The 72089-nt window shown below is 36.6% G+C and overlaps 4 protein-coding genes and 1 long non-coding RNA gene across 6 annotated transcripts in view; 4 read left to right on the top strand and 1 right to left on the bottom strand.

The window, feature by feature from the left end:
- Positions 1–1626, top strand: part of LOC135747506 (uncharacterized) — a 3834-nt gene extending 2208 nt beyond the window's left edge. The window contains exon 5 of the long non-coding RNA XR_010531927.2: positions 1174–1626. This is a non-coding gene — a long non-coding RNA (uncharacterized lncRNA). The remainder of the gene's footprint in view (positions 1–1173) is intronic.
- A 2529-nt stretch (positions 1627–4155) lies between these two features.
- LOC135750425 (sorting nexin-16-like) lies at positions 4156–5893 on the top strand. Its single transcript, XM_065269261.2, has 4 exons — positions 4156–4272; positions 4367–4512; positions 4903–4963; positions 5131–5893. Exons 1-4 carry the CDS (start codon positions 4156–4158, stop codon positions 5257–5259), a joined length of 453 nt encoding a protein of 150 aa, XP_065125333.2. The 3' UTR covers positions 5260–5893.
- An 11141-nt stretch (positions 5894–17034) lies between these two features.
- Positions 17035–21670, top strand: asip2b (agouti signaling protein, nonagouti homolog (mouse) 2b). Its single transcript, XM_065265972.1, has 3 exons — positions 17035–17261; positions 19560–19636; positions 19912–21670. Exons 1-3 carry the CDS (start codon positions 17138–17140, stop codon positions 20095–20097), a joined length of 387 nt encoding a protein of 128 aa, XP_065122044.1. The 5' UTR covers positions 17035–17137; the 3' UTR covers positions 20098–21670.
- Positions 21671–22339: 669 nt separating this feature from the next.
- Positions 22340–66931, bottom strand: LOC135750414 (uncharacterized). Its single transcript, XM_065269215.1, has 63 exons — positions 66795–66931; positions 66652–66702; positions 66419–66567; positions 66207–66277; positions 65819–65984; positions 65497–65634; positions 64997–65174; positions 64750–64886; positions 64571–64674; positions 64079–64244; positions 63804–63989; positions 63565–63717; positions 62282–62426; positions 61122–61280; positions 60918–61036; positions 60175–60369; positions 59947–60102; positions 59507–59691; positions 58889–59071; positions 58727–58818; positions 58478–58641; positions 58234–58387; positions 57156–57235; positions 56878–57058; positions 56606–56761; positions 54674–54804; positions 54398–54556; positions 54111–54294; positions 53800–54011; positions 53362–53550; positions 53128–53270; positions 50872–51031; positions 50169–50252; positions 49767–49904; positions 47101–47217; positions 46764–46981; positions 46491–46678; positions 44139–44360; positions 43904–44055; positions 43572–43649; positions 43380–43453; positions 43228–43309; positions 43002–43139; positions 41179–41332; positions 40979–41082; positions 40749–40892; positions 40302–40415; positions 40028–40156; positions 39768–39926; positions 38567–38728; positions 38307–38469; positions 35939–36120; positions 35761–35853; positions 30653–30854; positions 29996–30183; positions 29805–29899; positions 27297–27481; positions 26944–27146; positions 26653–26815; positions 25854–25963; positions 23562–23681; positions 23115–23271; positions 22340–22967 (listed from the first exon to the last, which is right to left on the bottom strand). Exons 1-63 carry the CDS (start codon positions 66865–66867, stop codon positions 22963–22965), a joined length of 9042 nt encoding a protein of 3013 aa, XP_065125287.1. The 5' UTR covers positions 66868–66931; the 3' UTR covers positions 22340–22962.
- Positions 66932–68824: 1893 nt separating this feature from the next.
- The window catches only part of LOC135750403 (Krueppel-like factor 13), a 5343-nt gene continuing 2078 nt past the window's right edge, over positions 68825–72089 (top strand). The window contains exons 1-3 of one of the 2 annotated variants that reach the window (XM_065269200.2): positions 68837–68912; positions 68989–69614; positions 70791–72089. The exon at positions 70791–72089 is cut by the window's right edge and continues 2078 nt beyond it. In XM_065269200.2, coding sequence (XP_065125272.1) covers positions 69110–69614; positions 70791–71062 — 777 coding nt within the window. In that variant the 5' untranslated portion in view covers positions 68837–68912; positions 68989–69109 and the 3' untranslated portion in view covers positions 71063–72089. Of the gene's footprint in view, positions 69615–70790 lie in introns of both variants that reach the window. The other variant, XM_065269194.1, reaches the window with a different exon arrangement.

Genomic DNA, 72089 nt, shown 5'->3' with positions numbered 1-72089 from the left:
GTGAACTAGCAAGAAGACATGTTTACAAGTAGGAATAGAGTTAAAACTCGGCCAAGAAAAATGTTCTTTTACTCGCAACTCTAAAACATTAACTTTAGGGACAAACGTTAAAGGAATAGTCTACTCATTTTCAATATTAAAATATGTTATTACCTTAACTAAGAATTGTTGGTACATCCCTCTATCGTCTGTGTGCGTGCACGTAAGCGCTGGAGCGCACTGCGGCGCTTCGATAGCATTTAGCTTAGCCCCATTCATTCAATGGTACCATTTAGAGATAAAGTTAGAAGTGACCAAACACATCAACGTTTTTCCTATTTAAGATGAGTAGTTATACGAGCAAGTTTGGTGGTACAAAATAAAACGTAGCACTTTTCTAAGCGGATTTAAAAGCGTAACTATATTTTATGGCGTAATAGCACTTCGACTCGGCGCAGTAACACCCTCCCTCTCCCATTATGAGAGGGAGAAGGGGAGCGGACTTTTCAGGCGAGTCGAAGTACTCCCAAAAGTGCTATTACGCCATAAAATATAGTTCCTCTTTTAAATCCGCTTAGAAAAGCGCTACGTTTTATTTTGTACCACCAAACTTGCTCGTATAGCTACTCATCTTAAATAGGAAAAACGTTTATGTGTTTGGTCACTTCTAACTTTATCTCTGAGTGGTACCATTGAATGAATGGGGCTAAGCTAAATGCTATCAAAGTGTCGCAGCACGCTCCAGCGCTTATGTGCATGCACACAGATGATAGAGGGATGTATCAACTTTTCTTAGTTAAGGTAATAACGGTTTAATATTGAAAATGAGTAGACTATTCCTTTAATGTCCAGCCCTGTATTCATTACATAATATATGCTAATAAAGTGTTGGCTATATTAAGTAATAAGGGCAAGTATGCAGGTTGTTGCAAAATCTAAAAAATCGGGCTTACTGCCAGGTAAAGTGACGTGGCAGAATCTGAAATTACTGTGAATCTGAGTTATTGGCATGAACAAAGAGTATATTGTAAGGTTATTGAAATAAAACAGAAATGTATACATTTCATTACAATTAAACTAGATACTACATTTGTGTGTATGAAATATGAATTGTTTGGTTTTGTATAATAATGCTGCATCATGCATTTAGCGTCTTTGCCTGCATTCTAACAAGTGTTTGTCTGTTTTCAACAGGTTGGGACCAACATGGTTGCATTCTTCTGAGAGGCTGAGGTGACAAAACCATTCCCATTTGTCCTTGGATTGGAAGATGACGATCTCTGCCATCAAGCCTTCGTTGTTTTTGACAGACAGTCACTCCAGCAATACACCCTCCTTGGTGATGTTGACATGTTTTAAACTTTTTTTTATGTTTTGGACATTCATTTTACTAAGCAGTGCACATCAGTGTGGGTGTTTTTGAAGACTGTTGTTTACAAACTCCCAAGAACGGAATCCCTTTCTATAAGAAGTCTGTGTAGTTATTTGTCATGCTAGGGTGATAACTCATGTTGATCATATATTGACTGTTTGTGCAACTTAGTGTTGATCTTATGTGTTACATTAACCATTTCTTATTACACGGTTCTCTAAAATGCTAGTTTCTGATTGGCCAGTCGTGACATTCTACTACTGCTCAAAACTAAAAACTCCAATGCTGAAAATCATTTTGACAGGTACAGTTTTATATTTCACAAAAATTAAATATCAATGTCTATTAATAACATATCCGACATTAAATTTACAAATGATTAAACCAATGTGTTTGTGACATTTGTCCTGAAGAAACTGTTGGGGCTTTTTTCTGTGATGACATGCTGCCAAAACATTATCCCTTACTTGTACAACTTTTTACTTGATCTAATTGTAATGTTAACCGGGTATCTGTCATTTTAGATCGTGAGATATAATACTAATATATTTTTTTATTAGAAAGTTGATTGTTTGTGTAGGGCTACGTACTCTTTTATTGTTCATGTGCAATAAATATGCTTTTTCAATTAAATCTATGCTTTGTTATTTATAGACACCACAATGAAAGGTATGAAAGCAATTAACCACAAAATTTCAGCTTTAAACACATTAACCAAACGTTGGGTTGTTTCAACCCAACAAAAAGTTATTTCTACCCAACAGATGGGTTAAAAAAATCAACCCAACTGGTTGGGTTGATTGTACAACCCAACTTGTTGGGTTAAAATAACCCAGTGTTGGGTTGGTCCATATTTAACCCAACGTTGGGTTGCAAAACAACCCAAGTTGGGTTAATTTTAACCCAACGTTTTTTAGAGTGTACATTTACAAGTATTCAGCCCCTATAGTAGCCTACTTAGTTGAAGCATCTTTGGCAGAAAAGTCTGTTTGGGTGATGACTGTTTTCCCGTTCATGATTTTACAGCTTTGTTTGAAATGAGAATATTTATGAGGGACAAATGATATTGTTAATTTACCTATAAACAGCTTTATTGGGGCTCCCTCATCTCAGGGTTCCTATAACAACAGTCATGTGCATTAATTGATTGCATTGACTTATTTTTCATTAAAATGATTTCATTATACAATGGAAGATATTTTGAGCAATGTCTGTAACCAAACCACTTCTGAGTAATTGTTTATACGATACCTTTAACTACAGTAATAGCTCAACAAAATAACAAACACTGATGTTACACAAAAGAAGAAGGTGTGGTTGGGCTGTGTTTTTTTGGTAAAACTGTATTGCTTCACTTCTCCTAATAGTAAGGAATGCAGAAGGAATGGGATTTAGCTTTAAAAAGGACATTTCACAAGACTTTTTACGATGTCAAATAAATATTTGGTGTCCCCAGAATGTAGGTGAAGTTCAAGCTCAAAATAGCATATAGATAATTTATTATTTTAGCATGTTAAAATTGCCACTTTGTAGGTGTGAGCAAAAATGTGCCGTTTTGGGTGTGTCCTTTTAAATGCAAATGAGCCGATCTCTGCACTAAATGGCAGTGCCGGGGTTGGATAATGCGGTATACATTTCCTTCTGACATCACAAGGGGAGCCAGATTTCAATGACCTATTTTTTTGACATGCTTGCAGAGAATGGTTTACCAAAATTAAGCTACTTGGTTGTTCTTTTTCAAACTTTCTAGGTTGATAGAAGCACTGGGGACCCAATTATTGAAAACGTCCCCTTTAAACATTAAATTAACGATTTCTGTTTATCAGGTCTCAAGTAAGACAAGTGATCTGCTCAGAATAAGCTGCTTTTGGTAAGGCAAAAAAAAATCACATTTACATTTTCACATGTGGATGTCTATAAGACATTTGCTACAGATCTTTTGGAAATTATTAAAATTACCTCAAGATCAATCTGTATAAGCTCTAAGCTTTAAAAATGTAACTGTATATAATTTAATTTTTACTCTCATTTTGATTTTTGAAACTAATATCAAATATTCTCTGTTTGTCTGAATTGCCTGTGATCATGTGCCATACATGTTAGATACTTTATCAACAATCGGCCATGTATAAAAAGAATTTCGGTTCTAATTTTGTTCCACTTTTTTAGACAAATTGCACACTTTAGAATTTCTTTGTGCTAAATTACACTACTATTGCATCATGGTCATCATAATCTTTCAATCTTTGCAAAATTAAACAAACTTACCTTAAATGACTGACCCAAGTCTACGGATCCCACTTGAGATGACCATCAACCTGCTCTGACAGCAAATTTTGCAAGCATTTATATTAAAGTAAAAATTTAATTTACGTTTTAACCTGCACTCTTACATGTTCATCTCTCAAATTATTACAAAGGACTTCCTCTTTTATTTCTACCCTGAGAACTTCAGAAGGCAGTGACTTAGACTGGACCTGATTCCTTATACAGCAGTGCACGCTTGAGAAGAAGATGTTCTACCAGAACCACAGTCCAGAAGTTGTAAGGAGAGGAAATGGGATTGAGTTTAAAAAGAATGGGTTCTTTGGAGATAGTAAAGAGGAGACGTCACTCAAGGTCACCCTGCTTGGCTATAAGGTTATGGAGCAGAAGACAAAATACACAGTAAGGACTTGACTTAATTATTTCAGATTATCAGACCAATATCATTCTGTCATTAGTTGCGATATTCAAAGTCTAAAATGAATCTATTTTAGTCAGTGTCACATGATGTTGGTAAATGAAGTGTCTCAAAACCACCTATGGAAATAATGCTCCCTCTCTCTCCTCAGGTCTATAAGATCCTGGTAAAGCGAGCGCCGGACCAGAGCTGGGTCATTTTTAGACGATACACAGACTTCTCACAACTACATGACAAGGTCAGGCAGCATTGACTCACATCAGATGAGTGTAGTTTTTCCATGAAGGTTTGTCTTTCAGTTGTGCGTAATTCTGTATATTCGTGTGTTTTAGTTAAGGGAGATGTTTCCCTTATTTACCTTTTCCTTGCCACCCAAGCGCTGGTTTAAGAACTTTAGTGCTGAATTCCTGGAGGAGAGAAAACTAGCCCTTGAAGACTTTCTGCAGAATCTGGTTGCCAACAAAGATGTGATTAATAGGTACGTTGTACATTATGCATCATATAGCAGAGATCTTTAAATTTAATGGCCACAGTGTGAAGGTAGTATCTTCACTGCCTCTCATAAAGACATATGCTTACACAAAAACCCCAAATGGTCGACTCTGCCTCTTTCTGGTATTAATTTTTAATCAGTATGCCAACAACTCTGCCTGGGCAATCAATATGAAAAAATCTCTGAAAAATATATTTGTCACCAGCTCCGGTTCATATTAGTGGTGCATGCTAAAGATTATATTGTAATATCTTGGGTGTGGACCATTTTAATTTGGGCCAGAAAGCAACTTCACTTCATAACTGGCATATCAGTACATTAAAACACCTTAGAAATTAGCAACAGAATCTCACCTTTTTTTTCTTTGCATTCCAGTGAAGCAGTCAGATGGTTTTTATGCTTAGATGAACCACCTGCAGCCATTGACGGTCTTGACGTAAGTGTGAATTCATATTTACTTCAATTGCTTTCAGTGAATGTTTTGCACATATTTATTAGCTCCAGGCACACATCAGCTTATAATCACATTCCTAACCACAAACAAAAAAATGTATTTAAAACACACAATGGATAAATTCCTTTCTCTTGCTATTTGTTTACAAGGCCTGTTGCGACACCAATTATTGCCTTCAAAGACCATCAGTGGAGAGGAAGTGTGAAATTGAGACCCTGAGAAACTTCCTGGTGCACAAGGAGCTTCAAATTAGCAGGCCTGAGAGAGCAATGATGTAAAGTAAAAACAAGGGCTATTTGTGGGTTGCTTAGGAAACAGTGACAAGCAGGTGGATTTTTGTCTTCTTGATGAACTTAATGGCAGCATATTATTATTATGCGTAAGGAAATGAGGTCTAATTTGATTAAGTGCTACCTAGAATGCACTGAGCTTATTGTGCGCTGGAGCATAACACGATAACTTATAATAATATTGTACTAATAAGACCATTAAGTGTCCTTTTAAACAATTACCTTAACAGAGGGACTCGCACAGCTGCAAATGGAGAGTTTTTAAGAAAGCAAGAATGTAGAGAAGGGGAACATGATGACCACAGGACACCAAATAAAAGGTTTTTAAACATTCTCTAAATATAAATAAACGTCTTATTTCCTCTCGTTGAGAATACACAGTAAACCTATAACCGTTATGATTTACATTTTATATTGTAAGATTATAAGATGTGCACATTGTTTTACTTTTTTTGTATGTCTTTAGTTCTGAATTGCAATTCATGAGTCACGGAGCATGTTGGTATGGGCCAGCCACTGATGATGCTTTTACTAACATCCAGAAGAATATGGATCTAGAAGACAATGCCAAGAATTACATAAGTGAATAAAAACAAAAAAGATTTAATAAAAACTGCCACATGAATGATGACAGGGTTACTATTATCCTCAGGTTTGTTCTCAGCATAATATGTTGTTATATGCTGTAATATGTTGTAGCTAATGAAAACGAATGACTAATGAAAAAAATCCCTCTAAAATGTTTATTGTTGCATCTGTGAATTAAAACCTGCATTTGCATTTTATCACTATTCTGCATTATAATAAATTTACTGTGTTCTTAGATGTATTTTAACAAATCTGCATCCAAACATTTCTGAAATGTAGTTTTGTTAGCAGTAATATCAAAAATTTGCTGTAGTTATGCAGCTGTTTGCCAGTAACTTACTGTTGATTTAAATTTGTGTTATTTACTGGCAACAGTTTGTTCAAAATTAAATGAACATTAAATATTAACAAGTCTTTGTCTTTACATAATAAAACTATAAAATAACAGCCTCATGCGAAGCCTTTTGGGTACCAGAAATCCTGATCATTTCTGTTTTAATCATTCAGATTTTGGTTCTTAGAATGCTTTGTATGAGGCATTTCAGTTTTATTCTGTAAAGATAAAGACCTGTTAATGTTTAATTTCATTTAACTTTAAACAAACTATTGCAATAACAAATTTAGATATACAGTAAGTTACTGGCAAACAGCTGGCGTAATTTTTAGAAATTCAGGAAACAGAAATAAGCCAAATCCAGTACAAAAATCAAATGAAGAGGCAATAAACAGAACTAAGCAGCGTTACAGATCTCTCCCCAATATCTGTAGCTGCCCACTTGGTGGAGCAGTAAACGCATATTTTTTTTCAGACCTGTGAAGACATCTTTCAATGTTGTTTACCTTCTTTATTTTCATAAAATTGTGACTTCCATTATTTAAAGATTTAAAAAAATAACATTCAAACTTCAGTGGCAGCGCTTTAAAGGTTAAGTGTGTAATTTAAGTGCCACCAAACAGTCTGGCCACTTGAACAAAGTTTTGTTTAGTGCTTCTAGCAGTGCACCAAACTGAATATGGGAGAGCTGGGCACAAAGTAATGCTTTTTGGCTATCACTGTATCATTCAAAAAATATTTAAGTAAGATTAATAATTTCTTTACACAATCAACATACATCTCTATATGAACACTCAAATTGTTGTGAGAGCTACCGTTACCATACAATTACACTGAAAGTGAATAGGTGGGGTTAATTGTAACAAACAGAGGGTTTGTTGTAATCAATTTTGTTTAAACACAAATAATTCTGTCTATATACTGAAGTTGGATATTGTTAATATTTGCCTATCGTAGATAGATTTATCCACACATTCGTCTATCCATGATTCTTCATCTACCCATCCTTGTTTGATTCATCAATGCATATAAATAATTTTTTTTGAAAGGGCTGCACAATTTAGACAAAAAAATCATAACTGTCAGTTATTTCCCCTGATGTTATATTAACAGTTTTGATTTATAGGATTTACATTGTTTTCATTTCATTATCATTGTATACCTGTGGTTTAATTGTACCACTGTGTTACAACTAACCCTGTGTTAGAATGTTTTCAATCCCAGCTATTAGTTACTATAGAAGTTGCTGACATCTTCAAAAAGTGGTTTTATGTTTAAGGTAACAAGACAGTGATTAAAATAATATAAGGGTTTAATGACTTACACACCCAACTCAGAAGTACAAACAAAAACAATTTAAAGAAATTTACTTGCATGCCTCCAAAACACTCTTTGTTCAATATCTTAACAAAAGCACATGAAAACTTTTCACAAATTCTTTTGAAAGTAAGAGAAAAAGACCAAAAGCCCTGTATAAATACGTAAAGTAGCAGTGTAACAATTAACCCTGGGTTTGTGCCTTGTTCAGGCCTACCAAAAATAAATGCTTTCTATAAATTTGCCACAGTTCTGTCAGTTTAGCCACTAGTCAGACTGATAAACAAACATAGACTGGAACGTTAACTGTAGTAGGCTACTGACACTTAACAGTGACAACATGTGTGTGACCGATGAAGCCGTGTAGCGAATATTTCTGAAGATAAAATGTCAGATATTTTTCCAAGATGCTGTTATACTTCAATGTACTTCTTTACTTCAGTCTAAGTCTATTCCAAATGAATTATTTTATCCTTTGTGGAAATTCAGTTTATAAATACAACAAACACAATGCATCAAAAATAATCATGTCTTTAAATGGGCCTAAAACACCACTAAATGTTTGGGGGGGGGAGTTAGCAGGACCATGTGGTAACAAAGTGGTTATGTATATTTTTGTGGTTGTCATAGTGAAATGGTCACTTTAAAAGCAATTTTAGTCAAGACAAACCTTGCGGGACAAAAGCAAGAAAATCAGTAGTAGAGAATCAAACCTTGAACCCTCTGGGTTTTATTTGGCACAAACATAAAAGATTTCTCCCTAGCAAATTTATCTACAGTTCATCTCACAACACACAAGAAGGTCTTAAATTAATGTCTCTTGTGTTGGCGATACTGTGTTTTCTTTTCAAGGTTGTTTTTAGATCAGTGAACCTGTACAAATTTGCAAGAAATCTATGAGTCACAAAACCCCCTCACAAATTTGTCTCTCTCTGAGGAGCATTGTCCCACATTGGTCACATCACATCGTGAAAAATTAAACACAGAGAAAGCACAAAACATGCCATTTATTAGCAGCAAGCAAATGTGGTAATATTTCACATATGTGCCGGACTCAAAGCTGCAAAAAGCAGGATTTAGTGGAGTTTTACGATCTGTAAATTAATCCATATGCTCTATGCTGACCTGTGCTTTTGCAATGCTTTTTGCTACATACAGTAACCTAAAATCAATTTTTTGTAGCTAAACAGAAAAATACATTTGAAGTCCAAAATTTATGTCCGCATGTAGTTGTAAAATATTTTAAAGTCTGTTTTTTGTTAATGCATATCAATTTTAAGGATTTTAAGTGTTCTTTGACAACCGTTGGGCAACCGATTGTTACCTCTTTGTTACAAAAAACATCCCTAAAGACTGTCATAAGAAAAATATGTTCACCTCTTTGCTTCTGGGTCCGCATCCCTCATGAGGTCTGCTGTGCCATATTTTAAGCACAGTTGTCTGCACCAAAATTTTGGAGATTGGATGTTGTACTCGGTAAATAATTCATGGCGAAACATCCATGGCTAAAGTTTCACACATGGTGAATCTACGCAAGCTTGCATCATTATGATTAACTGATGTGCATTGGCAAAAGCGTCTGCAAACCTAATCGCGTTTATTTTGCAGTTTGAACAGTCGTCTTTAAGAAAACCTCCCTGATGTGTGACCAAAATGCACTTATGAAGTTAGCGAATAAGTAAATACCATTAAAGAGGAGACAATGTATTTTAGGAAACTATGCAAATAAAACCTCCCATGACACATGTGGCAGCAAGGGCCTGATAGATACAACATTATTGAATTTAATTAATAGTCTGTGCTGATTCCTATCTATTCCCTCTCTTAATGCAATATTAAAGGATTATATTTCAACCACGGTATAGGATTATATTTCAAAGGAGGTATATTTCAACCAAGATGTGTCAAGATGAATTATTATACAATTTGCAATTATATTCCTGGAAAATTTAAGCTTATTTTAGTCTTACAATCTACACATTCACAGATGTGTTAAGGGACTTCTACACCAGTGGTTCTCAAACTTGGGTCCGGGGCTCCCAGGGGGGCCGTGAGATGGTGCCAGGGGGGCCCCAGTTTTATGTAATTTTATAAAATACATTCATTTATCATGAATTCTGTGTAATTAAACCTAAAAAATAAGGCTACTAACCAATAGCACAACTTTGTATAACTTAATATGTTTTGTTTAATTAAAATGTTAAATTTTAGAACAGTTTTTGTCATACATTTTCTTTGGGGGGGGGGGGGGGCGAAGGAATGCACCATACACAAGGGGAAAAATTTCGAGAACCACTGTTCTACACTATAATGCTCTCATGAAGCAATATAAAGTTTTCATGGTCTGAATTTATGGTTATACATTCATTATTTTAATTGTTTATTGATTTATAATATATTAAGATATTCAGTTTCTTTTTCTGCATAATAAAGCTCCTATGGGTTTTCAGAATCTTTGGTTTTAATAATTTTTGACTTCCTAATTGTCCTGTTTGCTCAGGTGCATTTGTATAACAGTAAATAAAACTGCTTTATTAAATGGCACAAATGCAAAAAGCTCAAATAATTTTGGCCCTCAGAATAACCTCAAGTTTTTAATACTTACAGTACTTCCTCATATTTTACAGCACCTGTTTGCGTGCTATATATAATTGGCAATTGTAAAGTAGTGATTTATTCTTAATTTTGCTTTCCATTTACTTTTATTGGTGTCAAGAAGAAACAATTAAGATGTTGAATATATTTTATTTGTGGTTGTTTTCATCTTTGAGTACATACCAAACTTTCCAAGCAGACACCTTTCATATCTGGTAAAGTACCAAAAGGTTATGTTGTTTTTTCCCCTGGCATATCGAGTCAAAAATCATGATGTATTAAGCAATAAGTCATGAGACTGTGATTATACTGCTACACCCTTTACCTATCATTAAATCACTGTAATCCACTGACTTGAGGGGCTTCTTGCTACAACAACAAGAATACTGTATGATAAAATAAGCAGTTCAATCTATTATAAAATAACAACATAACAAAGGCTGATTAAAATTATGAAACCATGCAGGTATTTGAGGGATCTGAAAATGAAATAAATACAAAAAAATTTAGTTTATTCAAGTAAATGCTTAGCTTTTATACTACATGTATAAAGTATACTTTAAGTGTAAGTAGCCTATCTGGATCACTACTAATCAATGTTAAACAAATATGTACTCTAAAACACAGGTCGTTCATTCTGATGCAAATCAATAGTTGTAGAGTTAATATTTTATTCTCTGTAGTAGTTTTTTTAATTGAAAACACATCTGTTTGGTGAGCAAGAAAAGATTCGAGTCAACTGCAAAGGGACTTTGCACAATCAATGCGATTTTTACAATATCATATCATTTTAGTATCCCACTGTAAGTCTAACTTACCTAATATGATTTTTATATTGTTGAACAATGAAAATTAAGAAATAAAATGTTTGAAATATTATAAACAAGCACATCAAGCTCCCATTATGCCAATATTCAAATCGACCCCACCTGCTGGCAAAATTGTGGAACTGTGCATGTGCAGTCATAACTTTAAGCAGAGCTAAATGAATTTGTTAAAAAAAGTTGTCATTGCTAAGTTAAACTAATGGACTCAACAAATTCAAAGTTAAATTAATATAATTTTATTTTTGTAAGTTCAGCAGTAACATTTCAATTTTATTTATGTTTAATTTACTCTAAGCTATTTCACCCCAATGCAGACTTGTTACTATACAAACTTAAACATTGACGTATATAAAACAGCATATACAACAATGTGAAGAAAATACTCACATTTAATTGGCTATTCCATAAAAAAGCAAAAACAACCACAAGCCAAGTATATTAGGAGTATTGAATTATACTTTTAAAGCAACACTATGTAGTTTTTTTTTTACCTTCAAATAATCTCTCTAAAATTATTTCAGTGATAGAACAACTTTTAACTGGACAAATTGTACTGTTGCTGCAACCTGAGCAGCCTCCTAGCTGCTACAAGCACACTCTGAAAGTGGCGGTGGAGGGTAGAGCACACAGCCCCGCCCCTCCCCCTGCCTGCAGAAGAGTGTCTGATACCAGGCACTGTTGCGTTTTCAACCACATGGGGGAGCTGTAAGTCATTTTTACATGGAAACTACATAGTGTTGCTTTAAGTAGAATATATCTCCATCAAAAAATTAATTACAGGTAGGCTATATGCCAAATGTACTTTTCTGTCGTTGTAAGTCAAAGTTGAAACTTTAAATATATATTTTTAAAGCACATGAAAATTTCTGCATAAAACATTGAGTGAAAGTATACTTATTTTTAGTCTAAAAGAAGTATAGGACACTTGAATAAACTTGTTTTTGTAGCGAATGATGAGTGTGCGTGAATACTGGAAAGATTCATGTTTCATTTCTTCTACTTTTGGATGTAAGTTATGTTTTTACAGACCAGTGCTCTTGAATACAATACTCCCTTTTCTTGAACTATAGATCCTCAGAAATTGGCAGCTGCTGCTCCATACATAAGCATATACTTGGAATGTGCGCAGTGTTCTTCAATCACCTTTTATGTTATTTATAAATATTCAACAAAGCTGATGCCGCATGTTTAAACATAAATGTGTATGGAGAAGTATTCAGTGTTCAACCACATCTGTAAAAACATTGCGAACTTTGACATGATTCATTCTGATACTTTAAATACAATGCATGAAATGTGTATGCAGTTTTATACATTGCATAATGTACTGTATGCATGTGTTAATGTAGCCGAAAGCCAGAATACATACAAAAGTTATATATGTTAATAATAAAGTAAAAGTATAATTTGTCAAGTACATAATTTCAAAGTGAAAGAATATAATTTGAACTAATGAAGAAACAAATAGAAATATATAAATGAATGAATAGAATATAGAAATTAAATATTTGCTGATTTTAACTGGAAAGATTCAATACTATATATATATATATATATATATATATATATATATATATATATAAATGAATATATAGTATAATAAATATAGTATTTTCATTATTCCTTTCTCCAGGTTTTCAATAACAGGGTTTTATCAATGTGTAATATTTAGCATTAGTCCAACTCACAAGCTATTATGACAGTGTGAATAAGCCAGTTGCTTAGTAACGCAATTACAAGAGCCATAACAATGTGAAAAAATGAGATTCTGAAATCATGTGACTCCCATACCAAGAAACCGCAAACAAACATTTTCCTGTTTTGGAAAATTTGCTGTTCTTCTGATCTATATTATAGGCAAATATAAAAGCACAATCTTAATCCAAAAACATAGGGAAAATAATAGACATCAATTTCTTTTCATAATAGCCTACTTGTTAGCAAGACAGTTAGTGTGTTCTTGCATAACTGTATCAAATCTAACCATGCAACGATTTATTGGTGGATTAAGGTGCATGAAGATCTGGATGATGTTTTTAAGCTCAACACACATTGGTGAAATCAGAATGAATGTTTGGATTTAACATTCAAAGGGCTGCTTTTTAGTTTCTTGGATACACAGGAACAAGCACAAAATATGAATCTAATTTCCATCAATCTTCAGCTTGAACTACGTCATGCCAAATGTAAAACATATTCTGGGGAACTCTTTATTGCTGCACTGTGGGACTCCATTAAAAAAACAAAGCACAAGAGCTCAGCACCAGTCATCTGTTTAACCAAAAGCGGTCATCATACATCTCATGATGGACATGCATATAAGTTTGTCATACCGTATTGTGTTTGTAGATGTGTGTATGCATGGACTGCAGCCTATTCTGTCTGGAGGGCGAATCATTGGGGTGTGCGGTGATTTAATATCCATTGATGCTTAAGAGAGGGAAAGTGTTTTATCAGGGTGCCATAAGCAATAAAAAACCGGGACAGTTTGAGGGTCAGTGGAAAGCCTTAACATTCAGACCGGCATGATAAATGTGAAAAGAAAATAATCTTTGGCTACAGGGTCAAACTGCACAAATTACTGAAGAAATTCTTAGCGACAAATAATTTCCTTCTCATCTGGAACCCATGAGTGAAATTTAGCAAAGGTGAATGGGGCCTGTCCATCTCCGTAAAGTACAAAAATCACTACAGAAAGTGCTCCTTACTTTAATATATTACATGTTTTTTGAAGCCCTATGACAGTTTTGTGTGAGAAAAATATTCAAATGTTTTTTATTATTTATTGAATCTTGATATGCATGACAGCCATGGTCACTGTTTACTTTTAATTCTAAGAAAAGAGCAGCTTTTGTTCCTATAAGTAACTCATTTTTTTTTCTTACCCAGAAAAATAAAAAAGTTATGGTTTAAAATGCATAAAGGTGCACTTTCACTACAAAAGTAACTTATCACTGGGGTGGTACCTAAAAGGTCCTAATATGTACCATTTTGATATGTGTACATTTGAGGTACCAGTATGCACATTTTAGGTACAGAAGTGAAAAGGTACTGCACGAGTGACAACTTTTGTACCTTTTAGTGTGGAAGAATGGCAAAAGTTTTTAATTATATATTTGAGCAGTAGAGAGAGACCATTGTGTACTGCCGTATATTTGTTTCACTGTTTGTCTCAGAGCTTTAACAGTGTTTTTTTTTTCTATGAATGAAACTAATGTGCAGGACCAACTGAAGGGTTTTTTTTGCTAAACCCATATCTATTTCTAATCTACTTTCATTAAATCTTCAAAAGAACAAGTGATTTTTAGGACCATTTCCTCTGTCTGGTTTTCTGCTTTAAAATGAGCTTGGTTAAGATGTTGGAATTTTTTGTTGAACAGGCTTGAATTCCAGGTATTTTAATTTATTTGTTCATGGGAAACAACCCGGATTTGTGGAGAATCTGATCTGTATGATTTTTTGCAGTGTGAATGATTTATGCATTAACAAAAAAAAAGGCACGAAAGCTGACACCTGGGCAGTACCCTTTCATAAAGTACACCTAAAAAGTCAATATTTACATCTTAAAGATATGGCACCAAATGTCTATATCTTATGCTACATATTAGGAGCTTATAAAGGGTACATGTCAAGTGACCACTTTGTACCTTTTCTTTCTAAATGTATGGTACTTGTTTTGGAAATCAAGTTGGTTGAAAAATGGTCAGTCATGTCAATTAATCAAAGTGTAGCTCATTGTGACTTTCAGATTGTATTTAAAGGACATTTGCAAGAGCTTCAATCCATAAAAATCTATACCAGTCTTTTCAATACCGTATACTGCCATACCACTTTACTTTGGCACATATTGGGTGCAAATGTTTTTGCTAACCAAACTGATGTTCTTCAGATGTATTCAACAACTAAAATAATTGTATTTTAGGAGGTTTACAGACATTAAGTGGTTAAAATTTTTTGAAGTGGTGGCGTGAAGAATTTCAAATGATTTGTATGATTGGAAAAAAAATATTTTGGGATAAATCTAAAATTTTTACTGATTAAAATACACTGAAAATTTAATATTTATTTGTATAAGTGATTTTCCATAATACCCCCAAAATATATGGAACAGCATTGAACTAGTTTCATTAACACATGGTGCATATTTCTGGGAAGTATAGGAGTGTCTTTAAATGTATTTGTAACAAGATATAGCTAATAAAGCTTAGGAGGTGACAAAGATAGCGACACAGAAAGAGAAAAAACTTCCATCTGGAGTTAGAAAATACAACAATAACTGCAAAGCAGCAGTTTAATTTACTCGCATCTTCAAGGGTAAAAACTAGAAGAGATTTAAAGGAATTGAGCTTTTTTTGGAGTACTGCTGTTGACTAAGATAAGGTTAGATTAAAAGACAGAATAATATAGGGCTGATGGAAGCAGCAGATTGTCTACGTCTATGTTCTTTTGAAAGACCAAAAAAATTATTATCAGCCTGTAAAACTAGCAAGTGGAAAACTTCATCATCCATGTTATCCCAGCTTCCGTGGAAGCAAGGAATTCTGACCTTAACAAATGAGTTAACATGGTCAAGTTCAGAAAGATAAATTTGACTAGTGACCTTATAATCCAAAATATATAAGATATGTCACATGGATACTTTGTCTAACACTACTTTCCTAAAATAACTCACTATATTAAACTATTAAAATTACAGAAGTGCCAATGTTGATATAAATCATAAAAACAAATTAATTTAAATAATGCAATAATATACAGCATTTATTTAAATTAGGTTAAATTAGCGTTAATGGGCAATGTATTGAAACAACATGCGGTTGTAAATTCACTTTAAAGTGAATCATACAGTCACGTAACTCAGTGTCATAGACTAAGAGGTACCCATAATTCTCAACAGCTGCCTTAAATATGTCGGTAAAATATTTTGTATTTAACTGGATTTATTAGATTTACTGTTACATAAGGATCCAATTGTAAATTGAGCACTTAAAAATGTTACTTATAGTATCAGATTTTGAGTAACTAGATACTTTTATGTATTTCTCTAGACTATAACCAACATATAAAATGGATTGCATAAGGTTTCCTAAGACTTACTAAAATATTAAATACAGACATTTTGTAAATTAATAAAAAAAGAGTAAAGAAGTTTTTATTGACAACAATGACATAAGAAAATCTAATTGGATTCTTATAATTTCCCCTAAAGAAAAGACCCCCCTACTGTCCTCTGGAAGTAAAAAAAAGATATCAATGTCCTTGTGGCAGTGTCTATAATTAAATATCAAAAAGTTTATTGTAAGTTTTATAGCATAATTACTTCATGCTTGGATGATTCTTAATTTGTAACTTTTAAACGAAAACCTATAAGACATATTTGATAATAATTTGATAAATAATGCTTTGTTTGAACACAAATTCATGTCATGAAGTCATAACAAGGCTTGATCTTTAAACCATGGCAATATGTCAACATTTATATCTCCTGATTTGATACACCAACGGTGTGATAATGTAGCCAAATCTGAATCTCATCTGTTTCTCACTCATTTCAAATCAAAGATCACAACACATTCCAAAAAGATTAAATAAAGCATTCCAAAAAGTTCCAAAACAAATAGAGCTGCGTGCAGAAATGTCCAGGGAAACATGCTGTGATCCATGAACACCTGGAGAATTATTCAGGTTTTAAAAGGACAATGAGCCAGAGGGTTTCATGATTAAATGTCCTGCTTAAACCCAAACCATTTGAACATCTGTCAAAAAATGAATTCTCTCATACCCTTCTCACAAATTTCACCAATTTTGCAAAGAATAAGCAAATATTCAAGGTTAAAATGCTGCTGGAGTAAATTTCAAAAAACTAAAGTTATTTCAAAAGTAACATCATTTAAGAGTGTCAAAACAAAAGAGTTGATATTGTATTATTTACTACATTTATTTTTAGTGATCTTGCTTTTTTCATAATGTCATAACTTCTCATTAGAGTTGGCTACGTAAGGTTACCAATTGATGCGAGAATAAATGTTGATTTCGACTCATTTGACTGAACTGAATGAGGAGCGCTTGTTACAGTGGGCGTGGATAAGTTTGCATGGATTTATAAATGGTGGGAATGGGCTTTAATACAGAGATACCACAGAGAGCTCAGTGAGAATAGTCTTACGATAATCTGACACATTTTGATCGACAAATAACAAAGACAATGAAGGGATTTTTGATGTTCATCTTTTTATTCTTGGCAGCTATTCAGTGTATCATAGGAGAAGCGAACAGGATAGATGTGCGTAAAAAACATGAAAACGACGCGGCGTCTCACATCACCACAGGTAACATTATGATTTACGTTTTATATTGTTTATACACTATATACAATTCTATTTGTTATATGTATAAGGTGGATTCAGGTTGTTTGGGATCGTTGAAAATATTTATATATGTACAAATGCATGTTTTGTTTTCATCAGCTAAACGCACTCTGTGTGCTTTTCTTAAAAAAAACACCTGTTTGATAGGCTAACTCACATAGGCCTCCTTGTGAACTGTTCCGTATGGTGACGTTTTATATTTTATTATTGATCTGATAATGTATCATCTGATGTACGCTTTAGTTTATAGGGGTCACATTATAGGCTGGTATATATGCTTGTCATTATTTCGACATAAAGGAGTCTTTTCTTATCTGGGGATTTTAAGTAGCTTACTAACGTCACTAATAAGCTTAGCAAGAAAACCGATTTTCGGCATTTTCCACACACAGTTTCATAATGCAAAGCCACAGAGCAGCTGTGTGTGAAACATTCATTATTCTCAAGAAAGAAGCTCGTGTAAGTTAGCAAACCGACAGCAAATATTTATCATCTGTTTCACGTGTCCTGCATACGCTCTTGGGGTTTATTAACGACTGTTTTGCTGGGCGTTTCTGTTTGTGGTTCATAAATACATAAATATATATAGTCTAGTGGACAGTAGGCTACTAAAGGACATTTTTCAAGTATCTTTACTGGATCAGAGTGTTGTTTTCTTTGGATAACGCATGGTATCACACTTTTATTCCACTACATTTCATAAAATTTCACTTAACACTTAATTACATTAAAACTGAATGATTTTTAAGTGATTTTAGTCAAATAAAAATAAGTACTAAAATAAGAGTACTACAAGTACTAGATTTTTAATATACTTCAGTATTAAATTTAAAACAACGATTAAGAAATGTATCACGAAATTATGTACCTATAGTCACGTAAATTTGTTCTAGTCTTTTCCGACACTGACAGGCTCGCCTTTTTGCGTGAACATGTCACGCATTTCTGTTTACATGTCACTGTCACGAATTTGATACTCAACTGTTGGTTACCAGTGTCGCTTCGGTTTAGGGTTACATTTACATAAAATCACATTCTTACCCAAACAACTCTATCCCTTATACCAGGCGACAATGGTTTAAAAACATTAAATATAAAAAAACATGAAAAAAAAAAGGTATAAACTTAACGCAAACATCAAGTCTTACCCTAAACCGAAGCTTCAATGATTTGAAAATAGGACAAAATAGTTGAGTAACAAATACGTGACAGTGACACGTAAACAGAAATTTGTGACATGTTCAGGCAAAAAGGCGGAAAAGCCTGTCAGTGTCACAAAATACTCTAAATTTACTTGAGTGTAGGTAGATAATTTCGTGAAACAGGGTTGCTAGAGGAGTAAGTATGATACTTGAAGTATGGATACTTGAAAAATGTCCTTAAGTAGAGAGTAAAAAAGCATTACATATGAAGAGTATGGTTCCAAAACGAGATAACTCTTTTTTTATTATTCAAAAATCGAGTTTTTTGATTGTGCATTCCAATTAATATAAATCAAACTGCAATCGGTTTTGTTTGATTTAGGCGTTCATATCTAATTAGCACAATAAAACACAATAAAAACATGATAACAATAAACATGTTTTGACGGAAAAAAATTTAATACAGAGTTATCTCTCTTTTCATATGCATTTAGCTGAAGATTTAATTATCCTACACTCTCAAAAAAAGGTACAAAAGTTGTCACTTGGACATTTTATAAAGGTCCTAATACATATCATTTTGGTACAGATATGTACCAGTACGTAACCAATATGTAACTTTTAGGTTGACAACTTTTGTACCTTCTTATACCTTTTTTCTGAGAGTGTCATTTCAGGTCAATTTAGGATATACTACATTTTCCAGTTTCTCTGGAATCAAACCAATGACCTTTGCGTTGCAAATGCGATGCTATACCAAGTGCACTGCCATAATTCTCCTGTGGTCTTTTGAAAAGCATAAAACATTTAAATCTGTTCTTGGTCTGTCCACAATGTGTACTGTAGGCCTAAGTATGTGTTTAGAGACAAAACACATCATGAAAGACCATACCAACATGAAAGTACAGTACAGTAAACTGTAGTAAACACAGTTCAACACACATCATCTGTTATGTCTAGTGATACTGGACATTTTAAAATCACTTTTGTGACATTATTGTTCACTTATTTTTTTATTAAATTGTTAGTTAATTAAGAACGTTTTGTACATAAAGTATGGCGAAAAGGACTTTAACTTGACTAATTCAAAGTAACTGGGTCTCTGTGTGTCCAACAGGAGTGTGGAATCAGGAGAAACCAAAGAGACTGTTTTCCAGGACTCGCTATTTGTCTCAGCAGAGACATCATGTGGTGGTATGTTCTACTCATCACATGTTATCCAAGGCTGTAAATCCCAACCAGAGGAACTGTGAAAAATATTGGTCCTTTTATGCTTTGTTAAAGATAGCTGCTCACACAGAAATTTCATTGTTTATATCTTCAATATAGCTATGACCAATAATTGCATGAGCCACTGAATACATATAATTCATAAAGAGATATTATTTTCATTAAAATACTCAATTATAATGAAAAATATTAGTTGTTCTTCACTCTTTTCTCTTGTGGTACACATCTGTGTTTTCCAGAGAACTAAGCCCAGGCCCGAGGCACCTTCTCCTGTCCAGACTCCAGCACGTCGCTGTGGAGGTCTGATGGAGAGCTGCTCTTCACTTACTCCGTGCTGCGACCCGTGTGCTTCCTGCCACTGCAGGCTTTTCAATACAATCTGTCACTGCTGGAGACTGGGACCCTTCTGCCCTAAGAAGACCTAGCATTCAACATTACATGATCAACAGTTTTATAGTAATTATATATATCAGTGAATCTTAACTGGTTTTGCTCTCCTGAGCTTTGTGATGGTTTATGCTCTCAGCAAACAATAATTAACTGCAAAATATAAATATTTTCCTTTTTACAGATGATTCTGTATGTAATCCTTTTTTAACTTTACGCAACTATATAGTGTGTTGAAATATATTATTTGCATTTAGTATTGTATTGTTATGCCGTCTGATACTCAGCCCACCAGTTGAGAAACATTGCTATGTATCACACATGCTGCTGCACTAACATTTAACAAAGGAATAATTGTATTCTTCCCTGTACAATGTATGTGTAACTTTATAAGCGAGTTATTCACTTTTTTTTGCTGAAACTGTTGCGACATGTTTGCCAGTTATTACAGTGATCTCCTATACTGTAGATCCGTGCTGGCAAAGGCACTTTCAATTAATATTATTCAATGCCAGGGGCATGTAACATAATCTAAACTTCCTTAAAGTATTTAGTCACCTTTGTATGAGAAAAGTAATATTAGGTGCAGTTCATTTTAATGTCATTGTTTTCGGCTGCTTACATTTCAATTACTGCACATTTTCCGTGTTTTTTTTAATCGCCAGAAAATTACAGCTCTGTCTGCAGAGGCGGACACTACTTAAGTATTTTTACTTTCTTAATAAAAGTCAATTTTTAAGTATTCGTATTTTATCAGTGTTTTTCTTTGAAAAACATATTCCAAAGCATATTATCATAATTTTTACTCCACTCATTTCATAATTTGAAGTATTTGATTTTTTTTATATTTAAGTACATTAAACATCTAGTATTTTTTTACTTTTACTTAAGTAAAAAGTACTTTTGTACTTTTACTCAAGAAAAATAAAAGTACACAATTTTTATGTACTTAGGTATTAAATCAATTTTAATATGTAATATAAAAGGAATACAAAGTATGATTCTATGCTTTAGAATGTAGTGAACAATTGTTAGTAAAGTCATTTTTATCCCAAGACAAACACTCTGATAAAGCACAGATGCTTGGAAAATTAATTTACTTAAAATATTCAAGTATTGTCCGCCTCTGTCTGTCTGTCTGTGAATGTAAAGTATAAGCTTTACTGTGGATTTAAAGTTATTTTGAGAAAAGTTGTAAACTACTAGCCCTCATCATATATTTCTATCTATTGTCAGGTCATATTGACTGAATATTATTGGGAAATACACATTTATTTTGAATAAAACAACATTTATTATCCCACTGATTTCCACTTTATTTTTAGATTTAGAAAATCAATCATCAACTCCTAAATTTGTGAGATATATTTGTCTGACTCAAACTTACTAAAAAAGCAAGTCTGTAATTGAAGAAAAAATATTATATTTATAAAAGAAATATTTTAATAGGGAAAGTCTGTCATACTTAGAAAAGACTATCATTAAAGTAGTCAGTAACAAGGTTTGCGTATCTGTATCTTTGCTGTTTATTCTATCTAGATGTTTAATATTAATGTCAAATTATTCTTGTATGTCATATATTCATACATAAAAACTGTTAACAAAAACAAATTTCTTGTGTGTGTGTGTGTGACCATACTTGCTTTCCTTGATTTTAATTTTTTAGAATTTAAAAATCCTAAAAAGGTTTAGTTTTAAATAGTTTTATAGTTTTAATTTCTAAAATAAAATATAGAAATTAATTTATGTAATACAAAGATTTAAAAAATGCAAATGAGCAGTTTTGTTCTTTAAAAAAAAAAACAGGAAACTAAAAGATCCCTTCAGGAAAATAACATATATGAACATTTTCTAAGGGCACAGGTAAAAATGCGCTTCGCCTTGGGGTCAGCTAGTGTGTCATAAACCTTTTGTGATCTTTATTATATAAAAACCTTGTTTTTAACCTTTCACTAATTAAATACTATTGAATTACAAAAAAACCCATCTAAATTATTGCAGGATGACAGGACTATTACAAAGATGCCTTTAACAAAATATTTTACGTAAATAATTCTTATTGAGATCTGCGCCAAATCACAAATTATAGTGCATTTATAATGATTTGGCAGACCTATAAAGATTAATGGCCCTCTCAAGTTTAGCACTCCGAGCAAAAATAGACCAGAAAAACTCTTGCCATACTTCAACCTGATTAAAGGAGTAATATGAAACAAAAATCAAAACTGCCTCCCACATTTCTCACTTACACACATGTAGCAGACGATTGTTATGTAGTGATGGTGATCTACGATTTAAACTTTTATTAGCAGTTAATCAAATAAAACAGAGTGAGCTAATGCACACTTAGGTTTACAGAGGAAAACGTTTTTATAAGCAGATGCTCTAAATTAACTTTCTGAAATGCATATCCACAACACAATAGTTTTGTAGCATCTAAACTGTTTCGCATGAAAATTGGGTCACTAACACACTATTAGAGTTAATATACATTGAGCAATAAAAAATATTAAATTGCATGAAATTAAGTTAGAAGGTACATTGTACATTGCTGACAGAAGTGTTCTGGTTATTATTACATTTTTTGTTTATTATTAAAAGACACTCTTTTGATTTTTTCAGCCAAAAATATTATAAAAAATAATAGCCAGGTTTAGTTTAAAGCTAATAATTTGGACCACCAACATATAGGCATTGAACAACATTTTTAAAGCAATTTCAAATTCGTGTAAATCAGTGTGCGTTTTCCCTTTTTGGAAAGTGGTTATATCCTTTAAAACAGACAGCAGAGCAATAACAGATCTTGTACATATTGCATTAAATATGTAAAACAAGTCAGCATACATCCTGATTCCTGTCCTCTGTGAAATCAAAGCATCTTCAGAGTACACCGTGTACCTCGCTCACACTGCAGACATACAGACATAATATCACAAAACAAATTCATTTCCCTGTTATGTAACATCTTACTACTACTCTATTTGAAATAATGTTATTTATGCCATGTTTGCGCCATGCAATTTGTTCGATTTGTGCACAAAGGGGGAATACTGACCGCATTGAACAGGCAGCTCCAGGGGAACATAGTTTCTGTGGCACAGATAGATAAAAGCAAATGCCAGCGTACAAGGGGTTGACTTCGAAATATCTGCACGTCCAACACTCTCACACTTGGATCTTTCACATGCCATCATGAACTGCTCGGGATCCACCTATGAAAGGAGATCAAGAAAAGAATCAAAGAACCCACATTGATGTGATGTGAAGGTGTTGACAGTGTGACATATGATAGTGAACAGAGACTGAATTCTTCATCTGAAGTTGATTTTATTCTTGTTTACTATTTCTCTCGTGCTTTTGTTGATTTCATGCCCCTACGACTCTCTGTCTTTTGATCAATCTAATCAAAGGGGTCTTTATATTCCCCTGCTTGTAATAGATAGCACATGTCAATGTTGGTGAAAGATGTTGGGTGGGGGAGAACAAAGAGTATAGTAATTACCACTCTGAAACAGGGGCTTAGAGGTGAATTGGTGGAAAGAAACAGAGATTTGCATGACGGGGAGTCGGCGGTGCTGTTTTCACAGAATTCATTTTCAACGCTGACGCACTTGGAATCCACCTACAACAATGGGCGTATTAATAATGTTATGTTATATCCATAGAGAAATATGACACATTTAAAGAAACAGTTCACCCTGAAACAAAAATTCTGACTTTTCTGTCTTTTCTTTATAGAGCTACGATAAATGTAAGATTATAAGTGAATCTTAAAGGAGCTGTATGCAACTTATAGTGTTTTTTAGCTGCAAAGTTTATCTGCTCATTTGTATCTTTGCAATGTTTTTTGTTGCTTTGCAACAAAACCCGCTTGTGTGGAGTTTTATCCCTTAATCTGCTGCTCATTTCGGAGGTTGCGTCCACCGGAGGTCGCATTTATGGGGAATTGTGGTCTCATTAAAGCAGTCGTGATAACTGGCAACCGAGCTGTCAAAATACACTATTGTGTAAATTGGCAGTGGGATCACACAGACCAAAACAAAAACAGACATTCTGACACAGAATAACTGGCTTCAGCATAGTTTTTAGAGAAACTGATAAGAGAACATAGCATGTTTTGAAAATATCTACAAATTTATTAGTATAGTATTTTTATAGTATTTTTTTTGCAGTCAAAAACCTAAAGGATTATAAGGAACACCTGTTAAATTTCTCATTAATGCAATTATATAATCAACCAATCACATGGCATTTGCTTCAATGCATTTAGGGGTGTGGTCCTGGTCAAGACAATCTCCTGAACTCCAAACTGAATGTCAGAATGGGAAAGAAAGGTGATTTAAGCAATATTGAGCGTGGCATGGTTGTTGGTGCCAGACGGGCTGGTCTGAGTATTTCACAATCTGCTCAGTTACTGGGATTTTCACACACAACCATTTCTAGGGTTTACAAAGAATGGTGTAAAAAAGGGAAAAACATCCAGTATGCGGCAGTCCTGTGGGCGAAAATGTCTTGTTGATGCTAGAGGTCAGAGGAGAATGGGGCGACTGATTCAAGCTGATAGAAGAGCAACTTTGACTGAAATAACCACTCGTTACAACCGAGGTATGCAGCAAAGCATTTGTGAAGCCACAACACGCACAACCTTGAGGCAGATGGGCTACAACAGCAGAAGACCCCACCGGGTACCACTCATCTTCACTACAAATAGGAAAAAGAGGCTACAATTTGCACAAGCTCACCAAAATTGGACAGTTGAAGACTGGAAAAATGTTGCCTGGTCTGATGAGTCTCAATTTCTGTTGAGACATTCAGATGCTAGAGTCAGAATTTGGCGTAAACAGAATGAGATCATGGATCCATCATGCCTTGTTACCACTGTGCAGGGCAGGCTGCTGCTGGTGGTGTTATGGTGGGGGGTGTTTTCTTGGCACACTTTATGCCCCTTAGTGCTAATTCAGCATTGTTTTAATGCCACAGCCTACCTGAGCATTGTTTCTGACCATGTCCATCCCTTTATGACCACCATGTACCCATCCTCTGATGGCTACTTTCAGCAGGATAATGCACCATGTCACAAAGCTCAAATTATTTCAAATTGGTTTCTTGAACATGACCATGAGTTCACTGAACTAAAATGGCCCACACAGTCACCAGATCTCAACCCAATAGAGCATCTTTGGGATGTGGTGGAACAGGAGCTTCGTGCCCTGGATGTGCATCCCACATCTCTCCATCGACTGCAAGATGCTATCCTATCAACATTTCTAAAGAATGCTTTCAGCACCTTGTTGAATCATTGCCACGTAGAATTAAGGCAGTTCTGAAGGCGAAAGGGGGTCAAACACGGTATTGGTATGGTGTTCCTAATAATCCTTTAGGTAAGTGTACAGCTCATTTAACTAAAAATAAAGTAACTGTGTGGCTTTAGATTAGAAATCTTATTACTATGGTAATAAATAAAAACTAAAACATAATTATTCATAATTAAAATTATACACAAAAAGTAACAAAGAGGATTAGCATGCTAGGTTACTTTTATAGGGCTTTAAAACTTTTAAGGTGGTCACTGAGTTAATAAATGGGTGAACTATTCCTTTAACTCATTATTTCTGATCAAAACAATACTTTTAAAATGAATGTTTTCAAAAACACTTCTGTAATGCATTTTATTATCTGATTTATAAAATTCTGATAAAAACATTGAATAAGACCAGAAAATGAATGCAGTGATTCATATCCAGTTGTTCTGGTTGTGCTATATGTTAACAGGTGTAGATTTCTCTTTTGCTACCTGCCAGCTGTGAGTAAACTGAAGCACACTGCTTGTGTGGGAGCCATCTGGCAGAGGAAGTTCATTAACTGCCTCATTATCATTTGTTCCTAATAGACCCACAGATACACCTACAAAACAAAATGTTTCATTACAGTAAATGAAGATTTGAAGTGCCTTTAACTGTAATGAACAGAATGGGTTAATAAATCACATTAACATTTACAATTGAGCATTTTCAGTGACCTTGTTTCTAGAAGTATTTTCCAATTCATGTTTTCATTAAATTTTTACATAAAAAAAACTTCAGATAAGTGTCCCGAGCCTTGGACTTTCACAACCAACTTTGAGATTAATCAGAACATAATAACATTCAATTTGAAGCAAAACAAATAACGGTACAACAACAATGAACAGCAAGCCAAATAGGTTTTACAAGTATTCTGGATAATTATCTCTCATGCTAGATTTAAAGTACACTCATAAAACATAATTTATGAATAAATGACAGTTATGTCATCATTTAATATGCATTTTTAGCTCTTTTCAGCAAAACACAAAGGAAGATATTTTGAGCAATGTTTATAACAAACAATTTTTGAACCCCATTATCTTCCATAGTTTTTTCTTCTACTATAGAGGCGCTCCTGTTTCCTGCTTGATTACAATATATCTTCCTTCGTGTTAAGCAAAACAAAGAAGTGTATACAGGTTTGGGACAATTTGAGGGTGAGTAAATGATGACTGAATAAAAAATGTTTTCCTTTAAAAGACTCTCAAAATCTTAAATATCTATAGAACATAAAGTTAATGATCTTACCATGAAGCCATGTATCTAGAATTAAAGTGCAGACGTCCAGATGAGGGTCACATGATACCCTTACTCCTTTCTCATTGGACACCTCAATCAAGTTCATATTCTTTCTGATATTTACTTCAGTGTTTTTGTAAGGTGTGTGTGTTGCAAGGCAATTAACCTCCACCTAAAAACATGCGATCAAAAATTATACATCTTTCACAAATCTTCTAATTTGATCCAATACATATATCACAATTTGCTCCAAACAGTGCCTGATTTAATGACAGGCGTAAAATGAACAATAACATCTACCTCTCCATTAGGATGAACTCCAATTGTTGTGTTTCCCATCTGAATCATGAGTGAGCGACGTCGAAATCTGTCGGATTTTAACATGACGCTGAAGCTATGCTCGATGATGTCAGCTGCAAGTATGACATCACAGGATTCTGGGACTTTTAACAAGTGGCCATCAAAGGACACCAAATAGTTATCTGCAACTACAAATGCCTGATCTGGGCAGGGGAATAAAAACACAGATGTGAGGTCACAGAAATAGTAAGCACATTCTAGCCGGGAAAATCCTATAGAGCTTCTGATAAACTGAATAATATTGGCACCGTAAACAGAAAAATAAAAGCAGAAAATAAAACCAAAGCACTCACGGTTAACAGGACTGTCCATGATCTTCCTCTTCAGCCGGTAAAGTTCTGCAGTGGGGCTTAAAGAGTTTAAGGCCAGAAGCGGCTTCATGACAAACTCCTCTAGAAGAACCTCAGTCACACCAGATTCTTTCACCTTCAGCCAGGAGCCGACACGAAGTGGCACCCTGAAGATCACCTCACCATCACTGGATCAACATATAGAATTTGTCATTGTACATTTCTTCAACAAGTCCAGATGAATATCTAAAGACCATTAATAAAAAAAAAAGATCTAAACTGCAAAGAAAATTCTAAAATTGATCTGAAATAACCTAAACGTTATCGGGTGGTTTTCAAGAGAGGGTTTATCCTAGTCCCAGACTAAAGTACATGTTTGAGCTGCCTTAATTTGAAAAGATTTTGCATTGACATATCTGGACATAATCAGTACCATTATTTTGTATCAAGATGTACACCAGTATTGTTTTTTGTAAGGTTTGTTTGTAAAAACGACTTAAATGTCCTAATATAACTAAGCCCTAGTCCTGGATTAATCTAAACCCTGTCCGGGGAACCACCCAATGATGAGTGAAATAAAACAGAATTGCATTTTTGGTGAACTAAACTAGTTTGTGTCGCACATTTTATGTCATCACAAAGTTCAACTATACTGGACGCAACATGATCTTACGGAAAGTCGTGTTATAGTCACGCAAAATGTTATTAATTGGCATGGAATTCAGATTGTTTTTGTGCCTTGAGCACAAATATTTTTTTTGTGTCACACAGCATGAATATCTATAAATACTTTTTCGTGTCATTTTATGTATTGTTTTCTCTCTTTTTTCCCTATTTTTAAATCATTGTCGCTTGGGGTTGGGGTTAGATTTGGGATAGGATGTACTTTTATGTATTGGTTTCTACATGTTGTTCTTCCACATTTAAAACTATTCTCGTCTGGAGTTGGGGTTTGGGTTAGAATGTCTAAAAATGTAACACAAAGTGATTCTAACCCCAACCCCAAGTGACAATATAAGAAAATAGAAAAAAACACTGAGAAAACAATACATAAAATAAAACGAAAAAGAAAGTCGTGCCACAGACTATTTATAGAAATTCATGCGAGTGTCACAAAAAAAAGACATTTGTGCTCAAGGCACGAAAAAAGGTGAATTTCACACAAAGAAATGAATTACATTTTGCGTGACTATATAGCGACTTTCCGTGAGATCAGACTGCTGGACATAACCAGCTTGTTCAACAAGAACCTTTATGACAATAAAAAGTAACACAAATGTACACTGTCAGAAAAAAATGGTCCCTAGCTTCCATTGGGGCAGTAAAAAGGTGCTGGTGTTTATCATTTAGGTACTAATATGCACTCTTTGGTTCCAATATGTACCTCTAAGATATGAATATGAACTCAAAGGGTGCAGAGGTATACTTTTTAAAAAGGTGTCACCCCAAGGAACATTTTTTGACAGTTTTTTCTGATTGCTTATTTTCAATAGATGCAAATCGTGAATAATTTTGTCAGTGTAAACCACTTAATTTGCTAGGGCTATTCTGTTTTTAATTTACTTCTGATTTTTGACTGTCATCTGGCATAATGTTTAGATTATGTTACAAGAGAAAATTCATTGGTCCCTCAGTGCTTGTAGCAGTCCAGACATAAAGGCATCAAACCTCCCCACATCATGAGGATTTAGTGTTGGTATGCATTTCGTTTCCAAAAAAACATCATGCCGAGTCGATTTAATAAACAGTAAATTTGGTCTCATTGTCCACAGAACACTGTTTCAGTAGTGTTGTTCAATATCCAGGTGGTCTTTACAGGCATGGGGAAGAGAGATTTTTGGGGGATGCAGGGGACGTGTTTGAAATATTTGTTGTTTGTTCATTTCTGATACAGTCACAATAGGTATATATGCAAACAGATAATGACTTGAAACCAACATCTACTTCAAACCTAGCTACTCCTAATAAATGATAGCTATTATGCTGTTTTGCACAGACCATTTATTTAAAAAAAAAAAATATATATATATATTAGGACACATTTTCCAAAAAATAATACCCTATTTGTAAAAATTGCGAGCAGCAATTCTTTCCATTGTAATCCTCCTGCCTGATAAAGACAATCTGTAAAAAGTCTATAAGAATTAATTTGTAATCCTTTCCAGCCTTAGTCTTAAATCCTGATTCAAATCTCTTTTGATTGGGCACGGTCACACTGCATTTTTCTAATCCCTGATCTCAGTAACAAAATGGGAATTGTGTTGCTTGTCAAATAAGATTATCTTCATTTATTACAATGACTTAGATGAGGAACATATACATTGTAAGAAACCATTTATGCAGAAATCCTGAAAATGTAAATCCAGATTAGTAATACAGATCAACATTTTCTCACAAGAGCCATAAGCATACAGCGACGTGGTCAGATTATATAAAAGATGGAAATGGAATAATGCAAATATGTTTAGATCGCCTGTGATGAGCCACATCTTTGTAAGATTGACTGCTTACCTTCTAAACTTGTACATGAGGGAAAGATGCCTTCTGAATCCAACCAGCATGGCAGCCAATCTGGCCTCCATCCACTGATATGTCTGCTGGCTCACCTAAAAAACAGGATATTGCTTCAATACACAAGTATAATTTGTACACGATCTGTATGGAGAACCACATTTCGTTGAAAACAGATGTAGCTGGCTTGCCATGTCCAGTGCAATAATAGCAATCTGCAGAGCGGCCTGCGATGGCATATTGAGGTGACGATCGTGAAGTACAGATGGCAAAAATTCGGTCAGGTCTCTGGTCCACAGCTCCATTCCTTGCTGCCACACGGTGTCCAAACGCACTCCTGTCACATCAAGGTACGCTCCGGCCAGAGTCGCCAGAGGCTCTGGAAGAAATGAAACCTGAGTTAACAATATGTACACTTTCAGAAAAAAGTTGTCACTGGGACGGTAACTAATATCTAGCATTTTGCAGATATGTACCTTTGAGGTACCAGTATGAACCTTTTAGGTACAAAAGTGTAAGTTTTGAAAAGGTACCACCCCATTGACAACTTTTGTACCTTCATGTAGTTTTTTCTCATGTACCAACAGGCATTTTCTGATGAAAGTTAAATAACTAGATTAATTATGGATCATGTGACCTTGGTTGCCTCCTGTAGTGGTAGAGCATTGCATTAGTAGCACAAAAGGTTGTGGGTTGGAACACACATACTGAAAACAATGTAGCCTATACAGTATGTTGTAATGCAGTGCTAGTCATTTTGGATAGAAGCGTCTGCCAAATGCGTAAATTAAGGTCACCATACAGGCGGTTACCTGGGTTAAGTATGACTTATGCATCAATTAACTCACTCTTGAGTTCTAGTTGAATCTGTTGAGACATATCATGCAGATGCTGAAGTGTGTGTGGCAGGCTGTGTGTAAGAGCGTGTCGGAGTGGGCCGGTGGTCCACGAGCTCCACACACCCCCTGCTCTGAACAGCAGGGTCTCGGCTCTTTGGGTCAGAGACAGCGGGCCTTCACTCAGCTCCTGCAGAAATGTGATGTCCCCTGCCTATATGTTAAAAATAAATAAGTGTCTTTATAAATATTATGGTTATATAGGTTTTAAATGATCTCACAGATCAAATTCACGTTAGAAAAAAAAATACCAAAGCCTGCATGTCCCACCAGTAAAAAGTTTAAAGTATTTTATTTTCTTTAAAATCACTTTTTATTAAATGCTTAAAATGAGATGCTGAATGTATGATTTTCTTTATAATAAAAAAAGGATTTATGTATTTTTCATGGATGAGTTGGACTTAGAAAAATTGGATTTTTCCTTCAGTTTTAGTTTGATTTAAGTTGGTTGAGAGAATGCCAGAGTTCGCAAAGCTGTAATCTAAACAAAGGATATCTACTTTACAGGGGCGGATCTACCGGGGTGGCACGGGGTGGCAGTTGCCACCCTAAATAAAAGCATTGCCACCCCATATGCCACCCCAGCGCGGGTATCCTAATATATATAATATATACCCGAGAAGGCTCTTTTAACCAGAAAGGCAATGTAGTTTTTCTCTGCGTGTGTTTGGGGGTGGGAGACACATATCTGACGATGATTGGTGTGTGTGTCTTAGACGGGGTGGGACAACCACATAGCTGATGGTGATTGGCTTAATTTCCATCGTTAGCCAACCAGAGGCAGCAGAGTTCATACACCAGCATGCAGTCAGTCCGAGCAGAAAGTCTTTTACAGTGTAAAAAAGTCCGCGCAGATTTGCCAACTTGGTGACTTGGTCGCTAGATTAAGAAACTTTTTAGACCCCTTTAGCGACTTTATTAAAAAAGCGACTAGGACAAATCTAGCGATCTTTTCTGGCGTGGTTGGAGACTTTTGGAAACTGCCGTGAAAGGATGCATCGCCCCATCCAAGGCACTCACATGCAGCCCGGCTCTCGCGCTGCAGTCCATCCGTGATCCGAGTCACACAAACCCGCAACAACAGAGCGATGGCGAATACAACGATCTCAAAACAAAGGTAGCGGACGCAAGCACAAAGTATAAAAAGCACAAACGTTACTTTTCCATCGTTGAGGTGAAAGGCAAGAATGATTATGGACGTGCAACTTATGCCCATGAAGAAAGAGTCTCTTCACGTCTGTAGCGAGGAATTCTGATCTAATAAAGCACCTAACATCATCACATGCTGACAAAACATTAGTGGTTTCTCTTTAGTGTCTTAAAGTGATTAAGTTGAGCATCACATCAGCAAATCAGAGTACTAAATACGGTCATATTTATAGATAAATGTTGCATCAGGATAAAAATACAAAAATTAAACTGATGTTAAAGTCGCCATGAAACGGAAGTAGCGATTGCCTTATTTTCCCCGTGGTGACGTATATCCGAATGAAACGGCTTTTGAGATGAAATAAGGCAGGGCTGGATTTGAATTTGTCCATCGAGATCTGATTGGATCGTTTGAAGTTGGGTCGTGTTGCTAATTGCTAATCACTGCGATCTTCTCCCGGACCCCGCCCACCTGCCATACTTTTGACCGGAAGTGAAGAGAGATCGTTTTGAGGAGGGGAGGAGATTTGCATTTTTGATTAAAGATTATGAGCACACACAAATTTTTAAAAAATAATGAAGCTCACAGATAAGTCATTTGTTAATAATACCACACTATTAAAAATACATATATAGTTTTTCATTTCAATTTCATTGCGACTTTAAATATTGCACGAGGTAGTTGCTTGGTAGTTAAAACAACTGAACTGCAGGTTTGTGTAAGCAGTAAATATATTTTAAGCAGTTCTTTCTAGAGTTAGCCCGTCATGTCTTAGCTACTGCAGCCATCAAAATATTCCAAACGTGCATATGAAATCACTCGTTATGATATAGTCTGATGTTTTTATTTGTCTTCGTTAAGGAGACAAAACTATTCAGTGTTGTGTATGTTTAGAAAGCTTGAAAGACAACTTAATGCGGCATTTTCCAGGATATTATGAAAAGAAAGGCTGATATCCATTCTTTTTACCAAAAATAATAGAAAAATCAAATACTATAAGTGGAAGGTACAAATAAAACAGAAAAATATGTTGTGGAAGGGAGAGGAGTAGATGAAGTCATGAAGGAAATAAACATATGGATGGCAAAGAGCTAAAAAGAAGTGAAAAGACAGAAATCCATCATCAAGTGAGTGAAAGGATTAAAGAAGAGGGTTATGAGAGAAAGAGATGTTTGCCTTTCAAATATGTTTTACATGAATATAAACTAGGCAATCCTATTTTATTTATATAACTGTCTTTATACCATTATGTTCAACCAGTCAGTGTTTTTAGATATTGATAAGCTGTAGCCTATGTATTAACTTAGTATTAAGACAAAGGGTGCTACAGAGATGCTAAAGGTAGCTGCTTGGGTACTTACTTATAGGAACATTTGTTGTTGCGTTTATTAATGTTATAAAAATTTGAGGTCCAGTGTTCACCGAATATAGTATAAACAGTATATAATTTCTTGAATCCACGACAACCATGCAAGGACGCTTACTTCATTGCCACCCCTTGTAGTTCTCATGCCACCCCCTTGCCACCCCATAAAAAAATTTCTAGATCCGCCCCTGCTACTTTAAAATTTTTTAAAGGAATATTCCATTTTCTTAAAAGAAAAATCCAGATAATTTACTCACCACCATGTCATCCAAAATGTTGATGTCTTTCTTTGTTCAATCGAGAAGAAATTATGTTTTTTGAGGAAAACATTGCAGGATTTTTCTCATTTTAAAGGTGCTCTAAGCGAATTGAAGCGTTTTAGACCATAAAACATTTTTTGTTACATACCGGAAACATCTCCTCACTATCTGCTTGCTGCCTGTCCGCTGATCAAACTGTAAAAAAACGCGATCTCTGTAGACAGCCCAGGCTTCACAAACGGCAATATCAACAAATGGCCAAACCTAGCTCACAAAACAAAACAAAGTATTCCAGCCAACAAACGACAAGAAGGATTTGGGGGTGGGGGTTGGGCGTGTTCATAAAAGCACGGAAGGGAGGGGGAGGGGGAGGAGTTAGCTACGCTCTGTCTGTTTGAAAACAGTTCAAACATCAACAGGAAGTGACGTCGCACATTATTCGCTTAGAGCGCCTTTAATGGACTTTAATAGAGCCCAATATTTAATACTTAACTCAACACTTAACACGAGTTTTAAAGGACTATAAACGATCCCAAACGAGGCATAAGGGTCTTATCTAGCGAAACGATTGTCATTTTTGACAAAAATAAAATAAAAAATATGCACTTTTAAACCACAACTTCTCGTCTAAATCCGGTCATGATGCGCCAGCGTGACCCCACGCAATACGTCAAGAGGTCACAGAGGACGAACGCGAAACTCCGCCCCAGTGTTTACAAGTGTGTTGAAAGAGGACCGTTCCTACGTTGTTGTATGTCAACTGATACTAATTAATGTCTTTGTGTCAGTTTATTGTTTACAATTGTCCGCAAATGTGCGTTTTATATATGTAACACGTGACCTCCCTACGTCACTACGCATTTACGTTAGGTCACGCTGGACCGGACCTAGACAAAAAGTTGTGGTTTAAAAGAGCATATTTTTTATTTTATTTTTGTCAAAAATGACAATCGTATTGCTAGATAAGACCCTTATGCCTCGTTTGGGATCGTTTATAGTCCTTTGGAACTCCGTTGAAAAAAACTGTTAAGTGTTGAGTTAAGTATTAAATGTTGGGCTCTATTTAAGTCCATTAAAATGAGAAAAATCCTGCAATGTTTTTCTCAAAAAACATAATTTCTTCTCGACTGAACAAAGAAAGACATCAACATTTTGGATGACATGGTGGTGAGTAAATTATCTGGATTTCTCTTTTAAGAAAATTGAATATTCCTTTAATATAAAGAAAAAAAATTTGTACAACAAAACACATATTTTATGAACTGGAAAGCAAAGAATAACCACTCAAAAGTGCTCATAAAGTTTGTTGTGGAAACACAGAGTAAAGATGTATTCGAGACTAAAATTCAATTAATTTATTAATTTATTTGTATCTATTGCACAAAATTCAGCTTTTTTCATGCCTTGAGCATGAAAGTCTTTTTCTTGACACAAAATTCAATAATATTTTTTTCGTGTCTGTGGTACAACTTTCTTTTTTTGTTTCGTTTTATGTATTGTTTTCTCATACTTTTTTCCTATTTTCTTACCATTGTTGCTTGGGGTTAGAATCACTTTCTGTTACATTTTTTGACATCCTAACCCAAATCCCAACTCTTACCCCAACTCCAGGCGAGAATAGTTTTAAAAATGGAAGAAAAACATCTAGAAACCAATACATAAAAGTACATCCTAACCCAAACCCCAAATCTAACCCCAACCCCAAGCGACAATGATTTAAAAATAGGGGGAAAATTAGAAAACAATACATAAAATGACACGAAAAAGAAAGTTGTTCCACGGTCATTAGAAACTATTTATAGAAATTCATGCAAGGGTCACAAAAAGACATTCATGATCAAAGCACAAAAAATGTGTGCCATGGACAAGAATGAATCAAATTTTGTGTGACTATAACATGACTTTCCGTGAGATCATGTTGGAGAAAACACATACTGATCAAATGTAAAAATAGATGAAAACTTTAGATAAAAGCTTCTGCCAAATGCATACATGTGAAAGACAACCCAAGACTTCTTTACCAGTGCTAAAAATGACCATGGGTTGACTTTTTGCTAAAATCAGAGATCAGAAGACATCTGAAGAAGGCATTAAGTTTGCAGCACATTAATAAAGACAAAGCGTTTTTAAGGGAATTGTTCACCCAAAAATGAAAGCGTAGTCATGATTTACTCACCCTCATGCCATTTGAAACCTCTATGACATTATTTCTTGATTATAGCGTACTTATCCTGTGACTTCTTGCACATATTTTAAACAATGTTTTATGTGAGATATCACAAACCTGTCTTCTGAATGCTAACAGAAGATGGTGAAGTCTTTGAACCCTGTCCAAAAGTTTACTCCTAATGTTAGATCCCAGCTGTTGGAGCCGTGCCTGTAAAGATACGATATGAAGCCAGACCTAAAAAAAAATCTATGTTTAACAAGGTACAGGCCAGATTTATAATTATTGTTCTCACCTCAGTGGCCCACAGGCAATCCCTGCATCCCTTAGCTTGAATTTGCAGACTCTGATTGGCTGCTCCTACAGAAATGAGGGTGAGAGTCTCCTTCTCAATGCCACGCCCTCCTCTTTGAGTCTCTAGCGTAAACCAGTGATGCCCTCCCATGCAGAGAGCCACTCGCATATCATCAGATGTTTCTGATGGAAAGCAGAAATGCACAACTATACTCTACATATTCTTAACAAATATAAAAACAGCTTATGATAAACAACTATTTGTTCTTTTATGGTACATTATTTGTGAATAGCCTCAGTTGGTACAGTTTATAGGAATTAGTTTATTTCAATGGACCAAGGTACTGAATGATTGAATGACCATATAAACAACCGTTCAATTTTTATTTTAACCCCTTAGGCATCACATCACCCTTGAGTGGAATCTACACTCTTAAAGATTTCAAACGATATACAGTTTGTCATGATTAAATAAAAATTCACATGCAAAACACTGCATCAAGCAGCTTTATAAGGACTCACGCTGCAATGCATTTTATACAATCCTGAAGGAGTTCCCAATTATTATGGGCTGCTTTTTCTTCATTATTTGGTCCAAGTTATCCATTTAAAAGCTATTTTTAAAATAAAATGTACGTTTTCTAATTGAAGAAATTAATATACTGGCACTATTATATTTTCGTCTAAAAGGTAAATTTAATCTTTTTAGCATAAACTTTCAGATTAAATGATTTCTAAGACTATGGGAAACAAGTGTTTTTAACCTTTTAACAAAAGTACACATCATGTATGTTATTTATATGTTAACACAAGGTACTTTAAAGGGATAGTTCGGCCAAAAACGATATTAAACCCATGATTTACTCACCCCCAAGCTGTCCGAGTTGCATATGTCCATCGTTTTTCAGACAAACACATTTTCGGATATTTTATAAAATATTTTAGATCTTTCAGTTGATTAAATGTAATGTTACGGGGTCCACCCATAGTCCACGACCTTCAAGTCCAAAATAAGTGCGTCCATTCTTCACAAATTAAATCCAAACGGCTCCAGGATGATAAACAAAGGTCTTCTGAGGGTAATCCGTGCGGTGTTGTTGTAGAAATATCCATATTTAAAACTTTATTAACGAAAATAAATACCTTCCGGTAGCGCCGCCATCTTAGTCGCGTCCGCATTCAGGATGAGAGCTTACGCAGCCTACGGAGGCTACTCTGCTGCTGCTCTGTGCCCCCGCCCTCCGAATTTGTCATACGTCACTAAGAAAAGTGCGTACACTACGCTAATACTCTCTCCTGAATACAGAGGAGTCTAAGATGGCGGCGCTACCGGAAGGAATTTATTTTCGTTAATAAAGTTTTAAATATGGATATTTCTAAAACAACACCGCGCGGATTACCCTCAGAAGACCTTTGTTTATCATCCTGGAGCCGTTTGGATTTAATTTGTGAAGGATGGACGCACTTTTTTTGGACTTGAAGGTCGTGGACTATGGGTGGACCCCGTAACATTACATTTAATCAACTGAAAGATCTAAAATATTTTCTAAAATATCAGAAAATGTGTTTGTCTGAAAAACGATGGACATATGCAACTCAGACAGCTTGGGGGTGAGTAAATCATGGGTTTAATATCACTTTTGGCCGAACTATCCCTTTAAGGGGACATATCATGCAAATCTGACTTTTTCCATGTTTAAGTGCAATAACTGGGTTCCCAGTAGTTCCATCAACTTAGAAAATGTGAAAAAGATCAACCCAGTAACTTAGTTTTGGTAAACCAGTCTCTGCAAGCACCTGAAAAAATAGAAAATTGAAATATGGCTCCTCTTGTGATGTCAGAAGGGAATAGTACCGCCCCTAAATCTGCACTGACCAAACACAGCACTGCCATTTAGTGCACAGATCAGCTCATTTGCATGTTTAAGGACACTCCCAAAAAGGCAAATTTTTGCTCACAATTTTGACATGATATTATAAATTATCTATATGGTATTTTGAGCTAAAAGTTCACATATGTAGTCCAGGGGTACCAAAGTTTTATTTGACATATTAAAAAAAGTCTTGTGAAATGTCCCTTTTAAAATACCATGATATTACCAACTTAGGAACTATGTTTTTATAACATGGTATACTATGGCACTTTGTGTTAAATGTACTTTTTTGTTAAATGTGTATTGATAATAAACAGCACCTGTTGATCAAATGATTCATGTTGTGTTGATCGTAAAGTTAGTAATGTTTATATTGTTATTTAGGCACCTTAAGACGGTTTCTAACCTAATCTCATTGTTTTTGCTACTGCGTGCATACAATGACAATAAAGAAAGATTAATTAATTTATTCATTAATTCAAGTAGAATCATCACCATTGTCAAATCCAGCAGCAGCTTGTAGGCAGCGTTTTTCCAGCGCCCCCTGCAGCCAGATCATCTCACTGCGGTCCAACCTCGCATGAACTTGAATCCCAACATTTCTTCCTGAAAACAAAGAACTCCATGCCAGCTCCAAACTCCAGTTTCCTACTTGAAACTAAAACACACACAAACTTCAAATAAATACCAATCACTTTGTTTAAACCATTGAAGATTATTGGCATAATGAAACTCATATTCAACAGCTTGAGTACCTCGGAGAGCAGTGAGTAGTTGGAAAATTGACTGCTGCTTATATTTCTGAGAGACAGTGTGAAGATGTTCTGTTGATGGTGTCCAGACACAGACAGATGAGTGTTGGTGTACAAGATCTCCTTGCCTGAGTTCACTCTGTGAGATCCAGACCAAATTAAAGCCTGTCAGAAAAACCGACAAGCAGAAATATGTAAACTTTAATGTTATAGTCAACAAAATTTTGTGTTACCATAAAACAGAAGGAAGGCCTTTTGCTTAGTTAAAGTGACTTTTATGACTAAAAAACAATGTCCCTCATATAAGGTGAGAGGGTGACCTTAGGGGTGAGTAACCTAACAACAAATTATCTGGAGAACTAGATCCTAATATAAATCATGTGTATTTTTAATCTGAGGTCTTCTGTCTAGTACAAGCTATTTATAATTCAGCTATTGTAAAATAACCCTTCAGAGAAAGAAGTCAGCTACACTAACCAAAGTTGCTAAGTAGCCTACTTTACTATATTAAACTATGTTAGGGTGTAATATAAATATATTATTATACTATTTTTGTGTACTCTATTCAATGAAGATGACAGCATCAAATTCAACAAATCATAATAAAACATTTAAACTGAACACTGAAACTAGAGATATAAATATCCCTCTGTGAGATTTGTTTACATTTTAGTGTAGTTTAAATTTAAGGAGACATTTCAAAAGACTTTTTGAACATGTAAAATAAATATTTGGTGTCCCCAGAGTACATATGTGAAGTTTTAGCTCAAAATACCATATAGATAATTTATTAAAGCATGATAAAATTACCACTAAGGGGTGAGCAAAAATGTGCTGTTTCCTTTAACATGCAAATGAGCTGATGAAATGCCAACACTGATTGCCATGATGGTGATTTTTTTTTTTTATTGAAACTCGATTCTGTTTCTCTCTCTTTTTCTCTGCACTACATGGCAGTGTCGTGGTTGGATAGTGAAGATTAAGGGACGGTATTATAATAATAAGATCCCCTTTTGACATCACAAGGGGAGCCAAATTTCAATGACCTATTTTTTCCACATGCTTGCAGAGAATGGTTTACCAAAACTTAGATCTTTTTCACATTTTCTAGGTTGATATAAGCACTGGGGACCAAATTATAGCACATGAAAAAAGTCTGATTTTTACGATATGTCCCCTTTAAAAAAAACTAATTTGAACTTACAGGCTGTGGTGGACAGATTCCAAGCTGAACATGGTGTTCCAGACGGTCCCTCAGATTGGTGTGTATCTGGGTCAAAAGACTGTGAGACGGGCAGGGAGATGGAGAGACATTTTGAGCCCCCATCTCCACCAGGAGTGTGTGCATCCCTTTGACCCCTCCCTTAAATTAAAAATAAAACACATAATCATTTATTTTCTTAAGAGCCAACTTTATCATGTGATACAACAGCATTTAAAACCCTTTTTTTTTTTTCTTCATACCTGGTATTTCATGCTTTGTGTGACTCTCTTGTCTTTCCATTTGAGTTCTGTGTTTTGGGAGTAGGCCTTCCCCTCCATCTCCACAGCGAAACATCCCTCCATTTCCACTAGAGGGAGCACTGGCTGTAACTGGCACAAAACAAAACATACATTTACAGTTATTGACACAAGCAATCTCTGTAGCAGATTGATATAACAAGACACACTTTAAACAACAGTTTATAAGTAATGCATGCAACATGAAAGTGCAATAGATGAGCTTATGCTAATGTACCTGGCCTGGTGAGAAAAGGATACAGGCCTGACCCCGGCTGGAGTCATCATGCCAGTGCTTGCTCACGGTTACAGAAACATTTACAGGCTTTCTGTGGTCCCAGGAAACATGGGCCTATACAGACAAAAAATCACTTTACAGACACATCATGCAAGGTGAAAGTTTGCAATGCAGAAAGCACTTGAGAGCATGGTTAGCATTTGAAGGTATGGAGAACTTTTAAGGAGCTCAGATACAAAAGCCTTTAAAAGCCACCTCTGTCAAGCTCCTTGCAAGTATTATAGGTTCATTAAATGCCATAATGAATACCCGTTAGTCCTAAATAAAGTGCAAACCTTCATATTTTGATTATTTATGCTTGGTCAACACATATTTGAGACTATTAAGAGTATTTGACAGAAAAAGTATGGCCGTATTTGGGAATGTATGAGTGTGCAGAAGCCGCACCTGTTTGTTGCGGCTATATCCATGGGCCAGTCCATGTAAAAAAGCATGTATGTGAAAGTGAGACAGTGTTGATGTAAAAGGTTGTTTGTGCTGTGAAGTCTCAGTCTGTCTGCTCACCAAAGTCCATGAGCCTTCAGCTCTAATCTGAACACATTTCATCAAAAAGAGCCTTACAGAATATCAGTGAAATACTACACAAGCCCAAACAACAACAGACACTCTGTGCTTACCTGCTCATGGATTCCCAACACAGTCCAGTCAATATTCAGATTTCCGAGTTTTTTCTGGGCTTCACTTTCTACTCTAAGATCCAAACCCCATCCATGAGCTTTTCCTAAAATTAGACCTAGCTGCATTAAAATTAAATAAAAATATAGTAATGCAAGTCAACTATTCTAACATGTTTTAATATTCTCCATAAGTCACTTACCACCTGTCAGTTTGGGATGATGTAACTGTTTAACATCTTCAAAGGGGTCGGTTTGTGTCGACTGATTTTCCCACTGGATTCGGTGTGTGAGAATATAAGACCATCCCTTTCTATCATAGACGGTCCTAGCTGTCATACTTTTAGGCAGTGACAGCTAGTTGTAGAAAAATAAAGCATTTTATTGACAATGTAACATAACAGAATCCATTGTAACATAACGGCATAAAAAACATTTGCTGTGAAGTACTATAACGGTGACATGCAAAATTTTCAGGTCTGTAAAAAAACATAGTGGCAATAAGGAAAAACTGTTTTTATTTGAAATCAGTCTCTGGTCAGAAAAACAGATAGTCCTGCACCAAATTTACTGCCATTGGTTCAGCTAAACTTGATTTGTCAGGACTTTAAAGTCTGTGTGAAGTCAGATATTAAATGTGTTCTCAGTTTGTCACACCAAAGAAAAATCTGTTATCAACTACCCAACCAATTTGGACGATAAAAAATAACCAAGTTATCAAACTATCAAATTTACTAACCAAGTTAGTAAATAAAATAAGTTATCAAAATCTTGGAAAAATTATGCTTATTGTAACTCACCAAAAACTCACCTTTCAAATACTGCTACAACCTGAACGGATGCTTGTGATTGTGTTACTGTGCGTTCACACCAGACGCGAAAGAGGCGGCAAGCGCGAGTGATTTACATGTTAAGTCAATGCAAAGACACTAATAGGCATCCTGCGGGGTGGTACGTTCGAATTCTGCATTGCCTCGGGAATGTCTCGAATGACAAAATTTCACAAGCGGCTGTCACGCACGAATAAAGCAAGTACATTTTCGAGTGTCCAATTATGTTCGAATTGCGCATTTTTGCCGCCTCTACCGCATTTGGTGTGAACGCACAGTTAGGGTCATGCTCAGTGGCTCTTGTGCATTATCAAGCCACCGTTAATAATCCTGAACCCAGTTAACGGTGTAATTGTGCGTTCACACCAGATGCAGAAGAGGCGGCAAGCGCGAGTGATTTACATGTTAAGTCAATGCAAAGACGCGAATAGGTATCCTGTGGTTGCGGTACGTGCAAATGCCGTGAAATGTTTGAAGGCGTGGCGCGGAACTTCCCGTTGATGTGGGAAACACGCAAGTTGAAAATTCTGAACTTTGGCAGATTTCCGCGCCACGTTAACCAATCAGGAGCTTGCTCTAACAGTGACTACAGGAAGCAAGCGGAAGCGGAGTTCCTGAAGGAGCTAGTGAAAATCACCAAGCAGGGGCACCTTTGAAGGATCTGATGGACCCAGACCCGGCGCTGAACGAGTCCAAGGCATTTTTCAGCTTTTCAAATCAAATAAATAGCAACTGCCCTCTCAACAACATACATGTCTGCCATTTTGCAATGCAACTGGAGTCGCCAGGCTGGCAGTCGCAGAAGTTCCTCCCATGACGCAAATTTCCGTGTGAATGTCTCGAACTGTGGGTTCACACCAGACGCACGTTTAACGATTTGCGCAAGGAGATACATAGAAAGTCAATGCAAACATGATCAGACGCGTCCTCGCGTAGGGGAAATGTGAAAGACACCATATGGCCAGCGCGTTTGCCGCGAAAACATGCGCTATTCACCTCAAACGCGCTATTCGCCTCAAACACGTCTTCCCCCAGGTTGAAAATATTAAACTCGAGTCAAAAAAATTTGCATGACACGAAGTTAAATCCCCCGAGTAATCTAGAGCGAATAACATGATGCCCCGCGTTTGGTGTGTACGTAGCATAATGACTAGAATTGCATGCGACTTTAATAATTTTGTATGATAATTGAATACCTGAGGTATTGTGTGTTTTAACATCAGCACTTGCTTAAAGCCAGATTTGCTGCTCGAGAGCTCTCCCTCAAAGGTTACGCCAGTAATGCCAACCAGAAGTACTGCATTACCCTTTACTGAAGAATCTGAATGGCTCAACTGTATAGAAATAAATTCCAGATAAGTAATAGTAAAGAAAAATCTAATGGTACAGAACATTATAAAAATTGAATTGATTTTGTCATACCTGTGATTGGGAGTTAAATTCAAATGGTAAATACGGTTCTAAAGCAGACACGTTGTGGGACACATTCACCATTAGCCCAATGCTAAAATAAAACACATGGTATAAATAAAATAAAATAAAAATGATATTTGCTTAAGATAAGAATACTTTACCTTGAAGTATTGTGATGGCCTTGAAGATCAAACAAGAAACTTTCAGATTTTGAAAGACCGACTCTGATTCCAACCTACAAAAACATCACATCTCTGCTCACATAATGTAAACATAACCAAAGAGCAGATGGTCATTTTAAACTTGAATCATTCTTCAAAAGCAATTGATTCTCAACGTGTTTCCATGCGTACTTTCAGAGAGCGTCCCTGGTACGGTCCAGAACAGACACCCGAAAGGTGGTCCGTGTCAATTCCCTCTGTGCACTTCACCTGTAAAAACAATGGCCTCAGTTTGCTTTGCTCGTAGGAGAGGAGTGTGGAATCAGAGGCATTTCCCTTCAACAACATGGGAACTGACCCAAATATCGAAGGGGTTTGTGGGGCAACCATATGAATAGTAATGCATGCTAAACCGACACTAATGATTTTTGCTGTGTGTTTGATTCATATTATTTGAATGATATTACTGAGTATTCACATTTTTACCTTTGCCCAAATGTTGAATTACTGTATGGGTCTCTGACCTGATAATGTTTAGTAGTATCTGTTTTATGATGTGAACTTCGCTCCAATGCGGCTCTTGGGCCCCGGGCCCCTGTGTGCAGCTCCTCTTGGACACACATACTGCTTTCGCTCCAGTTCACATACACATCTGCTGTGCTGTTAAACGGAAGCCCTTGTTCAAGAGAGCGAGAGAGATAAACATACTGAAATCTGAACTCATGCTGAACACACGGCTGGTGATGTTTCTGTGAATACCTGCAGAGTGTTGCCAAGTAAACGGGTGAGAGACTCGGGTGTGCAGACTCCTACACCAGTGCTGTGTAAAACTACTTATGTTCACACATAGTGACTGCTCCATAGAAAGTACACAGAGCAAAGCATATTCATTTCCACTCGGATCATCTCTGGAGTTACTCGAATGCTGATGGGTCAGGTCTAACCCATATACAGCATCATCCATTACTAGTGTCAGCTCTCCTACACCACAGACACACAAAGAATATGAGCGTATTAACATTAAAAAGTACATATTACAGGAGCATTTCACCCATAGAAACATTAATCTTTATTGAAAATGCGTCATATTTGTAGTCGAAATGTAACATACATTTCAAATTTGATGCCTATTTGACCGAGAAAAGGGGTGTTTGTAGTCTCACCCCCTCAACAAAGATATTGGACTTCCTGCTTTCAATGATGCAAAATGATGATTTTTACATCATTGAAAGAAGGAAGGGCAACACTGAAATCTGTATTTCTCCTGTCTCAGCGGCAACTGAGGAAATTATGCACGACCATTCAAAAACATGACTGGGGTCCTAACTGTACAAAGCTTAATGCAAATAGGTGAAGTGTCCCCTTAAATATGCATATAAGATATTAATGCTGCGTTCCAGGCAACCTGTAACCCGTAACTCACGACTTCAAAATCACTACTCACGACTCCTAACTGGGAGTACATCGATCTAGTACGAGTTCACGGGTGGGAAGTCACGGGTTTGACTGCCGTTCCAGTGCACTTTCACTGGTAGAAGGTTGTAAAAACACGAGTTACAGGCTGCCTGGAACGCATAGGGTCGTGAGTCGTGGTTTTGAAGTCGTAACTCACGGGTTTAAAAACCTGCCTGGAACGCAGCATAAGATACAAACTAAAACATAGACACTTTAAAGAAATGTGTCCAAAATGCATTGCATTAACACTTTACATTCATACATTTGGCTGATGCTTTTTATTAAGTTACCTACAGTGCATTACAAAGTATACATATTATCAGTAGGGGTGCGAGGTGCAAAAAACTACCACGGGGTTAGTTATAACACATACTGTTTACATTATTGCACAAAGTTGAGCGTTTTGGTTTTTCGGTATTTTTTCACACTGCCAAAAGACGATCTCCATCGGAATTATCGGAAATGTATAATGTTTTTCCAGAGAGTTTTTGATAAACAAGTGTTTTGGTGGCATGTAAGTAAATTTTTTCATCATAAGTTTTTTCGGTTTCTAAGTTGGGTGTGTAAGATACCAATGCTATGTCATATTAATCAGTGTCTTGTTGACTAAAACATAGCATCTTTTTGAAATATGTCTGCAGGTCTTAGCAACTTTTAGTAGGCTGTAAGCGGGGTTAATTGTAACGCTGTGTTACAACTAACCCCTCAGCACTTCCGATATGAAAACCGCTAACGTTAGCGTGATTCTTGACGTTGTTTTAAATAGGCTAAACACGAATGATTGCTGGCTGCCAACAAAATAAATGTGCCTGTCTCATCAAAAACCGTGTGTCAATTTTATTTTTGATCATATCTTTAATATTTATTGAATAAGGTCACGTCAAAGATTGAAATCATAATGAAATGAATGGCTAAAATCAGACTTTGATGCTAATTATCTCAGAATTTACTTTTGAAACTGTAGTATGGTTATTACAGACTGGGTCACATATAAAAAAAAATGTGTCATAATTGTTCTGCTTTTTCTCACATATTTAGACATTTGTATCCATTTATAATTGAACTATTGTTAGAAAAGGGCTGGATGAATGAATACAGTGTGGATACCCGTCTATTATAGACAGATATATAAACAATATCCACTTCAAGTATATAGACAAAATAGTATTGAAATATTTGCTTCCGAACGTAATTTTTAGCAAGTGTTACAACTAACCCCCTGCCTGTTACAATTAACCCCACCTAGGGGGTAAGTTGTAACCTTTACACTTCTGTTACATTTGGTGTAATTGTCCAAGAATAGTAAGTATACTAGAAACAAACTTCAAATGTTCATTTGTAGCAGAGATGTGTGTGTTGCTTGTGTAAAAATAGAATTAATCAAACTTAAATATTTTTGGAATGATTGAGCCAAAACCAAAAAGCGTTAGGTTGTGCCCCGCTCTCCCCTATGTTTATTATGAATCCATGACCTTTTGCACTGTTAATTCAATGCTCTATGAGCTTTAGGAAGAACTGTAGCAAATAACCAAATAATTGGAGGTCAATAATAAAACAGTGGTCACCAAATGCTGTTTTTTGGTTTACTGGTCACTGCACATATCACAACTATAAATCATTAAATCCAAAGACATTCACACATATTCACTAATTTACCTTCAGTTTGACCATCAGACTGAGTTAGTACCCCAACCACAGTGGTTATATTAGGTAGAGCAGCAAGGTCTGAGAATGAATTGACAAGATCCCCTGAAAGAGACATACGTAACCCTGGATCATGCTCGAGGCTCAAGTGAGCACTGAGTGTCCCTTCGTTCTGTTCTACTGTGCACTGTAAAAACACACTAGAGAGAGAGAGAGAGAAAGAGAGAGACTATTGTATCTTTTATTCAGGGAGTGTATGATGAAACTGTAATCAGCATATTGTACCTTTTAGAAGAAGAGTTTGCAGCTAAATGAATATGACCATCAGAAGAGATCCCGGGGAATAAAGTCTGATGAAAACCAACATGGATATCCACTGGATTAACCTCATATGGCACAGTGTTTTCTAGAGTAAAGTAAAGAGTAGCATTTTTTTCATCTTCCTTCAAGCTGATGGAACTGCTGATATTTCCCGTAGAGGAAACTGTCATTACTCCATGAGCCTACAATGTCACAAACAATATCAAAGAAAAAGCCAACAAATGTCATCATCACAAAATCTATTTAACTATATGCAACGTATTACTTGCAAAACTGCATTAAAACGTTTAAGGGTATTTACATGATAATTTTTTTCGTCAGTTGCTATAGTCAGATTAGAAACATATTCAGACTCGCTTGTGTTCTTGTGGCTCCTGAGTGCCTCAACATCTATGCTGACAGAGGTCGGCAAATTCGACTGAAGAAAAGCCAAAACAGGGATTTTAGGTTAACTCAACTAAAAACAGGTAGACCTACATTACATAGAGGTGAAACAGAGCAGTTATAAGTTTTAAATAAACTATACACAAGCAAATTGAAATTTAAATACCCTGCTAAAAGACTAGCTTAAAGGAACATTCCACTTTTTTTGAAAATATGCTAATTCTCCAGCTCCACTAGTTTTAAACATTTGATTTTTACCGTTTTGGAATCCATTCAGCTGATCTCCGGGTCTGGCGCTACCACTTTTAGCATAGCTTAGCACAATCCATTGAATCTGATTAGACCATTAGCATCGCGCTAAAAAAATAACCAAAATGTTTAAAACTTGACTCTTCTGTAGTTACACCGTGTACTAAGACCGACGGAAAATTTAAAGTTGCGTAGTGATGTTATGCACTGCCCGAAAATAGTCCCCTGCTATTGAAAGTTACCAAGGGGACTATTTTGGGGCAGTTCGTAATATCACTACGCCTACGGCAGCCATGTTACAGCAGCAAAGTCCTTGATTATTACGCCATACCTGCCTAGAAAAATCACAACTTTTAATTTTCCGTCGATCTTAGACACGATGTTACTACAGAAGAGTCAAGTTTTAAATAGGAAAAATACTGTTTTTTTTGCACGATGCTAATGGTCTAATCAGATTCAATGGATTGTGCTAAGTTATCCTAAAAGTGCTAGCGCCAGACCCGGACATCAGCTGAATGTATTCCAAAACGGTAAGAATCAAATGTTTAACTCTAGGGGAGCTGGAAAATAGGGCTGGGTATCGATTCAGATGTTCCAGATCGATTCGATTTCGATTCACAAGCTATCAAATCGATTCGATTCCGATTCTCGATTAAATTTTCGATTCCGGTTCTCGGGTAGGTTTTTATACTCGATTCTCGATTCAACTCAATGAATATAGATTTAATACACATACTATATTAATAAAAAAGAACAGTGAACAGCAGTTTACAAGTGGGTAATTAATAAAAAGAAATTAAAAGCCACAACACGTCTTGCTTGCGAAATCTAAAATGCTTCCATTCCTCCGGTCAATGTTTGCGGAAATAAATATGAAAAAAAAAATCGATTCTGCTCTTTGAGAATCGATTTTTAATCGACCACGTTTAAAAAAACGATTAATCGAAAAATTGCCCAGCCCTACTGGAAAATGAGCATATTTTCAAAAAAGTGGAATGTCCCTTTAAGCCGGGCTCACACTACAGGATTATCGACCAGAATTTATCCAGATGTTTCCCTCCTGAGGATCCGAGAGTAAATCGGATAAAACAGAGAGAGTAAAACACAAGCTAAGGACAATTTGTAGGTTCCAAGCACACCAGGTGAGCGTAGCAAATGCAAACATTAAAAATAATAATAAATGTGTCACAATCTTCATTTGTTTATACATTTGCTTTCTGTAAGGTGATTAGGCACAGTAATCTTAATTAGTTTGTTCCAACAGATGTGGTTGAGTAATCCGGCCACATCTCTTGGAACATAAAAAAACCCCAATTAAAACCCATCACTTCCCAAAATACTTGACATAGATATTATCTTTCTCTTCTCCCTTTTCAGTATAAAAATAAAATACAGTCCAATTAATGTGGCCATAACTCTCAAAATTAAAAAACCCATAAACTTTCAAAACAAATGTAACAGATAAAAGAGGAAAAAGCTATGAAACAGTATAAAACACTACTTTGTGTACATACCATCCACAATACAAGGCCACACCTCTAAAACAAGACTAATAAAACCCCAAATCGGGCTATTAATTCCCAAACACAGAGTAAAGATTATTTTATCTAAAGTACTGCATACTGGAATCACTTCCTCAGCCCTACTCCTGAGGTTTCTGAGGAGGAGGGTGTCGAGTAAGGGGTGCCCAGACTGGGATCAGAGCTGTCGCAGTCTCATCCCCGTCGCCCTTACTCAACCGTATTTTGATGATGCTCGGTGGGTATCGATTTGTAGTGTTAAGACCAGTGGTCGGGGGGCGAACTGTGGTTTTTGTAAAGGATTCAGTGCATCGACCTCCAAAACATGCGCCGACCAATGCCTTATCCTCATTCTTACTAAACCATACTATGCAGTGTATGTCACAGGGGGATACGTTGTATCTTCAATACCTAACCCAAATTTCTTTTCTCTCAACATGTGTTGTTTCAAAATAGTGAAAACTTGTATCTTGTTATAAGCACCTCCCTATGACACATCGCTTTTATTGTTTCCTAATCTTTGTAAGTCCCTTTGGACAAAAGCGTCTGCTAAATGCCTAAATGTAAATGTAATGATATTTTGTAGTGTGTGATGCGCTATGATTTTCAAATCTTGTAGTGTGAGCATGTTAAAGATTTGGGAGAAGAAAATTTGTCAAGATTCTCTTTATGTGTATGCTGCAACCAGATAACTGGCAAGGGATTTTCAAAACCTGTAGTGTGAGCTCAGCCTAAAAGTCTGGTGGGGAAACCAACATACCAGCGAAGTATTAGAGAAAATATAATAGAATGTACAGTATAAGCCTTGGTTTACCTCTAGCAACTGGGAGAGATTGGCTTTCATTGTAATACATTGCTGAGATGCTGAAGTTATGTCAAGTTGAACTCGACCAAGAACAGAAAGTATTTCCTCCTTTCCAGTCCACAACTGCCCTGTCACTTCATGCACACTCTAAAGAGAGAGATTAACAAGGTTTCAAACTCATTTCTGCGAGAGATAGATACAGTATAATGGGTCTTTAAATAACCCAAATACACTGATTTGAAAATCTTCATCTTTACCATGAAAAACTGTTCCACTTCCAGCAACCTAACATGGTTCTTGATATTGAGAAGTTCAAGATCTTTCAAGAACCATTGATGTACTTTATTTTTACAAGCATGCACAATAAGTCATGCAACATTTAGGTATACTGATGATATCTCTTCCTGTTACCTGTTTGTTTTGGAGAGTGAGACAGATCTTTGAATTTTGAGGAATGCTGTCAGTGCTGAAAGATTGGACTAATGAGGAGCAAACCTAATAAATAAACCACAATATATTACTTTAACGTATTATTATAATCACATAACAGTGCATAATATCTTTAATCATATTTACGGACAAATAAAACTAACACCAAGGATTTAATACCCTGAGTTAAAAGCTTAAAGGGCACCTATTATGCAAAATCCACTTTTACAAGGTGTTTGGACATGATGTGTGTTGGCGGTATGTAAACACAACCACCCTATGATGAGAAAAAAATCGACCAGCTCCTTGTTTTTTAATCCCCATATATATCTCTTATTAGACATGCCATTTTGATTCTCTTATCAATGTGAGGTCACAATGATAAAGCCCCGCCCACTTACAGTCCTGCATTAACATAGATTTCACCCTCAGAGAGTTGTTCTCTGTCCACTACATACTATTGTCTCATTTGCATTTAAAGGTACAAACAGCAAATTTTTGCTCCCGTCCAAATAGGGGCATTTTGGACATGCTATAATAAAGGATCTGGGGGTATTTTAAGCTGAAACTTCACAGACACATTCTGAGCACAACTGAGACTTATATTACATCTTGTAAAAAAGCCATAATAGGTGCCCTTTAAGGTAGCATTTATACATAATAAGTGTTTAGTATCTGAACTCACATATGGATGCTGAGGTCGATAACCCAGAGTAAGGATATGAATGGCCTTTTTGTTTCCATTGACATGAATCTTTGATTCTAAACTGTAAACTTTCTGATACAGAGCAATTGTAAATGTCTCCTGAAGGGTTAAACTTTGAGGAATAAAGTTGAATGGCTGTCTGTTGGGAGATACAGAACATGACAAATTTATGGATGTTCTAAGTAAAAGAATAACTCAGATACAGTATATATATTTCTAGGGATGCACCGAATCCATATTTTTTGGGTTTGGCCGAATACCCGAATCCACTGTTTAAGATTCGTATGAATCCGAAACCGAATACCGAATCCTACTCGCTTCCTTATTCCATTAACACAATAAGAAGCATTACTGAAGTAAAGTGCAACAATGCAAAGAAATGTGTTTTTCTTTTCTTTTTTTAATCAGAATATGTTTGGTGACTTAACTGAAATTAATGTTATTGAACATTTACTTAATAAACATGGATAGTAGGCTGTTTAGTTTTCGTTTATAACAGTAGGCTAGGCTACGAAAAATATTACGAAAGATCAGACACATATCCTGCATCATAATTAACTTAACATAAAACCTCTAACCTTACACCTAGCAAGACGCTCTGAATCAACAGGTTGCGAGTGTGGGAACGAATGTCCCCCTTTTTTGCTTACGAGTTTCATTTTCAGATTCTCACAGCCTAATTCATTCGAACATTCCACATGTAAACGCCTTCACGTAATCAACGCACGCGTGACGTCGACCAGCGTAGCGCAAGCCTAGGATTCGGTGGAAAAAAACGTACGGTTCGGCCGAATCCGAAGCCCGCCAAAAAGCTCAGTATTCGTCCGAATCCGAATCCTGGATTCGGTGCATCCCTAGATATTTCTAAAGTCATATCAGTGATGTCACTGTTGCTGCTATCAGTGTTGGGGAAAGTTACTTTAAAGGGATAGTTCGGCCAAAAACGATATTAAACCCATGATTTACTCACCCCCAAGCTGTCCGAGTTGCACATGTCCATAGTTTTTCAGACAAACACATTTTCGGATATTTTAGAAAATATTTTAGATCTTTCAGTTGATTAAATGTAATGTTACGGGGTCCAGCCATAGTCCACGACTTTCAAGTCCAAAAAAAGTGCGTCCATCCTTCACAAATTAAATCCAAACGGCTACAGGATGATAAACAAAGGTCTTCTGAGGGTAATCCGTGCGGTGTTGTTGTAGAAATATCCATATTTAAAACTTTATTAACGTAATTAACTACCTTCCGGTAGCGCCGCCATCTTAGTCTCATCCGCATTCAGGATGAGAGCTTACGCAGCGTACGGAGGTTTCTCTGCTGCTGCTCTGTCCCCCCGCCCTCCGAATTTGTCATACGTCACTAAGAAAAGTGCGTACACTACGCTAATACTCTCTCCTGAGTCTAAGATGGCGGCGCTACCGGAAGGTAGTTAATTACGTTAATAAAATTTTAAATATGGATATTTCTACAACAACACCGCACGGATTACCCTCAGAAGACCTTTGTTTATCATCCTGGAGCCGTTTGGATTTAATTTGTGAAGGATGGACGCACTTTTTTTGGATTTGAAGGTCGTGGACTATGGCTGGACCCCGTAACATTACATTTAATCAACTGAAAGATCTAAAATATTTTCTAAAATATCCGAAAATGTGTTTGTCTGAAAAACGATGGACATATGCAACTTGGACAGCTTGGAGGTGAGTAAATCATGGGTTTAATATCGTTTTTGGCCGAACTATCCCTTTAAAAAGTAATACATTACAATATTAAGTTATTTCCAAAAAAGTAACTAATTGCATTACTTAGTTACTTTTCATGTAAAGTAATGCTTACGTTACTTTTAAGTTACTTTTTCTTGGCTGAGGCTTGATCTCTTTCAGGCCTTGCAGGTGTTTTAATGACTGAAAAGTTCTGCATTCAGAAATTGCATATTTCATCAAAAAAATGTCGAGCTCTGGCCCGCCACCTCAGTTTCTGACTCAAACTGTTCCCACACAGGCGTGTACACATAGAGTGCATAATGTGGCTATGTTTAGTATAATTCATTACATATTTAAATCTAAACAAAAAAAGTAGCTCAAATATAAATGTGTACATTTAAAAAGTTATGCGTTACTTTACTCGTTACTTCAGAAAAGTAATATTATTATGTAATGCACGTTACTTGTAATGCGTTACCCCCAACACTGGCTGCTACAATAGGCATAGTCGAAATAACAAGTAAATGACCTGAAGTGTAGCCTCCATCGTTTCTGATAAATCCTCCTGTCTTTCCTCATCTCCTCTATGGCGCCCTCCATCTGGAACTCCACGTAAGGGTTTTTAAGATCTGACATGCTCATGGTCATCATCAAAAGTCTCTTTTTCAGTTTCTAAAAGAAAAGTCACATGATTCCATCAAAACTAGTCACGAGTTTTGGACCACCAATTTTGGAATAAAACACTCTTGACTGTTTTTACTACCTTATCAAGTGTACTGAAGACTGCAGAAATGTTGAAGTCGTGCTTGCCACAACCTCCACTTATTTCCAGAGTCTTCATGTTTTTGCCATTGCTTAGAGAGATTTCTCCATGCTGGACCGGTGTCCAAGCTGTGCTGATGGAGTATGAACCCTTAACTCCACGTTTGCCCAGCAAACTCCAGCCACTGACCTAGAACAACATACAGTAATAAATTAAAAAGCTCAAACAGATCGGATGTTGCTTAATGGTTAAAAGCTACGGTTAATTGTTAGTGTTTAATCTGAGCAGTTTACCCAAAGGTTGCAGGTTCAACTCGAGCAAGAGTAAATCCATTTAACTTTTGGTTGCTCCAGAGGGGAAAGTGTATTAGTTAAATTGCGGTTTTGTGAAGTTCAACCAGAATTTATAATTGTGCATTCATGGGAACGGGGTACACACCTTGATATAGCTGACGGTGGGAGTGAACAGGTGTAGCTGGCCTTGCCTCTCTTTACCCCTGTCCTTATATAAGCCCTCCAATGTAACAGTTCGGATGTTTACTAGTTTTCTCGTAGTGATTTCGGAGCTGAAATGTGAGATGCCACGCTGGGGCTGAGTTAGTTTCTGGGTTACATACACATAAAGCCAGGGTGTGTCCATGTTGAATGAACCTGTGAATACAGTGAGTGACAAACAAAATTCACATGAGTAAAAAGTTTTGTTTTGTTCAACTATTTCTAGTTGGTGAGAAGGATATATCACTTATGCACCTTCCCAGTTTTGCAGTGAAGCCTTTGCTGACATATTCTTCCAGTGCAGACCGGCTACCAGAGGCATTTGATTGTTGTAGTTGATTTTAAGATGAGTGCTGCTCTCAGATTTTGGTCTCTTAAAATGAGAGTGCAGAAGCTGCGTTCTGAAATTTAGTCCTTTGTCTAAAAGACGTAAGCTGAGCTAGAAAAGGTAAAATATATTAATATAGATCTCTTTGGTACTCAATCCCACAATGTTCTATTCATATTCATTCGTAGTGGGCATCTAGATAAAAGAGTCAAACCTCAACAGCATAACTGGTTAGGCTGGGTCCAGACTGGTTTTTTAGTGACTGGTTTAAGAGGATCCTGTGTTTGTTACTGCTTTGGTTCCACTGCTTCCCATAGCTAATGTCAAGTGAGGACTGGATGTTGATAGGACTCTGTTCATGTCTGAACTGAATCTGTTGATGAGTACAATTCATCAATGAGCTGGTTAACACGTCAGTCATCTGTTAATAGGATAGTACGCATGTGCGTGTGATCACCAAACCTTTCAAATGTCAACATTAGATGTATACCTTGTGGTTTAGACTGAAGAACTGAGAACAGTGGAGTTCATGGGATGCTGTTATACGGTGTGCCTGGATGGTGTCAGACTCACTGTGTAGGTTCTGGGTCATGTGACACTCTTGCATATTCAGTGAATCCTCTGAAAAATATTGTTAGTGGATGAAAAATCTGTTGTGCTTGCATATTAACCCTTGTGCATTCTTTAAATTCACTACCCTTTCGTGTTGTTAGTGGCCAAAAAAGGCCACTAAATTAAACAGCTGTAAAAATTTATAAGATTTTTTTTTCTTCAATTTTTTGCATAAATCTGTTAATCAACCTCAGTACTGATCAACTAAATGTTTACAAAAATTCCATGATTTTATTTCTTTTATTGGCAAGTTTATAAGTGATGTTACTGATTTGGGGAAAATGATTTTCAATAAAACAAGTGATTGTGGACTGGATTTTTTTCACCTTTTTCACAGTCTTGGGCATGTCAAAGATTAGTAAAAACATTGGCTTTGATGCATTTTTTGTGTTTGTGCAGCATCAGATAAAAAAATTCTCTATAATTTATGGTTAGTGGCCATTTTTGCCCCATTGACTTCCATTATAATAACATTTTTGATTGCAGAGCCATGACACCTTATTATCATGCATTCTTGATTGTTGGTGGGTTTTTTTAGCTTAATTTCTGGTTAGTACAATTAAAGTTAAAATCATGGAATTTTTGTAAACATTTGGTAGTCTTGTACATCAGTCCTGAGGTTGATTAACAGATTTATGCAAAAAAACTGAAATAAAAAATTAATCTGATAATTTTTTTCAGCAGTTTAATTGGCCTTTTTTGGCCACTAACAGCCCGAAAGGGTAGTCAAATTCCCCAAGGAATATTGTTGAGTTTTTGAAAAATTTCAAAGCATTTTCTTAAAACATGTGTAAATATAAAACATTTTGTCACCAAAAATCATCTTATTTGCTGAAACAGAGAAAGTTGTGGGCAAATTAAGACTAAAAAAAAATAATAATTAATGGCCAAAAATGGCCCCAACAACACATAAGGGTTAAAGTGTTAAAGGGATGGTTCACCTACAATGGAAAATTCTGTCATCATTTACTTGTTCCAAACTTGTTTAAATGTATTTGTTTTGCTGAACACAAAGGAAGATATAAAAAAAATTGTAAGCAATCAGATCCAGAGCACCACTTACTTTCATAGTAGGGTAAAGTAATGAAAGTAAATGGGGCTCCAGATATGTTTGGTTACAAACATTTTTCAAAATATCTTAATTTGCCTTGAGCAGAAAAAAAATGTCAGAATTTTTTTTGGGGGGGTGAACTATCACTTTAATGCCCATTCACACCAAGTACAATAACTGTAACAGTAACTATTAGCATCCAGACCAGCGCACAAAAGCCTTCTTTTATTATTATTATTTTTTGAGCTTGCATGCTGAAGTTTTACATTTTAAATCTAATTGATTTTAATTGGTTTTCAGTGTTTATTGCTTATCAACTTATAAAAAAAGTTAAAACAACAATACTGTTCCTTTGTATCCAGATAGTTACATAGTTGTGGACTTTTTAATGTGTTGTCTTTCATTAAAAAAAAGTATCTAGTTATCATTATCAGCCTTGATGTGAACAGGTCTTTACGCCATGTCCTAACTAACCATGATGCTAAAAGTTTCTACAATAACTGCTGTGCACAGTCACAGTAAGTTAAAGAATATTTGGTGTTTATGTGCAGTTATTTTGGATCAATGGAGCATGATTTTGGACCAATGAGATATCACTGTGGGTGGGGCTACTTAGCATACTGCCACAAACATAGGTAGTTAGGACAAAATGACATGGATGAGATTTGATTGGTTTCTTTGTGTCAAGCTTTCACTGGTTGTCACTTTAGCATAATCAATATATTGTGTTATAATATATCATCGGTAGAAATGTCTTACCTTGTACACCAAACTTAAGCCTCAATGTAGAGCTCCATTCTGGGCCCTTCTGCGTTAGTAGGCCAAGAGCTCTGATGCCGAAAGCACTAGGGAAAAGAATCCCGGCATCTATGGAATAGCGTCTCTGGCCATCTTCCAAATTTCTCTCCAGCTGCACTGTGAATGAAAGCAGATCACAAAGACCTCTAATCCACTGACCGCCAACCAACACACCACTGTGAATAACAATGCTAAGTAATAATAAAGTAACAGTAATATCAGCAAATGCATGCCTGAGAGTGATGCATCTTTATTGAAGACATTTTTAAGCAAGGCATGTACTGTGATCTTTCTGCTGCGAGTATGTGTAGTGTTGACAGACAGGGTGATTGGATGTCCGTCTGCCATAACTTTGGCATCTAAGTGAAAGTGGGCTCTTGTCTCTGAAGCAGAATTCACTGTCTCCATCAGGCCCTTTAATACAATGGTGAATCACAATTAAACACATTTTTGAAAATGATAGCATTCCAATGAGAAATTATTAGGAATTCTTTAAGCAAATCTTACTTACTTTGATAAAATAATGGTGGATGTTGTCTATTAGTAGTTCGATTCTACCGGAATGTTGGTTGTGTAATTCCTCCAGCTGCCCTGTTATGAAAAATAATATTTTTTAGGATAAAGCTTTTATCATCAAATTGGTTAATGTGTCATACAGTGACATAACTCATAGTCTTTAGTTCTTAAGGCTATTTTTTTAACACTGAGAGACACTTCACTTTTTTTGACAATATGCTCATTTTCCAGCTCCCCTAAATTTAAACATTTTATTTTTACCGTTTTGGAATCCATTCAGCCGATCTCCGGGTCTGGCGCTACCACTTTTAGCATAGCTTAGCATAATCCATTGAATCTGATTAGACCATTAGCATCGAGCTAAAAAATAACCAACAAGTTTCAATATTTTTTCCTATTTAAAACTTGACTCTTTAGTAGTTATATTGTCTACTAAGACCGACTGAAAATTAAAAGTTGGGATTTTCTAGACCGATATGGCTAGGAACTATACTCTCATTCTGGCGTAATAATCAAGGACTTTGCTGCCGTAACATGGCTGCAGCAGGTGTAGTGATATTACGCACTGCCCGAAAATAGTCCCATTGGTTACTTTAAATAGCAGGGGAATATTTTTATTACGCCAGAATGAGAGTCAATTTTTATTACGCCAGAATGAGAGTATAGATCCTAGCCATATCGCCCTAAAAAAAAAAAATCGCATCTTTTAAATTTCTATCGGTCTTAGTATACAAAGTAACTACAGAAGAGACAGGTGTAAAATAGAAAAAATATTGAAACTCTTTGGTTCTTTTTTAGCGCGATGCTAATGGTCTAATCAGATTCAATAGATTATGCTAAGCTATGCTAAAAGTGGTAACTCCAGACCCGGAGACCCAAATGTTTAGCTTTAAAATTAGCATTTTTTTTTTAAGTGGAGTGTCCCTTTAATTATGTTAGTGGTTTTTTTTTAGTATTTGACCTTCAGGATGTACCACAAAAACCTTACAGATAAAAGAGCATTACCATGGAATATCTATAAATAAAAATAATTATAAATGTGATATTTGACATGATTTTTGTGCTTTTGAAACCTTGTATGAGAATGTTTTTTAAGGGATGAATTAGTTTCAGAATCAGCTTCTTTGGAGTAAGATTCAGGTCCAGTGACACATCTCTGGGGATAGTGGATTGTGGTGTGCCAAGAAAGAGAAGCAGAGTGACTTCTAGGGGCATCCAGGAATTACGCTGGCAAAGACCCACAGAAAGTGACAATATTTTTAGTTAATGCACATAGCACTCATATCTTGTCATTATATGTGATAAAATTGCATCTACCTGAGGTACAAAAGTATAGGCAGCTTCCAAGAGATACTGATTAAGACTTTTGTCCAGTTTGTGGAGTCTGAGGGTAAAAGCAACTGGACCCAGAGGAGGAAAGCTTCTCAATGTCAAGGGATAGGAGATTTCTGAACATAACTGCCAGCCAATCATCTTAGACCCTGCAAAATTACAATATTAAACATTTTAATCCTTAAAATGTTTTCTTTTCTATGGTATCAGTCACTAAAAATTTAAGTAACCCACATGTCTTAGGAGTGCACGTGTTCTTCTCCTTGAGATTTCTCGTAGCTATGAGCTCCTCTCTGGTGTCGCCACTCACACGAAACATCCTGGAGCTGTTTCATAAAGAAAAGAGTCAAGGCAAATGCCTATCTATATATAATTTAAAGAAACTGTAAGCACTACCTAAAGGTCAATATATCCATGACATCTTCTGGAGTGTTGAGGGCCACCTTTATATTTTGACCATGGTGCACATAAACACCTCCATCTAAGCTTGAAGAGGTTTTAAGCTGAGTGACCCACTCTGATCCAACGCGACCGAAAGCTCCATCCACTCCAGCTCTCACAGAGATAGCAACAAGTGCACTACAAAAAAAAAATATATATATATATAGCTTTATACACTTTTAGAAAAAAGCTACAAAAATGTCATTAGGATGGTACCTTTTAAAAAGGTCCTAATATTTACCTACACTGTAAAAAAAAAATCTGTAGAAATTACAGTATTACTGGGTATTACTGGCAACTAGCTGCCAGTAACTTACTGTAGATTTTACATTTATGTTATTTACTGGCAACAGTTTGTTCGAAGTTAAATGAACATGAAACATTTCCGTCTTTATCTTCTACAGTAAGTTACTGGCAACCAGCTGCATAATTACAGCTCATTTTTACAGTGTATGAGATACCAGTATGCATCTTTTTGGTAAAACGTGTGCTTTTAGAGAAGGTACCGCCCCAGTAACGACATTTGTACCTTTTTTATTGACTTCAATCTGACACTTTACTACAGGTACATACCTTGGTTTGACATAGCCAGCCATTGAGAAATGAGACCAGGTCTTATAGTTAGCAGTGCCTTTAAGTCTTAGTGAAAAGGCTGTGGACATGTTGATGCTCAGCTTCATGGGTAATCCGGAGAGGGATGGTAAAACCAATTCCTCTGCCATTACAATCGGCCTATTACTAATTTTAACCTCTTGCCCCTGAGAATAAGTAATAAAAATAATTGGGTAAGATATTGTTACTATACCATACTATACACACAGTCTGTAAAAACCCATGATTTATTTTTCATAAAATCATCCAACATAACGTAAAGAACATATAATCTTGATATATTTCATACTGAGTGAGTAAGGTCATGTCAAAGATTGAAATCGATATGAAATCAGTGATTGAAATCAAACTTTGATTCTCCTAATCTCAAAATTAGCAGCAATAGTTTTACACTTTCTGACCTTTAACAGCTTCACCAAAACCGCAGCTGTGCTAAGTGACAGCTTTCTCCTCAATGCATGGAGGTCATCACAGGTTAAAAAAGAGAGGTCACTGCCGAACATCTTCACATTAATCCAGCATCTCAAGGTTTTGTTTTTTTTCCTCTGTCCTGTGAACTTAAACAAAAAAATCAGGTAATGTGTAGATGCGTGAAACAGACACCAAACCACCATTCGCATAAGTCTCACCTTGGAACTTAAAATTGACGATTGACAGCCCTGCCTGGAGACATCCGCCTGCTCCTTATCACCGTTTTTTCCCACCTGTCCATACGTCAGAGAGTCTGTCTGATCCTGAGCTCTGGAGTTATCAGAAGGTGCTAGAGGATGTTCCTCAAATATGTTCCTCAGAATCAGCTCGAGGTTTTCCATTCTTAAACTGATCTGTAAACAAAAACAATACATTAAAGGTGACATATCATGAAAATCTGTTTTTTTCCATGTTTAAGGGCTATAATTGGGTCCCCAGTGCTTCTATTAACCTAGAAAATGTGAAAAGATTAACCCAGTAACTTAGTTTTGGTTAACCATTCTCTGCAACCGTAAAAAAATAGGTAATTGAAATTTGGCTCCCCTTGTGATGTCAGAAGGGGGTAATACCGCCCCTTAATCTGCACTAGCCAACCACAGCACTGCCATTTAGTGCAGAGATAAGCTCATTTGCATTTAAAAGGACACTCCCAAAAACAGCAAATTTTTGCTCACACCTACAAAGTGGCATTTTTAACATGCTAAAATAAATTATCTATATGGTATTTTGAGCTAAAACTTCACATACTTACTCTGGAGACACCAAAGATTTATTTGCCATCTTGTGAAATGTCCCCTTTAACATTATTACATCTGCTAAATAAATTTCAGTCTGTTGACTTCAAAAACTAGGACAAATGCACAATATCACTTTTATGGTGCTTTATGTGAGTAAACCTCACCTCCAGGAGATTGACAGCTCTGCCTAAGATGTGAACTGTCAGATTTGCCATAGCATAACGTGGAAGAAAAGATTCAGGGGAGAAAACTACAGCTCCCTCCATGTTAGCAGCAGCAAATCCTGAAGCAGATATGAGACCAGAAATTAGAGTTGGAGAAAATTGTGAACATTGGCAAAGTCAAGAAATGTTAAAACCTGCAAATACCCGTGTCCACCGTGTAGTCCATGTGTGAGGAATATTTCCACGGCTCAGCTTCAAAGTCTTTACTAATAATATCATCTGGCAGTGACTCCATCAGATCTTTCTTTAGAGGGTCTTCTGTCTTTTGGATATTGAACAGGTGGCTCCAAATGAATGACCCAACTGAGGGGATGACAGGAAGTCAAAGTGTACATCATTTCGTAGCTTAACAACCTTTTTTAATATGAGATCTGATTAAAGGAAACACCACCGTTTTTCTATATTTTACTATGTTTTACCTCAACTTAGATGAATCAATACATACCTAATTTGTTTCAATGCGTGCACTTTTAATCTTTGTACAGCGCTTCTTGAATATGTTAGCATTTATCCTAGCCCCATTCATTCCTTAGGATCCAAACAGGGATGAATTTAGAAGCCACCAAACACTTCCATGTTTTCTCTATTTAAAGACTTTTACTGTGGATTCACACCAGCCGCGGAAGAGGCGGCAAGCGCGGATGATTTACATGTTAAGTCAATGCAAACACGCGATTAGGCATCCTGCGGCGCGGTACACGCGGTAGCCGCGGCGCGGATGTCGCGGAACGCGCGGAAGGCGCAGGGCGTTCCGCGCGAATTGAGCGTTGCCGCGGGAAACGCGCGAGTTCAAAAATCTGAACTTTGGCGGAATTCCGCGCCGCGTTAACCAATCAGGAGCTTGCTGTAGTAGTGACGTGATTACAGGAAGTGAGCGGAGTGGTGTAGTCTCCGCGGAGTCGCAGAAGCCCCTCCCATGACGCGGATTTCCGCGTGAATTTCTCGAATGACTAGAATTTCACGCGCGGCGTTCACGCGCGGATTAAGCGAGTAAACTCAAAATGTTCAAGCGGCAAACTGGACGCGGTTCACGCGTTTTTGCCGCCTCTTCCGCGGCTGGTGTGAACCTACAGTTACACAAGTAGTTACACGAGTAAGTATGGTGACAAAATAAAACTTTTGTTTGGAGCCATAGAAATGAATGGGGCTAGGCTAAATGCTAACACATTTAAGAAGCGCTGTTATTTCATCTAAGTTGAGGTAGGAACATGGTAAAAAATTGAAAAAACTGTGGTGTTTTCCTTTAAGACTTTAAATCAAACCATCTTGATAAACAAATTCAGTTCATTCAATGTGACTCAAACCTTGACTTGACTTCTCGATGCTTAATGTTGTTTTCACAATTCTGAAGATCTCCTGGTTTGGGCAGTGCATTAATTGCTGATATGATGCGATTCTGACCTCCACATGCTCCTGTTGTCTCTGAAATGCCCAAGCGAGGACTTTTCTCTGGTAAAAAAAATCCAAGAAGGTAAACATTTATGAGTCACATGACAAAAAATATGATATGAATCCTTAACTGAAGTTAGTCAATATAAGCTGAGAATCTGAAGCAGAGGGAGAATAACAAAAAAGACCCCAATAGTTCTCCTTAACAGCAAAACATAAGCAGTGGGAAAATTTAGACTTTCTCCTGAGAAAATTACCCCAGATTTCTCCTCTAGACATTTACTGAAGATCTGAACTACGATACCTTCCATTTCAACTTTCTTGATCAGTGAGGAGTTACTATAAATTATAATAATAAAGCTGAATTAGTTTAAGACATTCAACTGTTTTTTATCATTATAAACTCATTAAATTATTCAGATTATCCTAATTTTCTGCTTTTTTATTTTAGAGCATACTATTTATGTTAGCACTTCTGTGCGTTGTCACCAAATTAAATTGAATCATCTTAAAGGGACACTCCACTTTTTTTTAATATTCTCATTTCCAGCTCCTCCAAAGTTAAATATTAGATTTTTACCGTTTTGGAATCCATTCAGCCGATCACCGGGTCTGGCGGTACCACTTTTATGGTATTACACAATATTATGCAGTGCCGAAATGATATTACGCAGTGCCCAAAAATAGTCCGCTGCTATTTAAGGTTACTAAGGGGACTATTTCCGGCTGCTGCATAATATCATTGCGCCTGCTGCAGCCATGTTGCGGCAGCAAAGTCCTTGATTATTATTACGCCAGTATGAGAGTATAGTTCCTAACCATATCTGCCTAGAAAATTGCAACTTTTAATTTTTTGTTGGTTTAATGCAACCATGTTATTACAGAAGAGTTTTAAATAGGGAAAACATTAAAACTCTTTGGATATTTTTAAGCGGGGTGAAAGGTCTAATCAGATTCAATGGATTATGCTAAGCTATGCTAAAAGTAGCGCCATACCTGGAGATCAGCCGAATGGATTCCAAAACGGTAAAACGGTTTAACTCTAGGCGAGCTGGAAAATGAGCATATTTTCAAAAAAGTGGAGTGTTCCTTTAAAAAGAGTTGAGGAGAAACATCCAGCACAAAGTTATGAAACAACTAAGAACTATACAACATTTGCTTCTCTCTTCATGCATACTCATGTATTCATAATACTGACATCTTCATTGCATGGTATTCTCCTGAACGCTCGTATAGCAGCCAGCCGAAGCTCCAGCGGCACAGCATGATCTTGAACACAGCGGCTCAGTGTGGAAATAAGATCCGAGACGGCCATGCCTGCATTCTCCACTGCTTTTAACACATGCAGCAACTGTATAAAACAGAAAAACTTTCGTGTACTGTATATATCATTTCAGAACATCTCTGCTGTCTAATGTCCCATTCATATCTTTCTACCTCTGTGATCTCCAATTGGTCATCTACTACACATCCAGCCTCAAGTGTTTGCTTCAATGCATGGACAAACTGCTGGACTTCTGTGATCTCGTTGCAGGGGGTTTGTTTCTGTTGACACACCCTGTGGACCAGTGAAGAGACAACCAGCAGTGCTTTTGGACGGATAAGAGGATCCTGCAGCAGGGCCTGTTGAAGAAAGAGCCACCAAATGAATATGCCAAGAGGGTGAGACTACGTGTTTCTGTGTTAAAATGAAGGCTAACTTAAACACTTACACTAGTGTGGCCAATCATAGAAGATGTGGGGTAGGAAGCAAATGTGATAGTATTAAGGAGAGACAAGGCCTGCTCCTGTTCAACTTCCTTATTCAGTATGAGGTCTGTAGTGAAGAGGATGCAATCCTCACTTCCACACGCTGACAGGGTCTCTGATAGGGGCTGCCTGCCGTGACAGCAACATCAACATGACCACCATGAATGCAAAATACAGTCTTTAGATAGTTTTTCTTCAAGTACCATGTAAATACCAAGGGGTAAGGTTGTGGCATGTCCCATTTACAGTAGCACTTGATGGTTGCATACACCATCTGGCACCAAAAGTAACTTTTCTCCTTTCCCCCCTTTGTTGGCATTTTTGACCATAAAGGTAATTGGCAAGAATTGATTTAGGATGCAAGTTTCAATATCTCATACAGTTAAATGGGGATGCCGATGGACCACCATCTAGACATTTTAAACTTCATATATAAAAATTGTTAAACGACTAACCAGTCATCTCGACATTTGAAGGATGCTTCTTTCCACAAGTCTCTCAACTGATTGGATGACAGGGACCTCAACTGGAGCAATAGATTTAGGAGAAGCTCTGATTGCTATGAGAAGAACATATGAGAAACCTTAATTCGTGTAAGTTATGAACGTATTAATAAAGTGAACGAGCACCTGACCTGTTGTTGATCAGCGAGGTGAGCACACAACCTCCTCACAGTGTTGGTAACCTCCTCAACTGATGATCCGCCAAGCTTGCCTGGGTTTTGGACTTCTGCCTCAAACACAAGACTAGCCATGGTGCCTGTGTTCTGGACTAAAATCACAGTGGAAATGTGCATTTTGCATAATATTGCAAGTGTAACATGCAGTTAATTCAAAAACAAATATGATCGTAAGGAGCAACAACATCAGAAGCACACATACCTGAACCCAACGGTATCACTTCAAGTGTTCTGAGAAGAGTTAGGCTAGAAATGGTCTTGGTTTCTGCTACTTCTAACAGGCCTGGTAAGGGCACCAGTGACACTATTTCTGTACAGTTGACCTTGTTCATCATTGTCCCACCGTAGATCTGGACGCATGTGAGGCTGGCACTCACGGTCTAAACAAAACACAGAGCAGCTTAAACTAAAGCCAAACTCAAATCATTAACCTATAAATTATAATTTAAAGGGATAGTTCCCCTCAAAATGAAAATGCTGTCATCATTTACTTACCTTCATGTTGTTCTTAACCTTTCTTTTGATGAACAGATGATGGTAACCACACAGTGGATGGTACCCATTGACTTCCATAGTAGAAAAAACAAATACTTGGGAAGTCAATGGGTACCATACATGGTGACATAATTTTCATTTATGGGTAAACCATCCCTTTAATGACTTGTTGAGAGCCAACACACAGTTATGAAGTATGGAGCTTACCGTGCCCTCTTTTAGGGGGACTGAGTGACTCCAAAACTGACTGATTCTGTCACTAAGGCACTGTTGCAGGTTTCTGTTCTTTATCAGCGTTGGTCCCCTTTGTTCATAAGAACTCAAGCATGTCCCGTACACATCAGTCTGCAGTGAAATTACATAACAATTAAACAACATTGTTGTTAAACATAAATGTACAACAGTCTGTATTCTAATTATAATATTTGTTAATTTGCATGGGTCAAATATGCCTTAAAATTTTACTAACGTGTTTTGGGACAAAAGTGAGTCGTATAAAAATTCAAGAAGTTTATCAAAACTCTCTCACCTCTCTCACTGTTTCCCTAACTCGTCCCGAGTGAGAGGTCTGGAGCATGCTCAGAATGGATCTCCTGATATTGAGGGTCCACACCTGCTCAGCCTCCTGTGGGCAGAGCTTTGTGACCTTTCCCCCTTCGAGCGAGAACCGCAGGGGGTTCTTCTCCAATGACTCTCTGAGAAATCAAAACACCAGATGGACCTTAAACCTTTCACTGTCATCCATGATGCCTACATACTTGCTTTCTGCAACAGTGTGTCAGTGAAGCATTACAGTTAATCAAAAACATAGAAACTTGGAGAGCTTTGATGAGGTTTGAAGTACAAAGTCCAGCATTTGTATCAGCATCTGTACCTGACAGATGTCATAAGTGTGATGCATCAAGAAAAAGTTTTACCTGATGTTTTTTAAGCGAAGCACAGAATTGTCTCTCTTTGATGAGCTATGCTTTATTTGTATGTTCCTCAGCTATGGCCAAATATATAAAACAGTAAATCAATCAAATGCAAAGGTATAAAACATGAAAACCAGCAGAATGTTGTATGTTTTGAAATAACAGGGTGTATCCGATGCATTTGTGAATCTTTTAAGATTTTAAAGAAAACATACCTTTAGAATCATCTCTGGACATCCTGGTCGAACATCAATGTCAACAACACAATCCAAAGCTAACTGATTGCCTCCTAATGAAGGACCTTTCAGGGTACTCGCTATTGTTGTACTGTATCTATAGGTGTGCCTTTGCGCCTTCTGCACATCTGTACACACATGCACACAAATGCACATAAACATACATCTGTATATGTATGGGTAAATAACAAAATATTTTTAGTTTGTCTTACCAGGGCAAGTAGACTTGCAAAGTTCACCTTGGTGCAGTTCGTGACAGTCAGCTTGAACAAAAACAGTTAATAGCTTTGATCATCAATGCATCTACAAATACACACACAAAATAATTATATTTTTACTGATATTAAACACTTACCAGTCAAGAAGACGAACAAAATAACTAATCTAAGATTTCTGAGTAATAAAAGGTTGACCCGTGACATGGCCATAAATAAATGTATTCAGAGCAATGCCCAACAACAAGCCTTCATGGAAAAGATCATTACTGGGAAAGCATAACCACTAGTGAATGGATAGATGTGGGGCCAAGCCTTAAGAAAAACCCACAGGACACTCAGACACCAATCAGAAGACAGTCACTCACTAGGGGTCAATTCAGCTAACCAAACTTTACTACGTACTAACGGACATTTTAAGCTGAAATCCCAGTTAGTATTGTCAACAAATAGTTATAGATATGGAATAGAAATAAGTTTTTTTTCATGGTTTAGTCAATAATATTCTTAAAAAATATATTGTTAAAATCAATGATATTTTGATTCGATTTGATTAAATAGTCATTCAAATATTACAAATAATAATTTATGAAAAAGTTAAGTTAAAAAACATTCAAAACATTAAAAAGATATTTCAGAATTTTGTAAATATAACGAGAAATGTTCCGTTTTATTAAAGAGGAAGCAGAAGAGAAGAAAAGGAAGAAGCAGATAAGGAAGATGGGTAGATGGATTAGAGAACAACACCACAGTTCTGCTTTGCAAGAAAACGTGGTTCTTCGGTTACACTCAAATGAATTTCATTGGCTCCATCTACTGGGCAACGTTGTTAAGGCTCCGCTTAAAATAATGAGATTCCGGCAAAATACTTGACTTTGTTACACTGTAGTGGCTTACTTTAAACCTGTTAATTTGTCTCGTTTCCAATTAAAAAAATTAAACATTTTAATGCAACTACATAATGCTAAAAAGCAAACTTTCTTAAAATACTAAGAAATGTTTTCAAAGAATGTATCCAGAATTTAAGTGCATTTTGTATTTGATTAGGTGGGGAATAATTTGCCAGTAGAATAATACAAAATAAACACTGTAGGTCTCAAAATATATTTAAAACTTAGTATCAATGCATTATGTTTTGATAATGATATTATGAAATATCCTGCAAAAACTGTCATTTACCCGTGTTTGCGCTGCTCCCAAAAGCCCCTTCAATGCCATTTTCAACACATTCAGCTCAGAGAGTTAATGTGCATCTTTTACATTTACTGACCTATTAATACACCTTTATATCTTTTATTATTCCACTGCACCTTCACTTGCATAAGATGCTGGACAAAAAGGGGAGGAGGCTTTCATGAATCACAGCTTATTATGCCCTACTTTATTTCTAGTGTCAGTTTATCTGTATTATTCTGACATCTGGAGAGATTTAAGCCCTGTTTTGATGGCAGTCTATCTCTTATGGAATTTATTGTGCATGGATCCTGCTTCCTGTGTACGATATGCAAAATTAAGTTTTATATTGACGTTGTTTGCGAAAGGACACTTTGTAACCGTCGCATCCATCCCCCACGTTTGGCGTAAACGAAAAACAGCAAGAAACGGACCGAAAACTGCGTGGTACAAACTAAACAACTCTTACGTCGGACATGAAGCCTGTTTCCTGGCCTCTAGATTACGTTGACTTTAAAGATATCAAATATCAGAATTAGTTGGTAACCTTACCACTCCCACCTCACATTTATTCATATCTGATAAGTGATTTAAATATACAACCGTTATTATTTCAACAACACTGTCAACTACACGAAGGTCATTACACTGTGAGGAGTTTTGTTTGAACTGTATCGGGGTGTAATTTGATTCATTATTAAATGGACTGCGTCAGTTCCCCACGTCACCCCATGCGTGTTTCTCTTTGCTGCTTGTGAGATTAAAACCCCTACTATGGCGAAACGGCAAGCTCATGAATATTAATTATGTTAAGTAGAGCATACGTCACAGCCATGATTGGTCAATCTGGCATTTTAGCACCGCCTATTTACCAACGTCTACATTTCGGCCAATCACTTATACACGGTGGATGACACGGCGTGGTACGTAATTAATATTCATGAGCCAAGCCTTTATCGTAGTGGTATTACTAAAATCGCTACCGGGGGCGTGGCGTGGGCTTTGCCGGTTCTAGCAGTAGCAGACACAATGAAACGAGGGGCAATGTAGGGCACCACGTTGGGACTTGAAACGCAGATACTCCGGTAGCGTATTTTCTTTTTACTTAATTTCGGACATTTTTGTATTTCAGTTTATTTATTTCGTGTATATCCACTGTAGATAGAGAGCCGAGTCGCCGATGATAAAAACAAGGAGTTGAACATTTTCGAAGAACTGACCGAGCTCAGGAAACGAGGCTGCCTGTAACTTTTGCTTTGTCGTTAAACGCAGTCGCGGTATAATGTCGTACGCTTATTCGGATTATTTAGCTGCGAAGTGTCTGGTATCGATATCCAGCGGTCCCGTCCTCCATCGACCCACCCCGGTGTCTGGTGCAGCCCAGGCCCCTCCTCAGGGCCTTACAACCGGGGAGCCAGACGGGTCGAGCGAGGACAGGGAGGTGCGGGAGACGCTTCGGTTAGAGGGGGCAAACATGATGACGGTGGCAGAGATCCTAACCGACCTGCACGGCAAGTTTCGTCCCATGTCGGCCTATTCCGAAAGCAGCAACTCGTCATGCGGAGAGAGCGGTTACACCACGTTGTCTGACTCCACCACCCCGACGCCTACCATGACCCCCTCTGCCACCCCTGTCCCGGGACAGTACAATAACACCCCCCAGCCAATTTGGGGAGGAGGGGGCGCACCTCGTTCCCCAACCAAGCGTCACCCCTGTACTTTCGACGGGTGTGACAGGGTGTACGGCAAGTCATCGCACCTGAAAGCGCACATCAGGACACACACAGGTAAGCTAAACCACATGGTGGAGGATGAACAGTAATGATGCTGATATCATGGGGATATATACAATTAATTGTTACATAATATTATTCATTATCTATAGATTGCACTTGATATTTACTTCTTGAATGTTAACTTATATAACGTATATAAGTGTTGTTTGTAGATTTTTCCAATATTGTGTAGGTGGGTAGAGTTTGGATAATGACAAAAAACGTTAGCCATTATATTTAAAGCATGGGCCCATAGTTTCTGTGTGTGTGTTATTACAATTTTCGTACGGGAGAACTTTTATTCCTGCCAGGCGTCTGTTTGTTGACTGTTGTCAGGGTATCTTCCTGTCAGCACTCTTCATCGACCATAAAAAAAGATATTAAACGTGAATTTGTAAATAACAATGTCATTTACTACTCGTTAGTTGAACAAAAGAGTGAAAAACTCCCAACTGAGGCCTTCGAACAAAGAAAGTTTATGAACAAAGGAAGGAGCGCGTGAGGGAGGACCGAGTATAGTAGTGTAGTGACGAACCCCCGTATTTGCATATGAACAGGGCTCGAGCACAAACCGTGCGCGCGCGAACGCCCGTCCGGTCACGCGCAAGGTTCCATTTAAATGCACCTTGTGTGTTATTTGACTAAAGCTAAAAAGACTCTTATTCCATGCACCTGGCATTTCTTTATAAGGCATTCAGTTGACAAACTATACATTTGAACAATAGTACATAATAGCTTGAACATGAAATTAATTTTAGTGTACTAAAATACTAGAATGGGAGCTAGTACAGATAAAAGACACACTAGTGCAGTTTCTAGAACACGGATGAAACACTAGCACTGTTTCTAGGACACTTATGGAAGACTTGTGCCGTGGTTAGTAGTATACAAAGTAGCCTACAGTTACTACTTGTGTACTAAATCAATTCTAATACACTTAAAAACAGTATAGGTGCTAATATATCATTAAAGCACTAGTACAAAAAATGCTCTTAAAGCAGTTTGTCAGTTTCTAGTGCGCTAACTAGTACTCTACTACAATTTATTATTGTAAAGCTAGAGTACAGTCGATTTTATGGGTGACTCTCAGTTCTTCCTCTTAAGGTACTTCTGTCTTACTGCTATATAATGATACTTATTGTTGTTAAATAGATAAGAGAGAGCTAATTTTCCATGTTCATTTTCTAGGTGAGAGGCCTTTTCCCTGCACTTGGCCTGACTGCGAAAAGAAGTTCGCCCGTTCCGACGAGTTGGCTCGACACCTACGTACCCACACGGGCGAAAAACGCTTCCTGTGCCCCCTCTGCGACAAGCGTTTCATGCGCAGTGACCACCTCATCAAGCACGCTCGTCGACATCCCAACTTCAACCCCTCCATGATCAACCGTAAGGGCTCGGTACAAGAATCCGCCTCTGCCCAGCCCACTGCCTCCTCCGAGTACGCCAGCACTGCCGAATAGACACGCCCACTGCCTCACACGACCTCTCCGGGACCTCCATCAGACACCTGTTTTCTGCACTGTGACCACCATCCCCGTAAGACACGCTGCGGCTTGATTTGATTTCCATGCATGCTGGGATTTTTTTGAGCTCAGTTCTTACCTCCACAGGCCAAAATAGGAGAACTTCACGTCTTCCTCTGAGCCCCTTCGCCCAACCAGTAATGACCAAAATGGGTGACGGAGACACAAACTTTCAAGCACATTCCCTTACGACTAGGCACAGTCATGTGATTATATTATCACGTGGCTGGCAAGTGATGCAGAATACAAAGTTGACCATAAATGTGCCTGTTTTGGGTGAAATATAGTGGACAGAAATACCTTAATGTGATGCATGTGGACAAAATGGCCACCGGGGGTAGCGTAATGTTTTTGAAAAACAGATGTATCAGCTAGTCATGTATCACTTGTCAGCCATGTTTTAAACCTCCAAAAGGGAGTCACATTTTTAGGGGCAGTTTACTCGCTCAACAGTCTTTGGTCTTTTATTTGCAGTCGCTCCATCTGAAAATTTAGCACAACCTTGTTGTCTTGTACAGCTGGATTGACAGAATAGCGAAATCTTGTGATAATAGACCGTTACCAGATAGATTTCTAGCAAAGTATTTGTGTATTACTCGCAATATTATCACATCGTTTACAACGTTGTGCATTTTTAAAATGCCTGGTATAGCTAAGCCAATGAGGTATAGTTTATCCATTCCCTAAAATAATATGATGCCTATTGAAACCAAACATTGCAAATAATTAAAAAATAAAATGGCCAGTGAGTTTCTGTTGGGTAGAAACACTGCCAGTATTTCCACAACTTTCCCTACTGAAATGATTGAAATCATAATAACTTATTGTCGTTTAAGTTTACTTTTTGTCTGTTTTGCTTATGTTTCCTACTAAGATCAGCATGGCCTCTGAAATAACTTTTTTTTTTAAATAATAATTAATATTATTAGACCATGCTAATCTAATACTGCTTTGCGCATCGAGG

This window comes from Paramisgurnus dabryanus, chromosome 6 (assembly GCF_030506205.2).
Source record: "Paramisgurnus dabryanus chromosome 6, PD_genome_1.1, whole genome shotgun sequence".
NCBI lineage: Eukaryota > Metazoa > Chordata > Actinopteri > Cypriniformes > Cobitidae > Paramisgurnus > Paramisgurnus dabryanus.
Note: the sequence above shows the minus strand (reverse complement) of the source record. Positions and strands in the feature narration are given on the sequence as shown.

Excerpts from the sequence above, each read along its gene's own strand:
- LOC135750425 (XM_065269261.2), top strand. The coding sequence starts at position 4,156 with ATGGAAATAATGCTCCCTCTCTCTCCTCAGGTCTATAAGATCCTGGTA. Across the intron at positions 4,273-4,366 it reads TCTCACAACTACATGACAAG|TTAAGGGAGATGTTTCCCTT; the intron begins GTCAGGCAGCAT and ends CGTGTGTTTTAG. Across the intron at positions 4,513-4,902 it reads AACAAAGATGTGATTAATAG|TGAAGCAGTCAGATGGTTTT; the intron begins GTACGTTGTACA and ends TTTGCATTCCAG.
- asip2b (XM_065265972.1), top strand. The coding sequence starts at position 17,138 with ATGAAGGGATTTTTGATGTTCATCTTTTTATTCTTGGCAGCTATTCAG. Across the intron at positions 17,262-19,559 it reads GGCGTCTCACATCACCACAG|GAGTGTGGAATCAGGAGAAA; the intron begins GTAACATTATGA and ends TGTGTCCAACAG. Across the intron at positions 19,637-19,911 it reads AGCAGAGACATCATGTGGTG|AGAACTAAGCCCAGGCCCGA; the intron begins GTATGTTCTACT and ends TGTGTTTTCCAG.
- LOC135750414 (XM_065269215.1), bottom strand. The coding sequence starts at position 66,867 with ATGGCCATGTCACGGGTCAACCTTTTATTACTCAGAAATCTTAGATTA. Across the intron at positions 63,990-64,078 it reads CTATGATTGGCCACACTAGT|GCCCTGCTGCAGGATCCTCT; the intron begins GTAAGTGTTTAA and ends TTTCTTCAACAG. Across the intron at positions 38,470-38,566 it reads ACTACTCACTGCTCTCCGAG|TTTCAAGTAGGAAACTGGAG; the intron begins GTACTCAAGCTG and ends TGTGTGTTTTAG.